General features: G+C 36.3%; 5 protein-coding genes and 1 long non-coding RNA gene across 12 annotated transcripts; 3 read left to right on the top strand and 3 right to left on the bottom strand.

Moving 5' to 3' along the window:
* The first annotated feature begins 11,963 nt into the window (after nucleotides 1-11,963).
* On the top strand, nucleotides 11,964-13,412 carry LOC132293503 (histone H2A-like). The gene is made up of 2 exons (XM_059791019.1): nucleotides 11,964-12,308; nucleotides 12,976-13,412. Exons 1-2 carry the CDS (start codon nucleotides 12,099-12,101, stop codon nucleotides 13,216-13,218), a joined length of 453 nt encoding a protein of 150 aa, XP_059647002.1. The 5' UTR covers nucleotides 11,964-12,098; the 3' UTR covers nucleotides 13,219-13,412.
* A 1,533-nt stretch (nucleotides 13,413-14,945) lies between these two features.
* Nucleotides 14,946-32,679, top strand: LOC132293500 (serine/threonine-protein kinase rio2). The gene is made up of 15 exons (XM_059791016.1): nucleotides 14,946-15,218; nucleotides 17,126-17,196; nucleotides 17,698-17,806; nucleotides 18,056-18,102; nucleotides 18,209-18,279; nucleotides 18,359-18,472; nucleotides 18,592-18,767; nucleotides 18,863-18,951; nucleotides 22,057-22,174; nucleotides 22,386-22,459; nucleotides 22,635-22,682; nucleotides 26,245-26,398; nucleotides 27,283-27,411; nucleotides 30,839-30,946; nucleotides 32,134-32,679. Exons 3-15 carry the CDS (start codon nucleotides 17,723-17,725, stop codon nucleotides 32,320-32,322), a joined length of 1,401 nt encoding a protein of 466 aa, XP_059646999.1. The 5' UTR covers nucleotides 14,946-15,218; nucleotides 17,126-17,196; nucleotides 17,698-17,722; the 3' UTR covers nucleotides 32,323-32,679.
* Nucleotides 32,680-33,177: 498 nt separating this feature from the next.
* LOC132293501 (soluble inorganic pyrophosphatase 4-like) lies at nucleotides 33,178-37,710 on the bottom strand. 2 transcript variants are annotated; one of them, XM_059791017.1, is made up of 9 exons: nucleotides 37,522-37,710; nucleotides 36,073-36,217; nucleotides 35,848-35,876; nucleotides 35,205-35,270; nucleotides 35,021-35,128; nucleotides 34,217-34,282; nucleotides 34,024-34,144; nucleotides 33,825-33,906; nucleotides 33,178-33,485 (listed from the first exon to the last, which is right to left on the bottom strand). In XM_059791017.1, exons 2-9 carry the CDS (start codon nucleotides 36,206-36,208, stop codon nucleotides 33,431-33,433), a joined length of 663 nt encoding a protein of 220 aa, XP_059647000.1. In that variant the 5' UTR covers nucleotides 36,209-36,217; nucleotides 37,522-37,710; the 3' UTR covers nucleotides 33,178-33,430. The 2 variants fall into 2 exon arrangements, with proteins under 2 accessions (XP_059647000.1, XP_059647001.1); XM_059791018.1 differs by having other exon boundaries at nucleotides 33,178-33,499; nucleotides 37,522-37,708.
* Nucleotides 37,711-43,055: 5,345 nt separating this feature from the next.
* LOC132293499 (uncharacterized) lies at nucleotides 43,056-60,773 on the bottom strand. Of its 5 annotated transcripts, none has more exons than XR_009477851.1 (6): nucleotides 60,327-60,773; nucleotides 56,009-59,883; nucleotides 55,725-55,923; nucleotides 55,515-55,607; nucleotides 45,571-45,712; nucleotides 43,056-43,198 (listed from the first exon to the last, which is right to left on the bottom strand). It is a non-coding gene; the product is annotated as an uncharacterized LOC132293499 (long non-coding RNA). The 5 variants fall into 5 exon arrangements; XR_009477850.1 differs by having other exon boundaries at nucleotides 55,725-57,528; nucleotides 57,601-59,883; nucleotides 60,327-60,772; XR_009477848.1 differs by having other exon boundaries at nucleotides 55,725-57,528; nucleotides 59,671-59,883; nucleotides 60,327-60,764.
* Nucleotides 43,594-46,143, top strand: LOC132293498 (WAT1-related protein At2g37460-like). The gene is made up of 7 exons (XM_059791015.1): nucleotides 43,594-43,888; nucleotides 44,005-44,067; nucleotides 44,163-44,279; nucleotides 44,459-44,699; nucleotides 44,780-44,941; nucleotides 45,304-45,455; nucleotides 45,534-46,143. Exons 1-7 carry the CDS (start codon nucleotides 43,677-43,679, stop codon nucleotides 45,754-45,756), a joined length of 1,170 nt encoding a protein of 389 aa, XP_059646998.1. The 5' UTR covers nucleotides 43,594-43,676; the 3' UTR covers nucleotides 45,757-46,143.
* A 1,479-nt stretch (nucleotides 60,774-62,252) lies between the features above and the next one.
* Nucleotides 62,253-69,460, bottom strand: LOC132293497 (type I inositol polyphosphate 5-phosphatase 8-like). 2 transcript variants are annotated; one of them, XM_059791013.1, is made up of 11 exons: nucleotides 69,151-69,460; nucleotides 68,168-68,239; nucleotides 67,963-68,047; nucleotides 67,772-67,855; nucleotides 67,356-67,443; nucleotides 66,619-66,723; nucleotides 65,474-65,954; nucleotides 65,165-65,361; nucleotides 64,774-64,888; nucleotides 64,454-64,602; nucleotides 62,253-63,245 (listed from the first exon to the last, which is right to left on the bottom strand). In XM_059791013.1, the coding sequence occupies exons 2-11, from the start codon at nucleotides 68,195-68,197 to the stop codon at nucleotides 62,900-62,902; spliced, it is 1,680 nt and encodes a 559-aa protein (XP_059646996.1). In that variant the 5' UTR covers nucleotides 68,198-68,239; nucleotides 69,151-69,460; the 3' UTR covers nucleotides 62,253-62,899. The 2 variants fall into 2 exon arrangements, with proteins under 2 accessions (XP_059646996.1, XP_059646997.1); XM_059791014.1 differs by having other exon boundaries at nucleotides 68,168-68,199.
* Between the last annotated feature and the right edge of the window lie 1,195 nt (nucleotides 69,461-70,655).

Genomic DNA, 70,655 nt, shown 5'->3' with positions numbered 1-70,655 from the left:
TTATGAGTCTAGTTTTCAAAGTATTTTCATTTGCCCCATTTTGAACTAAAATGATTTTTCTACTAATTTTTAATTAATTATTGCGCATATTTTGTTTTGAGGTTGTTTATGACATGTTTTAAATTAATCACGAAGAAAATTCGATTGAGGTTATTTGTATTGAATTTGGTGATTTTCTAGTGATATTCAAATAATGAGTTTTGTCATTGCCTATGGTTTCGGGTTGTTATATATAGTTATTGTCCAAATAGTGCGTAAATTGTAGATGGTTATCTTTAACCCAAACCTGGGGATGTGAGTGCAATTTGCCCAAACATGTGAATAAAATTTAAGAAATGTTGTTTGAACTTTTAATAGATATCTTTCATAGAAAATTTTATTACTATTTTTATAATGGTAATTTCCACTAACACGCTTTAGTCTGGGTTAAAGACATGTAGATATAACTTACGACAAATGTGGTTTAATTGCTTTATGTTTGATAAATTGAACAAAGACACCCTAATATGATAAAAGTAAGTAATTGCCATTTGAATTCTGAATTAACACATTATATTAACTTTAAAAGTCTTTTTAATTGACTAAAATGACCATTAGAAATGAAAAAACAAATAAAAGCCATAACTACCACTGTTACCATTTCACAACCCTATCTTCACGACCCACCAGAGCCACTCCACAACCCCCACCATCATCATTTCACAGCCCACCACTACCACTTCAGTACATAATTTTCCATAAATTTCACTACCTAAAAATCACCCTCCAATTTTTCAATCCTCAATCTATTCTAAAGTCTATCTAATCCAAGTATTTAAACTAGCCTAATTTGATATTCTTATATATATATATTTGTCTCACTGTTACAAACCCTCACCAAAGAGAGTAAGGAAGAAGACATCGGCAACGAGCAAAGATGAAGCAAGGCTAGTGGGAAGTGGCAAGCTCAGGTGATGGCAATGGCGATGCAATTGCGCGGTGAGGATGAATCGAACAAAAGGATATGTTAATTAACAGCTAACAAAGATTGAACTTACCGAGGCCGGTGTCCAGCGATGTGCTCGGCGATGAGGATGAAGTGAACTTACCAGCGAGCAATGAGGACAACCGTGAAGGACAATTGCTATATAGATTTTGACGCTGACGATGCACTTACCTGCGAGCATAAAGATTTTTCGGCTAACTGATTCTTTGACCCTATAATTTTTTGCTTGATCATTTTAGGCCCTCCATCGGCAGCAACCACAGAGCCACCACTACGCTGGGGCTTGCCTTGGGTTCATGGTTAGTGATAGAGGCTGAAAATTACTCTTGTTTGCTTCACCTAAAGGCTTGTTCTCATAAAATGGTGTTTGGTTCAACCATGACTTGAACCTATAAACTGAAGATCCTGAAGCAAGAAGTGATTCGCCAACGACTAGCAACAATGATGGCACGGTGGTGATGCAATTCAGGCGAAGTAATGTGGGGATAGCATTGGAAAATAAACGGATGTGTGCAGGGACAGACCAAAAATTTGTGTAAAGGGGCAACAATGTGATTTTTTATTTTTTATATTTTAGAGGGGGTAATATGAAATTTTTATAAGTATATAGCTCAAAAAGGAAAAATCAGTGGTATTAATGCTATTTTTTTTTTAATGGGGGCAATTGTCCCCCTGGATGTATGCTAGATCCGTCCCTGGATGTGTGTGTGTGGATATATATGTATGTGTTTGTATATATGCACATGCGCGTGTGTGTGGAAATGAGAATAAATTGAAAGAGAAATATGTGGTGACAGTGGTGGTCAAAAGGTAATGGCAATGGTATACTGGTAGGTGGGTGAAGGGAGAGGAATGGGAAAGGTGAAGAGAAATTGGTGGCAAAATTTTGTCATTTCATATGTTTAAAAAGGTAAAAATGGTAATTTCATAATTTAAATTAGTCAATTCACAAGTTAAAGGGCAAAAATATCAATTTACATGAGTTTGGGGTGTCTTTGTTAACTTTACCGAAACTTGGGGATGTCATTGTTCAAATGGTGTTGAATTTGTAACTATGTGTCTTTAACCCAAATCTGGGGGGTGTGAGTGCAAATTACCTTTTATAACTATCTCACGTAATTATGAAGAAAAATAAATAAAATGATAGTATTCTTGCTTGGAAAAGATAGATGGGAGGAGAAAGAAATAATAACAATTAAATTATTATTGTAGCCTTTTATAAGATGGAATCTTCAGTGTCATAATACATTACATTTTCTAATTGTTAAGGGTAATTTCTTCTTCTTTTTATTATTATTTTTTTATTTTTTTCATAGTTGGTACTCACACACACATGCCTCCTCTACTGAGGCTTGAACCCTTGACCTCCCTTTGAGAAGTAAGGGTCTGATACCATTAGGCCTTGGTATTGTTAAGGGTAATTTCAAGATTATGAAAGTATTACTTAACCAACATCTTTTAATTTTTTCCTTTTAAGACAACCCAACACATTTCACACTATCTTTTATTTTATTTTCTTTCTTATTTTTTCAAATCCCTCCAAATCATTCGATCTAAATGGAGCCTAAAGCTTGCGCTTTTGTAATAAGTTGAGTCCATATTATTCATAAAAATTTAGGTTTGCATCTTAAAGTGTTTGACTTTAACTCATTTTAATTTCGTACATAATTTGAAAACTTCTAAAGAAACGTGTCAATTGATTGGATTTTGATTCTAATTCAATTTAATCCCAAAACTTGTTGGCGACCCGAATCCAATATTTCGTTAACTAAAAAATCGAATATGAATTATAGTTGATTAGATATGCTAAGAATCTTATTCAATATAATATATAATACTTACACTTTATCGAAATACTTTTTTGCATTATTTCTTCTTATTCTCTCTCTATTTATTTTTATTTACTAAAAAAGTCAAATACCTAATTTTTTTACTATCTTTTTACAACTATTGTTTATTAATCTCATTTGGCATTAATTTTTTAACAAAAATTTTAACGGATTGCAATATCAAATTTGATATTTCATCCTCTATTCCTTTCTTTATCTTCTAATTTTGCCAATTCAAATGCAATATAAGTTTTCTGAACTGACATACAATTTTGGATAAACTATTAGATGGCCCCAGAGTATTGACATTTGGTTGTCCAATCAATTAAGGCTTTTCGATTGAGAAAATGATCTCACAAGATCGTATTAATATATTATATAAAAAAAAAAATTCAATAACGATTTGAATTGAATTGGTTCACCACGTGTCAAATGATCTAGAATTTTGACGTTCCGAAATTTTCACAAACCCGGATAGTCAATGTAACCCGAAAGTTGACCCGATATCGGATCCGAAATGCGGAAGTGGAAAACAAAAAAAAAAAAAAAAACAAAATCTATAGGCATAGTCAATATCCTTAAGAAGTCATAGTGACTTTCCATGAAGTCACGAAATCAAAAGAAAACAAATGCGAAAGCGAAAAAGTAAAAATAGACTAAGTATGCCCTCAAAGGCAAAATGGTCTTTTCACACGGAAACAAGGTTTCAGGAGATGTACGTAGGGCTACAAATGAGCCAAGCCGAGGCGAGCTTTAGGCTGTTCGGGCTCGGCTCGTTTGTTTATGGGATCAGCTCGGGCTCGGGCTCGGGCTTGGCTCATGGCGAGCTCAAAAGTTTGAGCTCGGGCTCGGGCTCGTCTTGATTTTAAAAGCTCGAGCTCAGCTCGTTTAACCAAAAAAAATAAAAATAAAATTCAAAATTAATTACTATTCTACAGACCACAATACCTTTTTCCATTGCTTTATCAATTATCACATAAGCAAAAATAAAAAGGGCAAAAAAAAAAAAGGTGCAGTAGTGTAAGCTTTTATGTTTCAAGAACAAATTAAGAGTTAATTTCGAAAAAAGAAAAAAGGACAAAATTGAGCATGAGTGCATTATGCATTTTCTATGAAAATACAACACATCAAAAAGTTATAAATTCCCATGATAATAATATCTATAGAACCACTGAAACATTGTATATATTAAGTAGAAAAAGAAATCACAGAGGAAAATAAGTTGGAGATAAATTAATTTAGCTACCTGTGGCCATTGAGCATTAGTCTCCATAAATTTAGAAGAAGCAGAAGAAAATGCTAAACAAAATTGTCTGCAACTGCCTAAAGAATGTTTTGAGGTTGTCCAGATCCATGGAATTAAAGTGAAAATAAAGTTTTGCCAAAAAATTAACTAATGCAGTACTTAATTGATGGCGAGGACAGAGGATGGCCAACGATGATGACGAGGATGGAGGGACAGCGACATTGACGACGGCGGGAAACGGATGACGTCCATGGCGAAGATAGAGGACCGCGGCCGACGATGACGATGACAGACGATGCGTTCAGATCTGAGAGAGAGTTATGGCGATTGAGTTGATTAGAGAGAGACAGAGAGGTAGTTGTGTAGATGGAAGGGTTGTCGTCACTGGTGGAGTTGATTCGTAACTCGTGAGTGAGTGATAGAGAGAGAGAGACTGACGATGTTGTGGAGAAGAGGCAGATCTGAATGGCGGGGTGTAGTTTTAGGGTTTTTTGATATCTTACAAAATCAATGGATGAGATATGTTCTAATTTAATGGGTGAGACAAAATCTTATTTGCCCTATGGATCTCTGGTGGATTTTCTTTGGGCTAGTGAGTTATAATGCTTGTGCCATATTAATGAAAAATATGAGCTGGGCCAAACTTAAAAATAATATCGACTAAACATTTTAAATGTATAATAAAAACAAATGGGCCCGATATATATAGAATGGGCCTGATATATATAACGAGCCTGATACGAGCTTTGTTCACGAGCCTTAACGAGCCCATGTTCACGAGTCTATGTGAGCCGAGCCCAACGTTGCTCAGGCTCGGCTTGTTTAGTAAACGAGCTTAGAAATTGGGCTCAAGCTCGGCTCGTTTACTTAATGAACGAGCCCGAGCTGAGTCCTTAACAAGCCGAGCCCGAGCTGTTCATGAATAGCTCGGTTCATTTGCAGCCCTAGATGTACGTCATCTCTAAGACACAAACGTGACTCCCCATGAAGTCACGGGACTCAAAGAGACAAAGCGTGAAAGCGACATTTTAAAAACGGATAAGTTTAGCCATAGGGGCAAAATGATAATTTTTAAAAAAATTTGAGTGCTACTGAGCACACTATTGGATAGACAACGAAAAATTAATAAAGTTAGACTCAAAAATCACTTGATTCGGAGTTCGAATGGAAGAAAAAAGTCGAAACAAAGTTTTGACGTCGTCGCGACCGTGAACAGTGTTTGACAACAGTGAACAGTGTTTTGACAGAAGTGAACAGTGCTGTGCAGAATAAATGCTGAAATAGTATACCATTTTGAGGCACTAAACGACTTTTTTTGGAAAAACACGAAGAAGAAACCCCCCTTAAAATAATTTTTCCAAGCTGACTATGTCAAAAGAAAATTTTATTTTTGACGTGAAAACCCCAAAATGCCCTCGAGATCAATTTTGACAAAAAAAATTCCAAAACGCAAGTTTGCTTCAAGTGTTCAAATGACCAAAAATGAAGTTATGTGCCAAAACGATTGTGCATGCAAGCGTAATAAGTGTTTTCAAGTATGCGGGAATGGTTCGTGACCCCCTAATATGTCCAATGTAAAATCTGACACATTAAACCTAAAAAATGCATGAAAATAAGTTTAAAAAGGAAAACTTGAAGCTAATAGCATACATATCATGCAAATGCGATATCTTGTGCAAATTGATCATTCCCAAAAGTGTAATATACATAATAAAATGTGTTACAATGGTTTACGACCTCAAAATACTTCCAAAGCAAAATATGACATGTCAAAACCCTTAAAACATGAAAAATGAGGTTTAATGGGTCAAATTTTGCATCGGGCATATTTGGGAGCCACGAACCATTCCGCATACTTGAAAACACTTATTATGCTTGCGTGCATAATCGTTTTGGCACACAACTTCATTTTTGGTCATTTGAACACTTGAAGCAAATTTGCGTTTTGGATTTTTTTGTTAAAACTGATCTGAAGGGCATTTTGGGGTTTTCATGTCTAAAATAAAATTTTCTTTTGATATGGTCAGCTTGGAAAAATTATTTTAAGGGGGGTTTCTTATTCGTGTTTTTCCAAAAAACGCAGTTTAGTGCCTCAAAACGATACACTGTTTCAGCAAATTTTCTGCCTAGCACTATTCATTGCTGTCAAAACACTGTTCATTACTGTCAAAACATTGTTCACGGCCGTGACGACGTCAAAACTTTATTTCAACTTTTCTCTTCTATTTGGACTCTGAATCAAGTGATTTTTGAGTCAACTTTATTAATTTTTCATTGTCTATCTAATGGTGTACTCGACAACATTCAAAATTTTTTAAAAATTACAATTTTGCCCTCAGGGCTAAACTTATCCATTTTTAAAATGTCGCTTCCGCGCTTTGTCTCTTTGAGTCCCGTGACTTCATAGGGAGTTTAGTTTATGTCTTAGGGATAACGTACATCTCCCGAGACCTTGTTTCCGCATGAAAAAACCATTTTGCCCTTGGGGGCATACTCAGTCTATTTTCACTTTTTGACTTCCGCATTTGTTTTCTTTTGATTTCGTGACTTCATGGAAAGTCACCATGGTGTTTTACGGATATTGAATAACCCTATAGACTTTGTTTTTTTGTTTTTTTTTTCGTTTCCATATTTCGAATCCGATATCGTGTCACATTGACTATCCGGGTTTGTGAAAATTTCGGAATGTCACAGGTAGTATTAGAGCATCTCATGTTTGAATCGTCACAAGTGGTATCAGAGCGTCCGGGTTCGAAAACTTTGGACTGCGTGTTTTGGGTGCCTATCATGATTTTATTGACTTGCTTTGATATGTTTACTTACTTCTTAATAACATACTTATGTGCTTGTATGACGATCTATTTAAAAGTTTTACTTTAACTGTTTTAGCTTGACGTATATGTCTAATTGCTTTAACGCGTTGTGTATGCTTGTCTGCCTTAGCACATTATATATATGTTGTATGTCTTAGCATATTTACGTGTTTATGTGGCAATTCGTTTAGAAAATTTTGTTAACCGCCTTAGCATGTTGCATATGCTTAGTTATCTTAGCATCATGTATATGCTTATTTGCCTTGACATGATTGTATGTAACATGTCTATATGCCTTATGTTTTCTTTCGCATATGTTGACATACTATGTGTTTATGTGCTTCTTGATAACATGTTTGATGTCATGACATGTTTACGTGCTTAGGTAACTATATGTTTAGAAGCATTCGTTAATCATTATAGTACGACTTATATGTTTACACATGATAGTATGCTGTACGTTTATTTAGCACTTGTATGCTTACCTGCTCACTTGCTTAAGTATTTTGAAAATATTTTGTTCAAACATACATGCTTGTATGCTTATATGCCTAGGTGTTTAATGTTCCGTTGTATGACTTAACATGATTTAGGTGTCTATATGCTTATGTGCTTAAAATGATTTAGGATTCTTTAATTGCCTTACCATGTTGTTATATTATGCGTGCTATGTTTGTATGCTATTTGTCTAGTATGATTTAAATTTTACGGTACTGAGCATGACATATGAAGTATGCTATATTAGACCTTTATACATTAGTCACCACATGCACTATTTGCCTTGATTTTTGTCTACTTGTTTTATGACAGAACATGTTATGTGAACTATTTAATACTTGTATAAGTATGTTATTTTGTTGTCACGTTGTATGCTATGTGTTTAGTATAAGTATGCACAATTTGATTTAGTACCTTTTGATATAATACTTAGGACCTTAAATTGATATTTGCACAAGCATGTTAATTGATGGTTTTATGCCATTACATGTTATTTGCGTTAAATTTATGACTATGATAAGTGTTGAATATGATTAAGTGTTAAATATTCATGTTAACTTGTGATGGGTTGTGAGCATACTGGTACTACTTGTGTTGTTTATTTTGACTACAAGCCAATTACGATGTGATGGAGCATATTAGTTGTTATGTTTACGCTATGCTATATGATAAGCGTGAATATGTTCAATATGGTGATATTTCCTTTTGATAAAGCACTTAGGATATTAAGAAGCTATTTATATGAGTATCTATTTGTTAGCCTTAACGACCGCATGTTACATGTTTCACGCCTTTTGATGTATGCTAACCGAGCAGTATGATTAAATATTAATGCGTATGTTGACTTGGTGTTAGGTTATGAACATACCAGTTCTTGCTTACCTTAATTATTTTGACTTTTATCTACATGCTATATGAAAGAGCATTGTTATATACCGTCATTCTTACATGTTTATATGCCTTCATTTTGAGCATGCCTTAGAAACATGTTTAGGATATGCGACTATATAACATCTTTCACAATCCCTGGAGAGATGGTTCACTATTGGTTTATGTGATGATAGAAATAATGCATTTTTCACAGGTGGTATCAGAGTATCTCCTGTGCGAATCGTCACAAGAATCATTTAATATTTTTTTCCGACTTTGAAATAATTATTTTACTTTAGAAGGAAAAATAAATTAACGAAGTTGGTTAAAATTTTGGCAGGCTGATTTTTATCCTCTTTTCTCTCCAACCCATACATATGCTCTAGTGAATATACATCCAAATGAGGTTAACCTTAATCATTATTATAACCACGTGGAAAAGAAATGCATTTTATAAGATGTTAGACAGCTAGATCATGCATACATTTACATTAATCATTGATAAATAAACTTGGAAACAAAGTATTAATTTAAGAAAACATAACTTTTATATTAAGTTAAAATATGTAAAAACTCAATAAATCAAGGGCTAATTCCATAAAACTCCTACTACTTTCAAATTTTATTCATAAACCTCCAATTTATTTCAAAAAACCCCTTACATTTTTAAAAGTGATCACATTTCTCCAATATTCGTATCTAACCTGTTAACGGGCTTATGAAATGACAAATTTAACCTTACTATTTAATATTAAATTTAAAACTTAAAATTATTTTTTTAAAATTACAAAAATACCCTTTGGGGTTGTCTTCTTTATCACCCTCTCTGTCTCTCTAAAATTCTCACCTCACACTCTTTCTAAAATAGAGGAAACCTTTTCAAATACACAAGACCATATTGAGCACTATTAATTTGTGAGTTGATGATTGATCTAACCAATGGGTGAGCTTGATGATGATGGAGGGAAGTTGAAGAAATCGGAGAGAACAGTAAGACCCAATCTGAGGCACGCCATTGAAGACCCACACAAAAGCTTCATCACTGTGTTGGTCTTGTATTTGATCCCTTGATATCAAATACACATATATGAGCACTATAGATTTGTGAGTTGATGATTGATCAAACCAATGGGTGAGCTTGATGATGATGGAGAGAAGTTGAAGAAATTAGTGAGAACAAGAAGACCCAATCCGAGGCACGCCATTGAAGACCCACACAAAAGCTTTATCATTGTGTTGGTCTTGTATTTGATCCCATGACATCAAATACACATTTACGAGCACTACTGATTTGTGAGTTGATGATTGATCAAACCAATGGGTGAGCTTGATGATAATGGGGAGAAGTTGAAGAAATCGACGATAACAATAAGACCCAATTTGAGGCATCATCGGTGAAGGAAGAAACCGGGTTGTCGTTGGCGACCTGGTGGTCGGAGTATAACAACGACAATTTCGATCACTGCAGGTTGTATCGGAAAAAAGCCTGGGTCGCATAAAGTTATCCAAGGGCTTGAGAGAGGATGTCGACATTTGGGTCAATGTCGTCTATGGATTCCAGGAAAGGCAGCGCTGCCAGTGTTCTTGTAACCAAACGGGTTGATGCAACATGTTCATCAATCGGCAAATTAATTTGGTCATAAATCAGTCAATAAGCAATACAATTGCACTCTTGTGGATTCGTCGGCTCGATTCCATTGCAGACGAGGATGACGGACTTAATTGGGCTTTACATAACTTGGTTTGTTCTAGCTTGGAGCTCCGTCGGAAATGGTGCGCTGCTCAACGAAAAGCTTATGTTATGAGCTTGTCGGTGCCGAAGTTGCAAGCAACATGAGCTTGATGTTACTTGAGAGCTCGCCGTTGCCGGAGTTGCAAGCAACATGAGCTTGCTGTTACTTGAGAGCTCGCCATTGCCGGAGTTGCAAGCGACATGAGCTTGCTGTTACTTGAGAGCTCGCCATTGCCGGAGTTGCTAGCAACGTGAGCTTGCTATATGGTCACCAAAGTGGGTTCGCCGTCACCCAAGTTTCAAACCGATTACGAGCTTGAAGCTTGTTGGTTTCACGAAGAAGGACTTCACCAGACTGGTTTGTTTCTGCCTGAAGCTTCGCTGGTTTGTTTTTGGTCTTCTGGAACTTTAGAGAAGAAGTGGAGAAGGCCAGTTTTTGCTTTATTGAAGAAGTGGAGGGTAAGCTTGAGTTTTTTGATGGGTCTATTTTAGAGGGAGAGAAGTGAGAGTATTAGAGAGAGAGATGGCGTGAAGAAGAAAACCCTAAAGGGTATATTTGTAATTTTAAAAAATAAATTTAAGTTTTAAATTTCACATTAAATAATAAGGTCAAATTTGTCATTTCACAGTCCGACTAAGTCAAATATGAATACTGAGATAATGTAATTAGTTTTTAAAATGTAAAGAATTTTTTGAAACAAGTTGAAAATTTATGATCAAAATTTAAAAGTACGGGTGTTTTATAAAATTAGCCTATAAATCAATCCAAAGTTGAAAAATAAAAAACAAACACCAGCTAATGTAGCATAGCCGCATGAAAAAATAAAATAAAACTTTACCACTAATATTGATATCACCGCATAGAGGTGTTATGTAAAATAATGGACTAAGGGAAAAGAATACAAGAAAATTAACTTAGAGAGCACTTATTTCACGAAAAATTAAATTTATTGTGTTTTATATAAGAAAATAGATCGATATCACCTTCTTTAAAATAAGTAATAACACAAATCATAAATTATTTTTTTTTGTTATTCATATTTCTATATATTTTTTAGTATTTATAATTTTATGTTTGACCAAGTGAAGTCTTAAAACAACCCGAAAGGAATGACAAGTACTACACTATAAATTAAAAAAAAAAACTACCATTTTTCCCCAATAAAATAAAATAAAAATTACTTTCAAATGGCACAAAATCATCTAACTTATAAAGAGCAAATTGGTAATAACCCAACAGGGCTCATTAGATCCAAATGGAACCCCAACGAGTCTTATTCAATTCAATTTTGTGTTCTAATTAATTTACTTTGAATATTCTTATTACTAGAGAAATATATAATTCTAATTCTAAGTGTTTATAACATCACTTCGAAGCTGTTAGAGCATTTCCAATACAAAATGCTATATTTTTATGCCAAATTTATTTTTTGAGATGAGATACAGTGTCAAAATGTTATATTTTTGCAATTCTGCTCAAATGGTGTATTTCATGTAAAATGCTATTTTTTTGATACAACAACCATTTCATGTTTTGAGAGCCCATTAGAGTGCCTTATTTTCAATTTAGCAATTTTTGATAATCTCAAAATATGAGAGATCTTTCGAGAGAGTATTGAAATGCCTATTTTCATCCACTTGCTGTCTTTTGAGTTTGAAAGGCCATTTGAGAGCTGCTATATGTGATAATACATTTGAGAATCTTAAAATATGAAAAATCTTTTGAGAGACCATTGAAATGCCTTAGTTTTATCCGTCTGCTATATTTTGAGTTTGAGAGGCCAAAGGCGAAACTCTTAAAAAGTATACTGTAGTTGGTTTTTTTTGTTAACACACTTTATTTTCCACATCCTCCTCATGTCATTGGTTGATTACAGCGCACACGGATTGCACAATTATTCATCCACAGCCGTCGATTAGATATCAATCCAACGATCACGAAACATCACTCCCCGTCAAATACCCACACCAAGGTGCCTTCACCAGCGCGTATATAATCGACACCCCATGCTCCTGATCTCTACACTGCTCGGAGAAAAACGTCTTGCTCTTCCCCTAATTTTAGCCGTTTGTTTCTCGAGAATTTCGTTTCTCTTCCTTTTTCCTCTTCTTCTGTGTTTGAGAAATGGAGACCGGTGGAAAGGCCAAGAAGGGTGCCGGAGGGAGGAAAGGAGGCGGCCCCAAGAAGAAGCCTGTGTCACGCTCCGTTAAAGCCGGCCTGCAGTTTCCGGTGGGAAGGATCGGCCGCTACTTGAAGAAGGGCCGATATTCTCAGCGCGTCGGAACCGGCGCTCCGGTATACCTCGCCGCCGTACTTGAATACCTCGCTGCTGAGGTAATATTAGTTTCTCCTCTCTCTCTCTCTCTCTCTCCATATATATATATATATATGTATGCACACACACACACAAGTATGTGTGTTTAGATACTTATGCCTATGTATATGTATTGTCATTTGTTGAGCTGGTTTTGTTGAAACTCTGTTATTCTAGGGTTTTATGTAGCATTTGATGTTGCTTGTATGTATATTTGGACTGAATCTGGCGTTTTGGCGAGACTCATTATTTAGTTTTGATCTTTCTGAGAGTGTGATTTTCAATCCGTTCATTTGTTGGATCTCCTGTTTTCCAATTCGATTCAAACTGTTGAAGCCCTAACGGGCGTACTTACAACAAGGGAAATAAGTGGGTTATATTTATTTATTTTTCCTTGAACATCATGGACTGTGCTAAGCAATGGGAAACATTTATATACTGGATTTGGTTGCTACCTTGGAATTTTTATTTCATTTATTCTTTTTGTCGACCACATTGAGAATGTTGGATTTAGAGATTTACTAAAAGATTGGATTAGATTTAAAAAAATGTCTCAAATCAATAGTTAATAAAGAGAGTTCACAGCTCATGAGAGCCTCATAGAGCTTAATATTAGACTAAAGTTTTTGAATTGTGAGATTTTGTGTTGATTAATTTAGTGGGTTTTGAACTTTGAAATGTGCTTAGGTTCTGGAATTGGCTGGAAATGCTGCAAGAGACAACAAGAAGAATAGGATAATACCAAGGCATTTGCTGTTAGCTGTAAGGAATGATGAAGAGCTGGGAAAGCTTCTTGCTGGAGTGACAATTGCTCATGGAGGTGTCCTTCCAAACATCAACCCAGTTCTTCTTCCAAAGAAGACTGACAAGGCAGGAAAGGAACCCAAGTCTCCCGCCAAGGCCACCAAGTCCCCGAGGAAGGCTGCTTAGTGTTGAAGAAAATTTTAAGAGCTTATTTTAGTTTGATCTGTATGTAATTTCACTCTCTGTTGTTACTATGCAGAATAGTTTGAAGTTTGTAGTTTGTAGGATGAATGACTGTGATTTGTGTATTATGTCTCTCTGTTGGAACAAATCTCTTGTTTCGGCTATTGAATGGCACAAAATGAACTTCGTTAGTTTTACATCTCATTTGTCAATATTTTTTTTTGGATGTGTAGTGTGTGTTTCTTTTTCTTGCTTGATGGATTGTTTGTTTGTTTAAAAGCACAGTACATTAGAGTTCAAATTCAAAAGCATTGGGCTTATTATGGTTGATTGATTTGAAATTCAATTGGATGGCTCTAGTTCCCTCATGAATGGATTGAGCCAAGTAAGATCTAAAATGGGATGTCTTGAGGTTGGCTTATTATGTATGTACTTCTAAGAGATTATTATCACTTAGAATATAAAGTATAAACATGCTTACCTTTGATGCATGTAGGAAAATTGTGGGAAATGATTACTTGAAAAGTATGTCATTAGGATGTGAAAAATTGCTATGTGAAACACCAAAATATTGCTTTATCGTATATTGTTTCAAAATCTTACAATTTTTTGTGCCATTTTTCTCTTTTGGTATTCACTTGCTTCCGGTCCGAAAGGCAAGGCTTAAACATCAATAGCTCGCATGGCTTAAACATCAATAGCTCGCATGTCCTTGCGTTGTCATTCGTGTTCTTTTTTCTTTTTTTTTTTTCAAAAAAAAATTATTTGTAACAGTTCAAATTTCGAGTCTTCCCACTCAAATTCATCGATCATGTAGTTGGATTGATCAAAATTTGAAACTGTCTCCTCCATTGGAGCCAACTTCTTTACTCCTATTTTTGAAGGGAATTCTACTTAATAGGGATTTTAAATTTGCATCAAATTTGTTTGATGCAAAAAATGCTATACAAAAGTAAAAAAAGGTGTTACTTACACGTGTGAGAGTTAGGATTGGTTGATGTGATACACAACATCATCGCAGAGGATTCGGGTCTAATGCTGCAATGAAAAGCCTACCACCGTGAACAAGAACTCTCTCTTATACCAAAATTTAGGACAACTTTCAATAAATATAGGATTTTTAGTTTTAGAAGAAAAGCATTGCAGTGAACCTTGATGAATTGCTTCTCAATGCTGTAAATGATTACTTGTTATAATTAATGTAAATGGGTATAACTTGAAAATAATTTTCTGAAACTTGTCATAACGGCTTCACTTGTTTGGAAATTACACTATTTTTTAAACTTGTCAAGCACATGATGATGCAGTAACTTTAAAAATTTAAATTATACTTCCAACAAACTCCTCTTGCACTCCAATTAATTTTTAGACACATTTTGAGTTCGGCTAGCACAGATATAAGATTTACCCTGTAATCTCGTGTCACGGGTTTAAAAGGACTCTTCTTAAAAAATAATACGCAGGTAAAAATATAAACATATAATTAGATACACAATGTTAGATATATAAACTTAGATTAATTTTACTTCACTCAAAATTGGATGGAGGGGAATGCACAGGGAAGACTTTGCTTGTGAGCGGTTTTTAGTAAAATTATTGATTTTTTAAAATTTTTTAATTAAAGAACGAAATAATATCGAAATTGAGATACTGAAAAAAAAAAAAAAATTAGGGTTAGATATGTGATTATCTTATAAAAGGGGTATTATATGCAACTTAAAAAATACCAAGGCATGAAAGAGGAAGACAGGGCTTTAAACCCTGAATTGGGCTCCTCTACATTACTACGGTGAATTCGCTGATCTCCACCGCTCCATTTAAGCGACGGAGCCACCTCAACAATTGAGTAGAGGAGTTGAAACTTTACCGTTTGACGTTGTGCCCCCTTTCAGTTCAGATCCTTAAACCCATCGCGACGCTGCACATACGTCGTCCAGAGAGGAGAGGAGAGGAGAGGAGAAGAGAAGAGAAGAGAAGAGAAGAGGAAAAGCGTGGCGGTCTAGGTATTTTTCATCTTTTTAGGGTTAGGGTTTTTCTTACTCTGCTTGTTCTTCTCTCTTCCGTACTCTTTATTTTTCCACTTTATTATTTTGATTGTTGGATCAATCTTGGTTGTGGATTTGCATGTTATATATATATATATGAGTTGTATACATATATTACGCCCGCAAACTTAAGTTTTTGTTTTTTCCTTTCTATTGTTTTTGAAATGTTTGTGTGAAAATAATTCAGAGTGTTTGATGTGACAGTGATTTTACATTAAAAAATGTTTCATAATTCTGTTATTTTCCACTTACTATGATAAGGATCACACGGAGAGATTTTTTGCTCTTAATTTTCTTCCACTCTGCAGTCTTTTCATCTCTTTGTAGCTTCTAGTACAATTGTAATTACAGGTATAAACCATAAAAAAAGAAGAAGATATATCTCCAAGTATGATGATAATTATCAACAAGATTGTACTCAATAGAGTAGGATTTCTGTATAATTCTCTGTTGTCCTCTGTTTTTCTGTTGTAACAATGCATGGTTGCGAGGATAAAATGGCTTTTCCTCTGAGTAATTTCACTGTTGCCACTAGATCAGACTCTGTAGTTGCCTTTTTCATTGCAGAGAAATTAACAAAAAAATAATACGTTTCTATGTAATAATATAATATATAATGATTTTATTACTGTATCCTTGCCATGTCAGGATCTTTCAATTTTTTTGTTTTAAGATTTGCTGTATGGTACTATCCGTATTGTGACTTACACGTGTCTCTGTATTTAATACTTATCCATTCTTATTTGCTAATGCTCTCTCAATAAATGGATGCTTGACCATTGAGTATTTATGAAGTCATTAAGACACTAGGTAGCTCCGTATATTCAACTTTTAGTTGATTACAAGGCCATGAATTCCAGATGTCCAAACAGCATTATGAAATAATTGAAGTCATTGATGTCAGATAACTGAAGCCATGACCAACAGAAAGCGATTGCAGAAATTGTCATAACTAACTTCAACTTAATAACTGAAACGGCATCAAACCCTTATGGAATAATGAATAGTAGTATACACCTACGCCATCAATTGCAAAGAGAAGATCATAAATTTCTTTCACTGTGATACTTTAGCAAACTTTTACTTCATCTGATCTTAATTTTGACGAATAATAAATTAATTTACTTGAATGCCATCTAAAGCTCAATTCACATTGAAGAAACTTCTTAAGACCAACATGACTATCTAATGGATGTGTACCCCAAACCATGCTTGCTCTAAGTCAGGCATGGCTTGCTGACCTTTTATTCTTTTGGGGAATCAAGGGAGATATAATTCATTGATGCTGTTACAGTACTTTGTGGAATTTTCCCAAAAAATAAAATAAAAATTCACGCATTTGAGAGTGAATATGATTGCTTTCTTCCCCCCACCCTACAAAAAAAGAAAGAGGTTACTTAGTCGGAGATCTCAATACAATGTTGTTCCATCTGTCATCAATATTAGGATGATTTTCTGTCATCGAATAGGTTATAATGGTGGTAATCCTTGAATTGGATTACTTATGATTCTCAAGTATAAAAATATTTTGTTTCATGTGACCGAATAGAACAAGTAGGTGATAATAATGACCATGTTTGAGTTGTGGAAGATACTGCCCATGTGTATATCTTTTATTTTTGTTAAAAAGCTCAGCTGATGGTTCAGGTAGTCTTGTCTAGCTTCACAGGATGTTAGTGCATCACTGTAGTTGTTGTTGTTAGGCAACCCTGGATTGTGGTTTCTTCTTAATATAATTTGTGCCACCATAGATTTTACAGTATACATTCATAGAGAAACAATTCTTCTTTTAGCTTATTATCAATATAAATATTTAAATCATAAGAGTTTCTTATAATTATACAAAAATCTGCCTGTTATTGCAGTTGAGTCAGCCACTTCCAAAGAAGCAGCTTCTTGTATTGGCCGTTGCAGGAGTCAATTAAAAGATCCACAGGTTTGTTGCAAAGCTCAATTGCTTCTTGATGCGGTTCCTGTAACTGATACTTACTAAATATACTTCTACTACAATACTGAATAGACATACTCATATAATACAGTTGGCACAATATCGGAGGCTGCTTGTAGCTATACAAGCTATACCATCACATTCACCTCCAAGATTGTGTAAATTTAAGAAATGCTGTCAAGGAATACAATAAATTATCAATCTGGGAATTGAACAGACTGAACCCTAAGTTTATTTGGGTCAGCTAATTTTGTATATGGATGTGTTTTCTTTCACAAAAGATTTTCTAGCTATAGATTAGGGCTAATTTGAACAAATTGCGAACCAATTATCTAGCACAACCATTTCCACCACCATAGCTCCTACAAACCCACACTCCTGCAATCCATCGTTAATAACTTTAAGTTCGAAATCCTATCTTTGTATTCGTTATGTTTTGTCTTCATTTTAATACTGATACGTATATAATCAATTGCCGTGTATTTACAGTATCACTCAGCAGCAAAAGGCAGCCATGAAGTTGACTGTGGATGTTTTGAGGGACCTCTCCAAAGATGATTTCAGGGTTCTCACTGCTGTTGAAATGGGAATGCGCAATGTCTGTAACTCTCTCTCTCTCTCTCTCTCTCTCTCTATATATATATATATATATATATATATATATATCTATATCGTAGTTAGTTGTTTTTGACTTCAATCTATATAATTCTCATGCATATTTTATTCCTTAAATTTCTGAATGTTCTCTCTTTTCTATCCCTCTCTTATATACTAATTCAAAATGACTTGTGACAAATGACCATGATGATGATGAAGATTGGCTAATTCTCCTCCATTGTTTTTTCAGCATGAAATTGTGCCTTCGGCACTCATCGACCGCATTGCTGCCCTCAAGTATGGGGATCATACCTTTTTATTATGTTTGATTTACTTCTCATTAAATGTTTCCTAGATAATAAAAGTTTATTTCTTCATATGAACATCTCTGTGTATTGTACAGGCATGGAGGCACTTACAAGGTGTTGAAGAATTTGCTCAAACACAAACTGTTGCACCATGATTCTTCAAAATGTGAGTGACAGTTATTGGACAGCTAATAATGATGGAGCTTCCATACCCACCTGATTCTGTTTTACCCTTTATTATCTAGATGACGGTTTTCGGCTCACCTACCTTGGTTATGATTTTCTTGCAATTAAAACGTTGGTTAACCGTGGAGTTTTTACGTCCGTTGGTCGTCAAATTGGTGTTGGAAAAGAGTCTGGTAACATAAAAGTTCCCTTTTGTTTTTTTACTTTTTTGGTTTGTTCTACAATTTGTAGTTTCTAGGTTTTTATATGTTATTGATATTGCTTAGGAATTGTAATATTTTTTTTGTTCAAGATATCTTTGAAGTTGGCACGGAGGATGGTACAATTCTTGCTATGAAGCTGCACAGGTTGGGTAGGACTTCTTTCAGGGCTGTCAAATCAAAGCGTGATTACTTGAAGCATCGCAGTAGTTTTAATTGGCTCTACTTGTCACGGCTTGCTGCTCTCAAAGAATTTGCATTTATGAAGGTTAACTACTATCTTTTGCATTTTTGGGTTGCTTTGTATTTAGTTATTATTTTCTTAGTCAGTTTTGGCTTGACATGTGTGCTCTACACGAGCAGGCGTTAGGTGAGCATGGTTTCCCTGTTCCAAATGCCGTGGACTGCAATCGACATTGTGTGATTATGTCCCTTGTCCAAGGTTATTCACTGTAAGAGTTCAGTCACAATTGCTTTTGCAGCATGTACATCTGTGTTGGATTTAAAATTCATCTCATCCGTCATGCTTCTCTAAAGTTTTGTATATAGTAGTCAAAATTTACGTCAGATCACATATTCCCATATGTGGGGGTTTGATGCAAATACACTTCCTTAATACTGTATGTTTGTGGTTATGCTATTTTTAGAACATGAAAAAAACTGCAAAATTATTGGATCAACTATTGGTTATTGTTGAAAATTGGGAGGGAGCCATTAAAATTCTTATCCTTGTTCCTTGGATAATAGTCAAGTATACTCTATCTATGGTTACTCTTTCGATATCTTAATAGGGTGCTTTCACAAGGCTTATATTTCAGCAGCCACCTTTGAATCTGAGAGTTACTAATTAATGCAGTGTTTGAGATTTACACACACTAGCGATTCGAGGTTTTTTATTCTTATTTAGGATAAACTGAGTTTCTTGCCCTTAGTTTTAGCAGGATCATTTGAAAATTTGGAAATGCCTTTGCATATTATCAATCCTCTTAAAAAAAATGAATGTTTTTAGAGCAGTGATTCATGTCATGAAAAAATTTGTGATATGTATCACAAAATCAGCAAACGTTGCCGTTTTTAACGACTCTTCTAATACCCCATTTCAACTTGCTCCATCTGCTACTCTTCTAATATCCCAATTTGTTTGTTCCTTGCTTCATCTCCCACCTTCTTCCGGCAGTCTCTTTGCCCTCCACATCTCATGCTCTATTTACCAACAAGCATAGTTGTTAAAGGCGCCGGAGGCGCGCACCTGAGGCGCAAGGCGCCTCCAGGCGCCACCATGTCGCCTCCAATGGCTTAAGGCGCTGGGGTTGAATAGGGCGGCCGCCTTTGTATAACAGGCGCAAGGCCACAGGCGCACAGAAGGCGCGCCTCTTGAAAAAGGGAACTTTTTTATAGTTGTTTTGTTATTTTTTCAGTTTTGTATTCTTTATTATTTGTTTATTAATTGTTTATTATAACTTTTTATTTGTTTATTACACAACTTACGAGTTACAAAACGAAAAAATAAAAAGAAAACCAAAAGCAAAAGTGGAAAGAGACAGATCTGCCGGCAGTGAAGGCGATATCTGCGAAGCTCTCGGATCTGCCGGCTCTCTCAGTCTCGGCCCTCTCGGATCTGCCGGTCAGTTCTCCTTCTCTCTCTCCTTCTTTCCTCCTCTCCTCCTTCTCTCTCTTCTTCTTCTCTGTTCTCACCGAATCTCTGTCAGATTTTTTTTTTTTTTCTCTCTTCTTTTCTTCTTCTTCTTCTTTTCTTCTTCTCTCTTCTTCTCCTCCTTCTCTCTCTTCTTCTTCTCTCTTCTCTTCTGTCGTCAGAATGTAAGATTTTTTTTTTTACTCTCTTAGTCTTTTCTTCTTCTTCTTCTTCTTCTTCTCCTTCTTCTCTTCTTCTCCTCCTTCTCTCTCTTCTTCTTCTCTCTTCTCTTCTCTCGTCAGAATGTCAGAATTTTCTTCTTCTTCTTCTTCTTCTTCTTCTTCTTCTTCTTCTTCTTCTTCTTCTTCTCCTCTCGGCTCTCTCTTCTTTCAGTTCTTTGAGTTTCCTTTTGCTTTTGGCAGATTTTATTTATTTATTTTTATGCGTGTCTAGAATCTGGATGATGTTGGTCCTCTGTTTTTTTGAGGGTTTTTGCGTAGTTGTTGTTTCTGTAGATTAGTGCCTTGCTGCCTTGCATGTGTTTGGTGATGCGCCTGATTGATTTTGTTTACTCCTTATTAAAACAGATAATAGAGATATACCTAATCAATCAATCATGGTGCTTATAGAAAATTAGATTGATTTGATTTGAGAATATAGCACATCCTTGATCCTTGTGGTTTTTGCAAGATAAATTCATAATTTCTATTTAATGCATCCAAACATGGTGCTTGCAACTTGCAAAAACGTTTTATTCGTGCTTAATGAAAATTAGATTTGATTTGACTTAAAAGTAGTAATAGCACATCCATGTGATTTTTGCAAGATGAACTCAAATTTTCTAGCATCCAAACATTATTGCAATCTTTATATATACTATTGCATCTTTAATACTTTATTGGGTGGGTTTTGTTTTGTTTTTTTTCAACGTGCGCCTTACTTCAGTCGGGCGCGCGCCTCGCCTTGCGCCTTGCGCCTCAGGCTCCAGGAGGCATTTGCGCTTTTGTGCGCCTTGAGCCAACTATGCCAACAAGCGTTAATAGACTCCACAAAACATTAACATCAAGACTAGTATGAGGTTGAGGATTGCTTGGAATGTTTCTCAACGATTTTTGATTTTACGAGTGACTCCAAACCAAAAATTGGACCCATAAAGATTTAAAAAATTTGTTCTGATCTTTATTTTTTTCCAATTAATAATGTCAGAAACTCATAGATGGTGATTACAATTATTTTGGAGATCAAAATCCATCCATTTAGAGAGTAGCTTTTTATTTATCAGGATTCAGTTGCTTCCAATTGATATGGCTGGTAAAAGCTCTCCGCATAATTCGTTTATTAGTGAACATGGGCATCAGGCTTTACCTAATATGCTCATGCTAGTCCACAAAATCTCTTTTAACATGTTTGTCCCCCTCTAGCATATACAAGTGTGCAGTAGACACTTACAAAAAGATGGAATTTGATCTAAAATAGACCTTTAGTTTATATCTTTTGGGTTACAAGAGGAAAGGTAAAATGTTGATATAAATCTATGAAGGTGGCATTACCTCCTGTCACTAGACCAACCTGCCCTGTGCAATGCGCAGATGTTTTACAAAGCAACAGTTGAAAAATATTCTTGTATAGTTGTGGGGTAATTAGGAACATTAATTTAAAGCTGTAGATTGACGGGTTTTCAATTATAAAAAATCTTCAAACAACCCCCCCCCCCCCCCCCCCCAAACAAAAGCGAGTTATAAAATCCAATGGCATTGTCCCTTAAGTTTATTTTTATATTTATTTAAAAAATTTTGTGGGTGCTATTTCTTTCTCCCCTTTTCTTGCTCTCTCCTTTTTTGTGAGAAAGCCCCCTTAAATAGTGATGGTGTTGCTTTGATGAGTAACAGACTGAATATTATTTATCAAATTATTTCCAATGTAGTGTGCAGGTGAAGGAATTGCAAAATCCGGACGTAGTTTATGAAACGATTATGGGTCTTGTTGTTCGTCTGGCAGAGCATGGGCTTATTCATTGCGACTTCAACGAATTCAACGTTATGGTATGCTATATCATATTTTGCTAATGTAAGGCCTTGGTTTCATTATCTTATATAACAAATGTTTGGATTGACAAGCGTGACTCATGGTTTAAATCTTTTGGTGGCCGCTTAGAATTTTCTGTGCACATTCATATGGTGGATGAGACTGTCTCGCAACATATATTACTTAATTGAACTTCTAAATTATATTTGCATTTTCTTTGCAATGTAGATCGACGATGATGAGAAAGTCACCATGATAGATTTCCCACAAATGGTATCAGTATCTCATCGAAATGCACAAATGTATGAAGCACTTCTTGCACTTCCCATCTGATGTTCTTTCAAATTTCCATCTTATGCATCAATTTTCTGATCATTGATTTTTATCTTGATGTAATCTGCTATTATTAACCTATTTTTCTTCTTTGTTTCAGATATTATCTTAAAAAATTAGTTCTTATTAAGTTCCATTTTTCAGGTACTTTGATCGTGATGTCGAATGCATCTTCAAGTTTTTCAGCAGGAGGTCAGTGTTTTATTATTTAAGGGCCCTGAAGGATTGATGCCTTTCAATGTCTTCAAAAATTGATTCACGATTCAGCCAAGATTGAGCTTATGGCCTTCTGGGTGGTGATAATGATATCTGAAACAATGCAACTATTAACAGCATGCTCATTATAGCTGCTCCTTTTATTGTTATTTTAAAATAACCTTTGCGAATTAACTATGGTGCTCCTGTCATTGTATATCATAAATAGACCTTTGAAGAAGTCCAATCGGTAATTACAAAGTTCAAGTCTCACAACACAGTTACTTAATTCCTCGTAAGTTAATTTGTAATTGTTGGGTCTAGATTGATGTTGCCTTGGATTTTTCATTTATCCAGCACAAAATTACAACTTAAATGACATATAGATTTGGAAGAATATTGTAAAATCTTATCACCGGTAATTTTGTTGAGTCCTGATATTAGTAAAAAATGATTCAAGTGTCTTTTGCAATATCTACTTAGACAAGTATTGCAATAATGTCAGCTGCTGTTAATTTTTTTTGTTTTTTTGATAAGTAAAATTTATTGAAAACGCTCAAAAAAAGGGGAGCGGAACCCATGATAACAAAAAGGCCACAAAGCGCCTTAAATCTTCAACGAGGCCAAAAATACAATAATTTCCTCAATGGATTTATAATCTCTCCCTGACACCCAACAAAAAAGAGTGGAAATAATAGAGAACTTAAGCGTAGAAATAGATTTCTTCTTTCCATCAAAATATCTCCTATTTCGCTCGAGCCAAATGCACCACCAAATACAAAGAGGCGTAGCCCTCCAAGCCTCCTGAATACTTATTACTTCTTGCCTTCTTTAATTTATTGGTTAGATAAAGTGTCGAGGGAGAAATCCCTTGGTGCCTGTCTCTTGTTCGTCTTAAATGCTCTTAGTTGGGTGATAGAGAGCCAAAAATGGTGTTGCAGTTGAAGAGTATTTAGTGCAATAATGGTCTGCAAGAAAGTCTTGACGAAGCAAGTATTTTTCTGGTCACATTCAATCATTGCTATTAGATAGGACTGTAAATGAGTCAAACTGTTCACGAACAGTTTGGGCTCGACTCGATAAGAGCTCGGCTCGTGATCGTTTACTAAGTAAACTGACCGAGCTGAGACAGTTTTTTCAAGCTTGTTTTATAACTGAACCAATCTCAAAACAATTGTGACATCACCTCATTTGTAGGACTCGATTATATATATATATATATATCATATGTATAATGTAGGGTAAAGTGCAAAAAAATACCGTACAGAATGTGCAAAAAACATGTTCACATAAATCCTTAGCATTTGAAAATATGTGCAAATTGCCCCTTGACCGTCAATTTTGACCAATTTTTTATTAAAAACCCAAAATACCCTTAATAATCTGTGTTTTATGAAATCAATGTTTTTATTTTTATTTTGTCTTAACGGCATTTTAGGTATTTCAGTTTTCCAAATTGAGCACATTCTGTATATAGCAGATTATTTTTTTTTTAGCACTTCACCCTATGATATATAATGTATATTATATACTAGTAGAAAGAGTTAAAGATTCAAAATATCCAAGCAATTATTAAAATTATTTGGTGGTGGCTTCCCATTTATGCGTCACGCACCTCCAGACTAGCCTTCAACATCTGAGGTCTAGAGTCTTCTCATTGTACTATTCTATGTTGCCCTCTTAAACACTCCTCTCAACTCACGCTTGTTATCTCTAAAATTCAAATGATGCAAACGACGCCAACCACTGTAGAATCTACAGGTGAGTTTCTCCCTCCTTTTTCTCTCAAAATCTCTCACTCTCTCAAAGTTTTCTCTTCTATTCTAGGGTTTTAATTTCCTCCTACAAGTTTTACTCAAATAACTGAATGGTGTTCTGTTTTGAACTTCACGAGTTCCAAGTTTCAAATCAGTACCATTCTGGCCCTGATTCTCTGGTGACCCTCACCGACAACCAGTTGTAGTCTATCTTTCTAATTTTCTAACTTCTCCTCTCTCTCTCTCTCTCTCTCAATTGTCTGTAAATCATGGTTTTTTACTCACTAATTTATCTAATTCATTTCTCTGTGTTGAATGGTTGGTTGTGTTGGATGATCGATGGGTAATGTTGCAACAGATTTTTTTTTTTTTGGTTGCATTCATAAGTCAAGCTTGATAATCAGCTTGAGCTCCGCTTGTTAAATTAAACGAGCTAAGCGAGCCGAGCTCTAGTTTGCATAGTTATATCTACACCGAGCTCGAACAGCCTACTACTTGGCTCGGCTCGGCTCATTTACAGCCCTACTATTAGGACTAACAGTGTTAGCATTTATTCCACGAACAAAACCTCCAAACTATATATATATATATATATTCTATATATAATGTAATGTTTAATCTATATATAATATTGTTTTAAGTGTTTACATTTGTTTTGGTAGTTCTAAATCGAATTGGATTAGGAAAACTCATAAATCTTCAATTTCCAGGCAAGTGGGATTAAACCTGACACGTCTGGATTAATCTCTCTGCACTGTTTTCTAGGAATCAATCCCTTAAGCCACAGGGATTGATCCTGACATGCTCCAGTCGGGCATTTTAAACGTTTTAACACATTTTAAGCTCCAAAATATATAACTTGTTATTTTAAGTCCAATTCACCACCAAATATAACCTAGGTTCTGGTAGTCCAACTATCTAAATGATTTAACCAACCTAGACCCTGAGTAAGGTTTTTTACCTTTTCAGGACATGCGATTGAAATCTGAGGAAACAAGCAGGTTCATAAAAAAACCAAACCCTTCTGTCTTCCAATCTTCTCTTGTTCGTTGTGTCTACTTGATGAGCAAACTCTCTCAAGACTCACCATGCCATTTGTTCAATACTGGAGCCTATTCTGTTATGGAATTTGCAACATATTGACACAAATCCTAACACAACATTTTTATTTGACCTCTTCCTCTGCATTTTTGTAACATTTCTTAGGGGTCAAATATACAAAATTACAAAATTTATGACTATATTAATATATGCAGAACATCTATAGAGTTTAGGCGTGATCAGATGAACTTACTGGTGTGTGGCTCTGCTGCTACTATAATTGGAGTAGACCAGCTGGTTTGTTTCATGTGTTGGACTGGATAAGACTTGGCTAATATGCAGTCACCTTTGAAAACAATACAAAAATGCGAGAAAAGAGTTCAAGCTATGGATGTCAATTTGGCAACCTAAATTAAAACTTATGGTACTTAAATCTCTTCAATACAGCTAAATCCTCGCCATCACATGATATTTTTATGCTTGCAGTTGAGCAAACAATATTAAAAGGATATAATAAATTTGTATGGAAAATGTTTATGCAGATGCATGAACCATACTGTCTTGGTTTTTTTTTTATTCAGATTTCTTTTAGTATTGTTAATGCACATATATCTTCAACACATTCTTCCATGGTTTGTATCTATTGTTTCCTCGTGGCTGTGCCTTCTATCATTACCAGTGAATAAATCTTTTCTATATATGTTCCTTCTTTCAATTTTTTTTTATGTTTATTTATTTTTCATTTATTCTGTTTCCTTCAGGTTTGGCCTATCTTTTGAAGAAGACGATTCAGAGGTGGATTCAGATGAAAATAGCAGGCCTCAGTTTTCTTCAATAACAAAAGTTGATGGTGTCCTAGACAAGGAACTTGCTGCCAGTGGGTTTACTAGAAAGGATCAGGTTGACATTGAAAAGGTATGAAATTATGGTTCTTATTCTATGTGGCAGTGGGAAATGTCTGACGTGTTAAATGAATAATGCATGGTTAGCCTTGGAATGGTCTTATATTTCCCTATGATTCCCAGGGCATGGTTAATAACATGGTAATTGCCCCTGCGGCTCAGGACATGAAAACTTGTGTTGATTGTTAAGAAGGATTTTTATGAGGTGGATGCCGAATCGTTGGTAGTCTTATTCTCTGGACGATGCCTAGTCGTGTGAGCTGTGTCATCTTCAGCATCCCATTTCAAATGATTTAAGCAAGATAATGAAAAGAAGTCAAACGTGTGTCCACTTGTCCATATATATTCTTGTTTTTGCCAGTAGTTCTATAATTTTTTTCCCTTCTTCTGAGTCCTGCTTATTTTCAAACCTCCTTAACTTCAGAGCATGCCTTTGTAGTTTTAGGTCAGCTTGTATTGGTAGTCGGGTATCAGCGGATGTCATGTTTGTAAATGAACAATTGAACATTATGCACCATTTGCCTCTCCTATAATGATATTTCGCACCATTTGCCTCTGGTATAATAATATTTCGTTCTTGACCTGCTTTCAAAGAAAGGGGCATTCCAGTTCCTCCTTGTTACCGCTGTACTGTCACTTTCAAAATGTCTATTGGTATCTGGAATTTTCTCTCTTAATTTTGAGGGTACAGTTGATTTGCATGTCGTGGGTATATCCACACTTTTGCTTTGCTGCAGTTCAGACTCCTATTGGTAGACTAGCTATCATTCCCAAGAATTATATTCTGTTTGAATCAATTATTGCTCAATTGTCTTTTTCTTTGTAAATATAATTGTGACATAAGGTCTCTCATTATCTTTTCAGTATTAAATATCTATTGTTTTTTTCCTTGCGCAGTTCACTGAAGGAGATCTTGAGAAGGATCCAGGTTCTGATGATGAACAAACTACAGACGAAGGACACACCTCGGACACAATAAATCAAGCAAACATCGAGGACATTGGTTCATTGTGCCTACTGGAGCAGGTAGGTCCTTGAAAAGTTTTTGCCAACATGATTCTAGTGCAATTTCATGATTTTTTTTTTTTTTTTTTTTTGTAAATAACTTAGAGTACAATTAAGATCTGGTGCATGATTCCAGTCCTTTTTGGACTGAATTAAGCACAATGATCTCTGGAATTAAGCACAATGATCTCTGGAATTGGGCAGCAGAAATTTGTATTTTAGACTCTCACAATTATTCAAGCTTAACGAGATATTGAGATACATTACCAGTCTCTCTCTCTCGAATTGACACCGACCAAGGAATGAACTTTGGTAGGTCCAGACTAAAACGTCAGTTATTGTAAACTCAATCCCGAGTCAGCGAGTCATGCCATTTGTTTGGACGGGTGCTGAATTGGTGTTCAGATTGTGAATGTGTGAGCTGAGTGGATTTGCCACCGATCCTCCCATTGCATTATTTAGATTCATCCATTTTTTTTTTGGGAAAATCTCTACTTAGTCCTACTTTCTAGCTCTAAAGACAAATAAGTCCTATGAAATCTTCACAAAGACAAAGACGTCCTACTTTTGAAAAGCATTTCCAAGTAAGTTCAGATTCTGTGAAAAATGAACATTTTTCCAGTATTGCCCTTTATGCTAAGTTACCATTACTGTTTTTTTTAGGAAAAATTTAAAATACGACAACTTAACTTGGATACGTTACAAATACGACCAAGTCCAAAAAGAATGGATGAAAAGTAACATTTTTAGAAAAAGTATTACAAATATGACAACTTTAGGATAGTAATTTCGTATTTTACAAGTATGAATACAATTGGGTCCAAATTACCCCTCATCAATATTTTTAATTCCCTCTATATCACAACCATCTTCGTCTCTATATCACCACCATCTGAACAAAATCCAACCATCATCAACCTCGCGTCATTCCCCACTTTCCGTATCTATTCATCTTCTCTCTCTCTCTATATCACCACCACCCACCACCATCACCATCACTGCCACCAATACACACGGGAACACCACCAAACTTTGAAAGTTGAAAGTCTTTGCTGATGAGTCTAATCTGAGTATGAACTAAGAAATCTAATGTACTGAGATGAAAATTAGACCAAAGGCTTTCAATTTTAGAATCTCATCAATTGAGACAAAATCTAAAATTGAAAGCCTTTGGACTAAATTAAAGCCTGTGTTTGAATATCATCTTCATTTCCTGTCTAGACAAAATGAAAATTAGTCTGAAGGGAAAATTCAAACTGCTGTGAAAAGCTATGATTGTGATTTATATTGTATTATGTGATGCCAATCCCGAATTGAGGGGAAAATGAAGAAAGGTTGATAGCCCCAAATAATTTGGTCATTTCCATGAATTATTTTTGGCTTGGTGGTGGTGAGAGAGGGTCGCAGGAGACGATGGGTTTACTGGGATACAAAGAGAGGCTTGGTGGTGGTGGGTGGTATTGGTGGCAGTGGCAGTGATGGTGATGGTGGTGGGTGTCTTTCTGGCGAACATTCTGCGACCACCGGTGATCCCATCTTCTCCGGCAAAACCATCGTTATCCCTCCAGTACACTTTCTCATAGATCTGCTCAGAATCAAGCCCTGCGCTGGTGTTCTAGACGTCGGCTGCGGTGCCCGCGGCCCTATGCACGCCATCGCCACACACACCGGCAATTGCAGCAGTTGTGATTACTGTAGCTGAGAGTTGTGATTGGTTCGATTGCAGTCAAAAGTAGGGTTTGATCTTGCAATTTTGGATTGGGATTTTGGGTTTGATATTGCAATTTTGGGTTGTGATTTTAGGTTTAATAATGGCCGCCAGAAAGGGATGCTTCAAGAAGCTTAGGAGATTTGTACAGACGGTGTATTTCATGGTGGCGCCGTTTCTGATCCTCTCGGCTTCTGTATTGGTAGAGATAGTTGATATATTGGTGCAGAGAGAAATTGCGTGTGGTCAACGGTGGTGGTGGACGGTGGGGATGGAGGTGAAGTTGGGGTTGGGTGGTTGGTGGTGGTGGCGGTGATGGTGGTAGTGGTGGGTATTGGTGGCGGTGATGGTGGTAGTGGTGGGTATTGGTAATGGTGATGGGGTTGGTGGTGGTGATGGTGGTCGCCTGATAGGTGGTGGTAGAGAGAGAGAGTAGAGAGAGAAAGGAGGTGGATGGAAAATTAAAAAGTGGTGAGGGTAATTTGGACCAAAAGAGTATAATTCCTTGTTTGGTAATTATTTTAGTTTAGTAGTTCTTTCACCCGCATACTATTTGGATACGGTCATATTGGTAAGACTACACAAATAACTTGTCATTTATTAAATTTTCCCCATTTTTTATTTTTATTTTTTTTATATACTAAAATACAAATTCTCCTACTTTCAATATTTTGTAATTAATTACTTCATAAAAAAAAAATTATTTGTTACCAAAATAAACAATCCTAAAAAATTTAATAAAGTATTTCAAATACACTTTTCTTAAATATTCACATGTTAAAATACAATGAAAAACTTTTCATTAAATACATCTCTGAATAACAAATGAATTATTTCCTTTCTTTTTGAATTTTCTATTTCATATTTTAACATGTGAATATTTACAAAAAATGTATTTGAAATACTTTATTATTTTTTTTTTTGATTATTTATTTTGGTAACAAATATTTTATTATAAAAAAAAAAAAAAAAGTAATGGTAACTTAGCAATAAAGGGCAATACTTGAAAAATGTTATTATTCATAGAACCTGAACTCTTTTGGAAATATTTTTCAAAAGTAGGACTCTTTTGTCTTTGTGAAGATTTCATAGGACTTACTTGTTCTTTAGAGCTAAAAAGTAGGACTAATCAGGAATTTTCCTCTTTTTTTTTTCTTTTTTTTTTTTTTCCCTGAAGGAGTCTTGAGGTGGATCTTTGTAAAATGAAAAAAAATACATATATGCTCTTATGCAATTTTGCATGTGTTTGTGTGGCTTGCATATGCATGCCAGTGCCTCCATGCTTTCTTTGGAGATGCTTGTGCTCTGAAGAAATTTTAGAGTGATGTAGCCCTAGTATTTTTGTGCCTACTCCCGCTATCCACTTTGTAACTAGATGAATTGTACTTGTTAGGTTGGGCCATACTTGATACTTATCAAAAAAAAAAAAAAAAGGTTGCCATACTTGACAGTTAACATGACTATTGGCATGATAGTCATTTAGTTCGTTGTCACTTAAGTATATAAGCTTGTGGCTCAAGTTGGATTGTTTTCCGGGTTTGATGTTCCGTACTCCACTAGCATCAGATCTTACCTGAATTGGGTTGCACCCCAAAAATATATGGGTTTTTTTTTAAATTTTTTTTATTTAATTTGAACTTCATTCTTACATAACCTGAATATTTTATTTGCAATAATGTATCTGCTTTACTTTTATTGTACTGAACATGATAACATCTTGTGTTTGTTAATATAAATCAGCATGAGCAAATTGTGAATTGTGGCGAGAAAGGTGAAACTGGGGGGAATCAACAGTTTGCTGAAGCAGGACAGAGCAATGCATCTGAGACTCAGAATGCAAGTGACACGGTATATTTTGAGAATTATTCTTTCCTAGATGTACCGTGATTTCCATGTTGAGATTTAAACCATATGTAATATGCTCTTATCTAGACCTTGCTCTTAGGTGTATTAATATTGAGCTTGTGATTAGGCTTTTAATCAACCATATGTTTTTTTTTTTTTTTGGTCATATAGTTTCTTCTCCAGTTTTAGAGTGGAAGGACTGTCCTGGTAGTCGGATTCTTCCACTTTTATTTGGTTCATGATGGAGAGACATTCCTGTGAGATAATTCTTCGTTCTTTTCTCTTTGATTGGAGCCATAACTTAGAAATTAGTTATCAGAATATTAGCTCCTGATCCTGACTGACCAAAAAAATTAAATAAAAAAAAACGGAAGAAATAGGAGTTTGATGCAGGACTTCAAGAGAAGCCTCAAATGGCTGAAATTTAAAGAATTCACTGAATAAAATTTGAGACAATACAGGCTTAAGGTTGGATGGTGGGAATATAGATTTAAATAAGAGAAAGGATATGAAATAAGAGGAACCTATTGAGTTATCAGAAAATTCTAAAAAAGTTAATTGCTCATTAAATTTCCATTAGCAGTCATGACTCTTAGACGTACAACCATAAGACTCGACTTTTAACAATGACTTGAGTTATAACATAAATAAAAGTACATATAGACTTTAGGTTGATTGCTTTAAATGCCTAAAGAATTCATAAAGGAGGATGCAACTTGACCAAAATGCCAATATGCAAGGCTCTAAGTGAGCCCCTCATCAACCAAGATATGCCAAATAATGGTTTGGGTATTAGATACTTCCTTCCACGCCTTCTATACACCAAAGTTTGCTGCCACTGATCTAACATCAGTTTGTGTGTTGAAAAATAGTGGAATAAAGCGGTAAGCACTGAGTCATGGTAGAAGGACATGAGTCTTAGGCTTTATGGGTAAGGGGAGGGTTCCACTTTTGGTGTGTAGTAGTTTTACTCTCACTTTCTGAATTTTATATCAAGATTTGTATTGGTACTTGTATCTCGCCTTGCAGTTTAGAGGAGTTTAAATATCAAACCTCTTCCTTTGTTATTCCAATGTCGAACAATTAATATGGCTGATTCTTAATTTGTCTGAAGCCCTCAATGTTGAACAATTTATAAAGCTGATTTTTATTTTGTCTTAAGCCCTCATAATCTAATTTGTTTCATCCAGGAGGAAAATGAACAAATAGTTGATGAAGATGACGTTGAACTGCCGAAGCGTTTGAACAAGCAGAGACGGCGGGCCATAGCAGTGGCCCATAGGGGAGGGAAGACTTTTTCCTCTAGAAATTCTTACAAAGACAAGGGTGGCAGGTCCTCTCAAAATTCTAAGATCCAGAAACAATTGGGCAGTTGGTGAAGTTTGTTAAGTATCATGAACAAATTCATATCAAAAGCCGTCAAGTCAAAATATTTATAGGAGAGGTCTATGATATATATATATATAAAAGATAGTTTCTTGTACCATATTTGTAACGAATGTCGGAGGCAAAGCTCCCTCATACCTGAAGGAAACAGGACAAAGTTGGAAAAGGGCAGGTTTTTGTAGTTATTGAATGGATTTCATGTTGTTGAGACATAAAGAAGCTTGGGATTCGGGAGAAATGGATGTTTATTAAATCTACTTCTGTCTTCCGAATTTTGAAACCTATATATTTATGTTAACTATTCTTGGGGATTCAGATTGTATGAATATTTACCTTTTGTTTGTCCCTAACATGTCCCATTGCATTGATTTTTAGTGGCTGTGCTGCATCTAATTTCTTGTTATCATCTGATGGCCCATCCAATATTTACCCTTTTTTTTTTTTGTGCTTCACGTTCTCTCAAAATGCTAACTTAAATTTTTGCAGTTGGGACCCTTTTTCTTGGTTTTTTGTTGATTCTGTGAAATATTTTTTCTATCTTACATGGCACTAGAAGCATATCCACACTCTTCCTTGGTGGTATGCAGAAGCCATTAATGTCAAAATCAGACATCAACGCAACAGCATTTATCAGCTGTATGATCAATCAGTGAGCACTAGCTTCAATTAAGTCATGTTTGGCAGCATGGAATTGGATGAATATTATTTAACTTCTTTTTGTTCAATTCCAAAGTGCCAATTCCACGCTCCCAAGCACTACGTTACTCTAATTTTGTAAGGTCTCCAAAAATGAGCTACTAGAAATCAGTAAGTAGCTAGGCAAGGGAGAAAACTATATAAGAAGCTAGTAACCAGAAAATGTAATACTCTATAAAGCATTGACTTTTGTATAACCTTTGTTCAGTACTGTAAAAGAATGTAGTACTTTTCGCCACCATCAAATACTATATAAGAAATGATTCATAAGAAAATGTGATATAAGCACACATTTGTCAAACCAGTGCGTGCATGCAGCCGAATGTGAAGTGTAGTGAAAATGAACAAAAGAGAGATCCCTTCAGTCGAATGTCAGCATCTTTTCTATGTGATATGATCCACAGTTCACCATCTTGTGAATGAAGGACAAGCTAACGCCTCAGGGTCTCCTTTATGCCGTCTGCATAGAGATCCCTTAAGAATAGAGGTAAAAATTACACAATAAGATTATCGCCATAATTCAAGCAAGTATTGTTGCTACTAAACAAATTCACGAGTTCAAGAAATTCAATCAAGTGAAACAGAAACACCGAGGATGGTTGACAACGGTGCATATTACCAGAATGACTTTTGTTTGACTTGGTCAGTATGTAGTACTTTTTCTTTTTTTTTTCTTTTTTTTTTTTTTCTAGTCGGTACTCAACACACACTTGTTTCTTCTGAGACTTGAACCTCTAGGCCACTAGCCCATTGGTCAGTATGTTCAATATAGGAGGGACATGCATTTGATTTTGCTTACATTGAATGCTGAATTGCTTCATAGGCTTTTGAGGCTGGCAGAAAATCCTCTACTGCAACTTCCTTCTTCTCATTTTTCTTGTCTGGTTATTTGTTAAGAGGAAACAAATTTATAAAAAATGAAGCATGCACAATGAGATATGACTATAGACATCATGCAGAGTCATGCTCAATAGGAATAAAGAACTTCTAGAGGATACAGTCTTCAAAGAACTGGCGGATCTCGGCCAAACGATGTGGAGGAAGCTCCTTGATATCAGTGTAGTGTCGATACTCAGGATCATCAGCACATACTGCAATGATTTTGTCATCTTTTTCTCCCTGTAGTCTTATGGACGTTACAACTAGTTCAAGGGTAGAAAGAAAATCATATTTTTGTCATGGCATATATACCTGATCAATCATCGGCATTAGGCCTATTGCTTTAGCCCTAAGAAAGCATCCTGGAAGAACTGGTTCCTGTACACATTTATAAGGTCTTAGAAGTAGCAGCAGCAGAAATTCCCTTAACAACTAGCATTATGTTACAAAAAAATAGATTCTGGGATGTGTGGATCATCTAAAAGATGGCCAGATCACTATAATCTCAATAATTCATAATGCTCAGTTGTTGGATCACAAACTACACAATACATACGGTGTTTATCCGGTGAAATCCTAAAGAAACTTAAGAGTGCAACCTTTTTTTACTCAAAACTCTACACTTGAAAACCCAATCTGATTAGAACCCATTACAAGGTAAAATGGTGTGTTATTTTCTCAGGGGAGTTTCCACTTTTCTTTTGCTACTTTATCTTTACATTCCAAGTTTCAGTAATTTTATTAGTATATCTCGAGTTTTTTCATGCTCATTGCTAAATTAGATGGGTTGAGGCCTTTGGGTTCATCCATTAGCCAAAGAAGTAGAATAAACATAACATGAAATTGACACGAAGTCCACTACCTCTCTCTTAAGTCCATGATTCTCAAGTGAACAGTAAATATGGTCAGACAATACATACATATATATCCCCAAAGGTTAAAACCATGTATTGTAATAGTTGCAGATTTCAAGCTATATGTGAGGCAATCCCTGCCAGATTTAGGTTGTAGTGATTTTCAAAATAATTCAGTGCCCCCCTTACAATAAGCATTACAGGTAGGGGTGAATAAGCTAGAACATGCAAATATCTAAGAAAAGAAAATCAAATAGCATACCTGCATGATAACCAAGACATCCATGGGGTCACTGTCTTCACATAGAGTACGGGGAATAAAGCCATAGTTGTGAGGGTACACAACAGATGAGTAAAGCACACGGTCAACCTGCATTTGTGAATAGATTTTAGCAAATGAATCAACATAGACGACAAAGAAAAGAGCGATTGGTATGCTTGATTACCATGATCAGTCCAGTCTCTTTGTCAAGTTCATACTTCACCTTACTCCCCTTACTGATTTCAATCACCTGTAGAATTAATGGCTTTTATACTAAGGCATTGGTCAAGTGAGAAAGCTAGATGCTTGATGGTTTTATTCATGAACATTTTGTATATACCAACATTCTCCTGCGAAAATAAAACTCAACAAGAACAACTCTAATGCTGGAACAGTTTTATTTGTGCGAAACAGGACCCCAATGAAACTTGTTAAGAAAGAGTTTATCAATGAATTAAATTCATATTCATGGTATATAAATTTGATTTAAAGACAATACATCAAACTCTGCTTCTAGAAAACAAAATTAGAGAATTTTTTTTGCCTAGTATGATCAAATATGTCACGTCAGTTTGTGCATTGTTGGTATCAGAGAATAAAAAATATTATAGTCCCTGCATACCAATTAATATAGAAGGACCAGAAAATTTTATTACCATCTACACATACTAGGGGCAGTGTGATAGCAATTATCCATTACCAGTTGCATCAAATTTCTATAGTCACTAAAGCCCATCAACAGTAAAAATTCCTTTTGTCTACACAATATATATTCATGCAAACTAAAATCAACTATCAACATCCTGTATGAAGTTCAGGATCCTTACACAGTTGAAAACCGTTGGAGCATCCGGCCCTGCAATGAATTAATTCAGTTACAAACCAGAAGGATATTATATCAATCAATAGGAAGGCAGATGCCAGAAATTTCATTTTTTTTTTTTTTTTTTTTTTTTTTTTTTTTTTTTCTGGCAAATGATGAACCCACCCATTTTGCCCCTATGATACACTCTAGAATTAACTACTAAAGCATTACAACTAAATCTGAGTACCTATCTGAAGATCATGCCAAGGATGCGCAGCAACTGATCTCCTGGACAAGGATGAAAGTGTCCTTTCATTAAGAGGTAGATGTGAAGGTTGACGAGAGATGGGAGCTTTAATTAGAGTCTCAGTAAGTGGAGGCATAGTTGCAAGCTGCAAGTGCAATAAATAGTAAGTTAAAAACAAGCCCCTTTACTAGATTAGAACCAGTGATGGATTATCTGGTAATTATTGAGAAAGATTATCAAATGAAGTGCAACAACAACATCCAAGTACCAGGGATGAATTATCTGGAAATAATTGAGAAAGATTATCAAATAAAGTGCTACAACAACAATTATTGAGAAAGATTAGCAAAGCATATGGTTCATATACAATAGAAATTCAAAACAGAGACTGTGAAAACACAAAATGTCAGATCAAATCTTTCAACAACACAAATAAATTTCTGGCTTTCAAGCCATGTAAATCACCTAAATAACATTCACCACTTCACATGTCCCATTCAACGTCATGCCGCTCTAGCACAAATTTCTCTCACGCATCACACATTAGAACATTTAACATACAAGTACAATGCTAAATCGTGCATTTGAAAAATGCAAGAGAAAATTTGCATTTCACTTTTTAAAGATTACAACTGTAAGAATCTGAAATATCTCTTCCAAAACACAGAAGGCACACACACTCAGAAATTAACATTGACACATACAAACATATCAGTTGGGATGAGAGGGCACATTGAATTAGGTATAGGATAAAGGCTGGCCAAAATCCTTTAGGATATGTTTGAATAAAAGATGCATCATTTGAAATCTTTGTTCTTATCAACCAATACGAATGTGCGTAATTAAAACCTTTTCTCTTCAATAAGTATGCAATAATTTCTAAAGGATGGCCAATTGGAGCACACTGAGAATTTGTAATGTTTTCAACTACTTAATCAACACTTTTAAAGCATCCATACAGCGAAGCCAACTGAAAAACGTTCCAATAAGTTCTGAACATGAAAACAAACAATGAGGCTTCAATCACATTAACACATTTTTTCCGCTTCAATTTCATTCTTTTGTAGAAACCAAATCGTGTGTGATTAAAACAAATACAGATCGTTCAATAAAAAATGAACAGAATCAAGTTGCGAATCTAATAAAATCACCAGAAAACAGATGATCTATGAACACTTGCATAATTGCAGTTGTAATTTCCACAAAAATAACCATTGATTCAACTGATCATCGAGTTGAACATGAAAATATGAAACTCACCACAACATATATAAACTTATATATGCATATAAATTCAAATGTATATGCGTGTGGGTATGTGTTCGTACACACACATATAGTAAATGTATTATGAAATAAAAACGTCAAAACGGAGAAGAGGAACTTCAAATAAACACCCTAATAAAGAAAAATAACGATCTAACAAACAAAAACGTATTTGAAATGTACCTGAAATGATAAAAATTCTAACAAAGTCGAACGAAGGCTCTTCCTCAAAACGAAGATTCAAAAGGAAATTTCAGATCTCGAGAAGAGGGAGAGAGAGAGAGTAACAACGAAGGCAATGATGGAAGCTTAATTAGCTGTACCGACTTCCCGCTCTTTTTCCACTTTCCACTTTGCCATTTAAAAGTGAAAAAGGAAAGTTCTTACGTTTCTCTCTCTCTATCTGCAAAGAAGTGTGTGGAAGACTCGAAGCAAGTATGACGTGGATACAGCTGTTCAACTAAGTGAAACGTGCTGAAAATTGATTGGTTTTCCGGACAGTGATTGGAGAACTACAATGTTAATACTTGTATCCAATTTTGACGACGGCGACAGAATAACAACAGCTATTCAATTTTCAGTCATGATTTGTTAGGGTGGTCGTGGTTGTAATTTTGAAAATAATTCTTTTATAATTAAAAAATTAAAAATTATTTTTATTAAATTATAAAAGTTAGTTATCTGAAAATAAGTATTTTTTTATAACTAAATTGAACAAAGCAAAATTTTTGTACATTTTTTTAATTCTTAATTATCTGAAAACAAAAAATTATTTTCTAAATGACCAACTAAATAGACAAACTCTAATGTTTTCGGAAAGTTGAATCAAGACATCATGATTACCATAAATGTGTGATTGCACACACTTGTATATGCAGTGAATATTATAATATTGTTGTTGTATCACACTGAATCTCAACACCTATCGCAGCACGCAGTTGGTGTCATATTGAGATTATCTTAAGATAGAATTAGGGGAAAATAAATGCAATTATGCCATATGATTATGTATTTCTGTGTTAAAATGGTTAACTGAGATGCATTGTGTTGAGAGCACACATTGTAAGAATTGCTATTTAAGTTTGACAATTTGGTTTTTATGCGATCTTTTATTGAATGATAAAATGCATGTCTCAATTATTTATATGAGATTAAAATTAAAATAAAGAATTGTGTTCTCTTTTGTACGTGATGGGTTAACGATCAATCATTCCTCACTATAGAATTATATATGGTGGCACTTTTGGTGCCTTAAATTGGGGTTGATGGCCTTTCAATTATGATAAAAATAATGGGCCTCTTTTCTTAAGCCCATGATTAATTTATGATGATCGCACGTATCACCCAACGTGGGTTTCTATATAGGAAAGAGAATATGACCTAACGCACAAATTGTAATCAACTTGTATAAACGCGCATGGAAACACTAAAAATTGTAGCTAGTAAGTAGACATGGATACCCCTCTTGCGTGGGGATCCGGTTGGTGTCGTTGGAGTGAACTAGTGTAAAGTCTATTGTGCCCAACACGAGGCCCGCGTTAGGCTCTGCAACTTACCCGAAGAACACCAAAACAATGTCGGTTGGTGCACCGGATGCACCACGTATCTCCTCGAACATGAGGGGATCTTCTTCCAATAATAATAAAAAATTCACTCAAGCCACTTTGATGATATGGTACTTATATATTTTTTTTCTTTCTCTATTCCTTAGAACTTATTTTTACTCATTTTTCAATATTTAATTTAATTATGTTAATAAGAAGGTAATGGACTCGAGTCACTTGATTAATACAGCAAGGCTGTCCAGATCTTTTAAATGACATTGTTTTCAAACCGTATGATAAATTAATGTTGTTGCTAACACCTCATATAATCAAAGACATATATAAAAACGAATAATGTTGGTGGCATGAAGTCCCCCAATCGATCCCTTCTAGGATCACCTATCAGATCTCAACAAACTATTTATCAATCAAAATTGTACTAAAAAAAAAAAAAAAAATCAAAATTGCACCCACGAAATCGACAATTAAAAACAATACTAGTGTCCCGGTCATTTAAGGTGAGAAAAAAATATAATAAAGAAGTGCATTAATCAAAGAGGGAGGATGAACCGTCACCAATTTTGAGGGTTTGGGGAGGTATGTGTTATTTGTCAAGAAAAAAGAAAATAATTTGATATTTATATATAGGCAAAAGAGTTCAACTGCTTCCAGATTTTTTTCTCAATTCGAGTTAGCCATATAGCTAGACATGGCAATGAGGTCGCTAATGCAGTTGCAAAATTATCATTTCCATGTGGATATTCTCTTTCTAGCGGAGCGCGACATGGATAGTTGTAGGAGTTTATCCTCTCTTTAATGTTGTGTTTTTTTTTTCAGTTGTTTGTTTGCCAGGGAAAAAAAAAAAAGAAAAAAAACCCTAAATTATACCATTATTGCATAATGCCCCCTAAACTATTTTTTGGAACAACTCAGCCCTTTAAATGTAGTAATGTTGCATATTGCCCCTTGACAACAATTTTCAGCCACAAGAGACTAATTTCAGACCAACAGACATATACAATTACTAATTTACTGCTTATTAATTTATTATAAAAGATATAAAGTATCATGATGTAAAATTCCAATAATGCCCTCAGATTTTTTATATTTTTCTTCCTTGCCCCCACTACTTCAACTTGTTGAGGAGCCGCTTGTTCTGATTCTGATTCTATATTAAATCAACTATGGACTAAGAATCACTCTAGCTTCTAAAGTCAAATAAAGTTCACAATATAATCACACTAATTAAGTGTAAATTAAACAAATAAAAAATGATAATGACTGATTGAAACCGTTCCTTATTTATTACACTACTATAGTAGATGTAAAAGTATGATTTCCTATTGATTCTATTTTGACAAATTATACTTCTAATTGGCATATGCAAATTTGCTTGAACACTTGTAGTAAATTATCTAACCGAATAATTTTTAATTGACTATTTATATCAAATACAACTAAGTAGAAAACTTCACTTCCTTATTTGTTGAATAATTGACCAGAGTAGGTCTAACAATTCATAATAATTATATTTCTCCAACTGTTTTGACGGATTCTCATTCTCACATCCTTTGGTAAGTAAATTGAGTAGCCAATTTAAAGTTTTGGTTTCCTTAAAGAGGAGGTGGATGAAAATCCATAATCCATTAAGAGAAAATGGGCCGGTAGAGAAAGAGAGGAGAGATAATCCATTTGGCCGAAATTGATGAAGCTTTCGGGTAGCAAATGAATTCTTTTTAGGGAGGGAGTATAACAGTCATAATGAAGGGCATTTTCGCCATTAATTGAAAAACCAAAGGCACCTGACCTCTGATTGCCATAAAGTGTTTTCCAAGGGGCGATATGCAACATTTATATAGTTGAAGGGCTGAATTGCACCAAAAAAATAGTTTAGGGGGACATTATGCAACAATGGTATAATTTAGGAGATTTTTTTTTGCTCTTTTGCCTTTGTTCTAAAAAATCGTCTTGTTTGTGAAAGCACATAATCTTCTTACATAAGCAAATTTGAATTACAAAAGATCATATTTTAATTTACACTTTCTTTCACTTTAATTTCACCCTTGAACTAAAATTTAATAAAAACTTTTACGTAGTAAAAAGGTAAAATACTAGGGCTGCAACTCGGACTGGCCAGCCCGAATTTACCCGAGCCCAGCCAAAAATTTTCAGGGCTTGGGCAATGTTTTTTTGTTCTAGGTCTGGGCTAGATATTATGAGCCCGAAGTAAATTCAGGCTGGGCTTGAATTGATATTTTATAAAGCCTGAAGCATAGCCCGAGCCTGAAAAGGGTATATTTATTTTAAAACTATGTTATTTCACAAGTGTGAAAGTGTAAAATAGCTTAGTTGGTAGTTTGCTTGAATTTTTTTTTGGAGGAATGCTGGTCGAGTCTTCGTAATTGCACAAATTTCTTATTTTTTACATTCTGAATACAGAAGCATGGGCTCATGGGCGGGCTTGGGCAGGAGAAGTTAATTATGGGCTGGGCTTGGGTGGCTGGTATTGGGCTCTAGGTGGGCTTGGGCAAAAGATTTTGTACATGGACTGAGCCCGAATTAAGTCTCTAACCCGCCCGAGTTGCAGCCCTATAAAATACTACTACCTTGTAATATTTGAATCAACAAAAGAGACCTATCTAATCATGCTAAAAGAAAGAAATTATTTGGCATTAGAAATTCCTTAAACAGCCCTTCCTTATCGTGGTATGACATCACCTATTCTTTTCAGATTCTGTTAATGATAGCAGACACAGAGGTTCTCATACCATGGTGATATTCCTATGTGGTACACAAATGTTCTAAATTATTAGATAAATCCACTAAACATAATGCATTTCTGTTGGGATTCTTGTAAAGTGGTGACTCATACGCGCAATTGGTATTGGAGAGAAAATAGATTGTGTTGGATTTTGACATGCGTTGTTCACTGCACATTCACATTCACATAGTCCCTTTAGGAAAAATCATACTATGTGAACTAATGTCTATTGGTCTCTTAAGTTTCAACTTACTACAAATAATAGTCTTACCGCCACAGGATAACCAGCTGGTGTACATAATCCAAGAGAGAGAAACGGAATTCCATTTTAATGTCCTTGCGTGCAGTGATGTAGTAATTTGCATTATAACATTCTATCCAGAAAAGAGGATGTGTTTCATCAAAGTTACATTAAGATTGAATTTCAAAAGCATCATTTAATCTCTCAACTTTATGGAGAACAAGCGAAAGTTCCAAGAGAATCAAATATAGCATAAGAGTGATTTAACAAAAACCAAAGAACCCAAGCCTATTCACAGTTGTGTAAAATGAGAAAAGAATTAAAAACTTACCTTTTTTCTTTTTCATCATGGGCTTTCTTTTTTAAAGGTAGATCTCATAGGATGACTTACATTCTCCAAATGCCACTCATGCATACTGACTGCCCTGTATGAATATTAACCCTGCTATGCCCTAGCTAATTTAAGGTATATCCCAGAGGCTCACTAGCATGCTACAACCATTACTCGTACTACTGCCCTATATAAATCCTATGTAAAACATCTGTGAAAGCAACAACACCACATTGAAAACATGCACCACATAAATAGAAAAACTCCTACATCTTTATCCAACCAAAAAGGAGATTGGCAGCCAAAGATTGAATATACATTTTGTTGGTCCAACCATTACACCTTCCTAAATAAATTAATCCATCATAAATGGGAGGAATCTATGAGTTTAAACACGTGTTGTGCCACGCTCTCACACAACTAGACAAGCTTAACTCCATTTGTTTACAGAATTGCAATCAAGTCCATATCAAATTTCTATAGAAACACTTCCATGCACGACAAGTTATTCCACTAGCACTACTACAATGGTCACTCAGGTTACGTATATAAGCAAGGAGACAGCAGCACAACAATTTTAAAGGTGCTAAGTGGATTTCCAAATTGAAGGTGGGGTGACTAGACCCTAGTGCCAAAGCATAAAGCGCAAGAGAACAAACACTGTATAAAATGACTTAGTGGGATTTGGGTGCCTAGTGCTTTTGACCATTGTCTTGGAATCAAGTAATAATACACAAAGGGATCCTTGTTCATCAAATATCATGTCACCCTCAATGATGGCATTAATGAAAACATGATACAAAAACTCTTGCTACAGTCTTTTTACAACCATTTGTTAGCAAAAAAAAAAATTACGAAGTTATTTTGTGTCAACAAAGCTTACCGAGGACCTGGGCTCGGATGCAACTCTATTTTAGCTCAAGACCACAAGTCTAGCAGCTGAATATGCAAAGGCTAAAATGATTTGCCACAGTAATCCAAACCTGCATATGCATTAAATATGTTAAAAGGAATCTCTATATGGTCTTCAATAATTTCAATCTACATAAATATAAAAGGGCTTCCTAAAAGAACTTTTTGAGATAACAAAAAGCAACTCCATCAGGCAGTATTCATCAGTTGAACAAATGTAGCAAATAAAGCAAAAAGGTGGTAATATTTAGCAAATAAAAGCTTTCTTAAGGTGGAGCACTCAACAGGTTCAACTGATCAAATACATCTAGTCTTGTGTTAGGTAACAAGGCCTTTTAAGTACCAAGGGCTCTTAAGTAATATTTAGTTTTAATGCGCAGGTGGGATCCCCAGTTTTGAAAGTGTGTTGAAGAGGACTTGACATAATAACAATTTTTTATAAACAAGGACATAGCTACCATTATAAATTCTTGCGAGTCTCATTCATGAATATATTTCCCTTCTATCATTGAAGTCGTCCAGAAAGCAAGTAGTGAGTGGCAGTGAGAGATGAGAGACCAAGTATTAAGTCAGGATACAGGTAAACTGTTGAATAGGGCGAAGCCTTTCCTTGCTGTCGTTTTCTTGCAATTTGGTCTTGCAGGGATGGACATCCTTTCTAAGGTTGCTCTGAATGAGGGGATGAGCAATTATGTATTCGTTGTCTACCGCCATGCAATTGCCACCATTGTCATGGCCCCTTTTGCAATCATTCTGGACAAGTCTCTCTCTCACTGTGTGTGTGTGTGTGTGTTTGTGTGTTTGTTTGTTTGTTCTCATTTTCTTCTTTAATAATTCTGGTAGAAGTGCTAACAACTGCTGAATGAATTCTCAACAGGAAAATAAGACCAAGGATGACTTTCTCAATCTTAGCCAAAGTAATGCTGCTCGGCTTACTGGAGTAATTATCTAAAACACGAAACACATTTTTCCTTGTAATCTCTCATGAAAGCATGCAACAACATCTAACCAGCTTCTATATCTCTCACCTGGCAGACCAGTAATTGACCAGAACCTGTACTTCATGGGGATGAAATACACCACAGCAACATTTGCAGCTGCCATGTGCAACATTCTTCCGGCCATAACCTTTCTGATGGCTTGCATCTTTAGGTGATCAATATGCACATCACCTTATCAACACTCTAGCATAATAGCTTCTCTAAGGGTGGAAGTGAAAAGTCAAACACATTCAACACAGCCGCACAAACACACAACCAAGTACTGGTTTTCCTGAAACATGTCTGATATGTTATTTTTTGTCTGGAAAATTGTCAATTTGTTTGTCTTAGGCTTGAGAAGGTAAAATTCAACAGCATCCGCAGCCAAGCTAAGATAGTCGGAACTGTAGCCACAGTTGCAGGAGCAATGATCATGACGCTAGTAAAAGGCCCACTTCTAGAGCTGTTTTGGACGCGCGAAAGAAGCAATCATGAACTCAGAAATGGTGGTATAAATCTTCAACATTCAATTAAGGGTTCCCTCATGATCACAGTCGGATGCTTCAGCTGGGCTTTCTTCATGGTTCTGCAAGTAAATAACTGAATAGACTCCTAATCATGGAAAATTAATTACTCTCCTAGATCATAATAACCTTTGTTCTGTTTCTGTAGGCAATCACGCTAAAGACATATCCCGCTGAGCTTTCACTCACTGCATGGATATGCTTTTTTGGAACAGCTGAGGGAGCCATAGTGGCACTAGTAATGGAGCGGGGAAAATCCAACATTTGGTCTATAAACTGGGATACTAAATTACTGGCAGCTCTCTACAGTGTAAGAACAAATTGATTGAATACTTGTTCAAACCATTTCGGCTAAAATATCACAATCCAATTTTGAGATGTTTTCCTAAGCCCCACCCCGTCATATTTCTCTGAATCAACACATCTCCATTCTAAAGACTGCAAATCATAGTGATCCCTTTAAGGCATCCGTTCACTGAGTGACAATTGATATTTCTCAACTAAACCAGGGCATGGAAATCTTCTCTTCCTAAATTAAAATGCTAAAATTAGTATAGACAAGAATGTTTCTCCACAAACAAGGGACAGATTTCAATTCTTAACATGGAAAACCAGATCTTTCACCATATATAGTATATGAACAGCTCTTTGCTTTGAAATGTATATATGCAGGGAATAGTTTGTTCAGGCCTTGCTTATTACATTCAAGGAGTAATAATGAAAGACAGGGGCCCTGTTTTTGTTACTGCTTTCAATCCGTTAAGCATGATCATCGTAGCTGTCTTGAGCTCCTTTATTTTGGCTGAGCAACTGTACATGGGAAGGTAACTCTAAAAGCTCTCTCCTGAACCACAAACATACACCTAAAAGAAAATAAACTAGCTAACACAGTATTATTACAGAGTAATTGGCGCCATTGTCATAGTAGCAGGACTATACCTTGTTGTCTGGGGAAAAAGCAAGGATTACAAGTCCTCATCCCCATCAATTGATGAGCAAGCAACACAAGATAAGCAAACGATGGATGCAGGCACCAATGGAGAGAAAGATTCTTATCATGAGATCATCACCGTCAACCCATCTAGCAAAGGAATTGCAAACAGAGATGAAACAAATTTATGCTAAAATGAATCACATGACAGGGTAGCTTTCAAGTTCTAATGAGGGATCAACTTCCCTGCACTTCCATAACTTAAAAGAAACAAAAGCAGTAATGGACCTCACATTACTGTGGCATCCTTCTTTCAAAACGTGATGTTTATTGCTGGTAGTTTTTAAATACAGGGCGTTAATTCGGATAGGATGCAAGAAAATGATTATGTCATGGTGCAAAATCCAATGAGTTGTTAATTTGAAGTCCACCTTATGATCAAATTGATTATGATATAAGCTAAATTTGTTTTGATCTTAGAAATGACAGACATTTTGTCAACCAAATATTGACTAAAAATTTGCAAGTTCTCAATCAGATTCTCTGACATAGGCATCCAACTTATTACAGTTCGGTAACGCTTGTTTTATTTGCTAATTTAAACAAAAGAATAATTGATGCAGGACCAGTATAAGGACCACTCTCTCACTAGCAATGTTACAACAAGTTAATGTAGGGCCAGTGATAAAGAGGGGGGCTGATTATAATTGATTATCTGTGGCTAAAGGCTAGTGGATTTATGGGTATTCTATGGCTTAAACTACTGGAGACTTATTTTTTTTATTTTGTAAGTTACTGGAGGCTTAAATTAGGCAATGAAGAAAAAAAAAACTTTGGGGACTGTTTTGGGTGGTCAACAGTAACCATAACAAACCAAGGTATACTCTTGAAAGAGCTGAGCTTGAATAATTGAAGATGGAAAGGTTGGGGGCTCGTTCAGTTCGATCTTTACAGGTCAAAAAAGGGGTAGGACCATAGGACAGATCTGGTTATGCCTTTTAAAAGTTTTAAAAAGCATAGAAATTGATGAAGAAACTGTTACTTTTAGCCATTACACCTAGTCCTGTAAAATTCCACTAAAACTTGTTTTCAATAGCATGGAAGCATCACATAACTACATATAGACTTTACATATAACTTGCAGCTGAAGGTAATCACAACTCTAACATAACTTCATATTGATATTTTGACTGCTAGAACTTATATAAATCTACCAAAAAAACAAATAACTTGCAGCTGCAGGTAATCCCAACTCTAACATAACTTCATATTGATATTTTGACTGGTAAAACTTATATAAATCTACCAAAAAAGACCATACAAAGAATTAGGGACAAAAAAAAAAAAAAAACAATACAAAGAGGCTCAATACCATAACTTGAACGGAGTATGACCCGCGGACCACTAGTATATCCTATTTCCAGCAAAACTTAAAATTACCAAAATATCCTTTACACCTAAAAGAGAGCCATTGCCTGATTGAGTGGTTTAATGCTTGAACACTAGTGCCATTAGTGTGAGTTCGAGCCTCAGAGCAGCATCTTATAACAGCCCTGACATGGGAATTCCTGAAATTTTCCAATTCAGCACTAGCAAAAAAAATTTACAAACCCATACTTATCAACACCTCATAACAGGGACAGGTACAAGAGTTAGCAGTTCAAGTATCCAAGTTATTAGGTTTTGATGTAGCATCATATGGCTTCATATAAAAATTAGCTAACAAATTCGGCTTGAAACATCACCCCAACTGCTTAGCAGCCTTTCAATGGTGTTTTCAAAGGGATTCAACATTCAAGAACCTTATTGCCTGTAGATTCAATTGGCTAAAGCTTTTGGTAGTAGAGATGCGGCCAGAGTCCACTACTCCGATCAGTCACCGGAGTCATAAACTCCGGTGAAATCCTCTGTTATTTTCCTTGACGTTTCTCTTTTTCCGTTGGTTTCGGTGTTTGCAGTGATTCGGGGTTGTTTTTGTTGCTTTCATGAGAGCTCTCGATGGTCAGAGGCCGTCTTTTCTGGAGGTCGCTAGTATTCCTTGTCTGGATTTGAAAGGCGAAGTAGAGTGCTTCTCTTCTTCCGGTGATTTTGTTTTTTCGATGGACAATCACAACACGTCTTCTCGCGAGCGTACGCTTAGGGCATGTCTTGTTAGGAGATTTGATAGGGAGGTGGGGTTTCTCGAAAACATTAAAGATTGGGCTACGAGGGTTTGGTCGATTTCGGCTGGCGTAGGGTTTCTTTTTTGCCCGATGGGCTTTTGCTGTTTTGCTTCCCGTCGGTCATGGAGGCTGTGAAGGTTCTCGACTACGGAAAGAAAACATGGGGAGATGCACAGTTGTTCATTGACTACTGGTACTTCAGGGTTGGGTGCTCTGGGTTGAAAAAGAAGTTTAAATGCCGGAGAATCATTGTTTATGGCCTTCCTCTCCACCTTGGTGCCAGAAACTCTTCGTTGCTGTTGGGGATCTTTGTGGTGGATTCCGGGACGTCGAGGCGTTTGAGATAAGCGATACGGAGAGGATCGTCATCACTGTGAATTAAGGTGGTGTGATCCCGGAGTCCATTATCGTGGAGGGCAGTCAGCGAGCCTTTCGCATCTCTCTCACAAAGGAAATCGCCCTTTCTCTTGAGCCGATTTCCAAGTTTCGTGCCGGATCTAATGTTCTCAATCCTTTGGAGGTGACGGATAGGGGGGCTCGTTCGTCTCACAGATCAGATATCAGAGGTGGGCGTGAACCGGAGATTTACAGTAAGGTTATGCAAAGTCACCGGAAGAAAGGTCAAGGACGAGTGCAGTTCCACGCGCCGGAGGCGAGTGGGAAGGAGCGCCTGGTCAGAGGGACACGTGGTTGGAGAACGGTTCCCCCCCGTTGTGGGTGGAAGCCAGCTAAGGGCACACATGACTTGGCACGTGAGGCGGTTGGGATTTTGAATACCTCTTCTGATGGGCTAGATACGAAAGGGCATACCCAACATAGGCCTGCGCAGGTTGCTTTGAGGACTGGTGGCAAGGTTAGGCATTTTACGCCCAATTTGGCTGGGTTTCAACTTCTTCTGGATCTGGACTTGAAGGTTCGCGGGCATGAACAGGGCTGGACAGGTTAAGCCCATCTTTAAGCCCTTATTTCTTCTCGGTCTTCTCTTACCAAGCCCACTCACTTCATTTCTAGAGACGTTTTCTGGGGCCAAATAGAAGCCTTTCTATTTCTATTAATGGGTTGCAGCCCAGCCCAGCCCACCTTCTGGAATGGCTTTTAGAGGCGATTCTCACAAACAACCAAAGGATGATGCGAGACACTGGTCTCAGGCAGAAAAGGAGAATTGGGTTACTGTGAGTTCGAACATGACGAAGGGTTTTGGACCGAGATCGAAGATGCTCAGGCATGGTGCGTGTTGTCAGAATCTGCTGTCTGGTAACAGGTTTGGGTTCCTCCAGTCGAGCTCTTTTTGTGAGGATGAGCCTCGTAGTTGTGACTCCATCAAGGATGATGTTTCGAGTTGGTCAAACAAGTCCGGGAGAAGATGGTCCAGAAAGGACAAACAAAAATAGGTCGCCCGTAACGTGCCTCCTGAACCGGGTAAGTTCCCTCCTCCTTGTTCTCGAAGGTCCATCTTTTCTCATTCTTCTCTCTCTTCTCCTTCTTGTGGGTTGAGGAGGAACGAGGTGGGGAATGATCTTGTTGGCAAGTCACGGATGCTCTCACCAGTGGTTGAGGTGGGTAATGAGACTGTGGACACGGATGATTTGGGGTGTGGGATTTTTAGACCGTTAGAAAGGGATGGAACGGTCGGTTTGTTTGTGGATGGTGGTTCGGATCGTGCCAGTGAAAGGCCGGAGGATTCTTGTTCGGATTTTTCCTCTTCTTCTCATCAGATGGTTACGTTTGGGTTTGAGGTGGGTGGGCTGGTCAAGCCTCAAATGGATTTGTGTCTTCCTAAGGGGGATGAACTAGCGCCATCTCAGAAAATTAGTGAGCCAGATTTGATGAATGTTTGAGTGGGAAAGGATATTCGTATCATTCTCAATAAGGAATTAGCCTCTTTGTTGGTGAAGGAACTACAGAAACATAGGCGCCTGACTGATGTGCCTTCGTGTGATTCAGCCCTTTTTTCTGAGGTTCATGACAGTGGGGTGGACAGTGTTGTTGACTGGGAGACCTGTGTGGATGTGGTTGAGGAGGGTGAGAGAGGGGAGGTTGATGGGAATCGGGAGGAACAGGAATGGTCCTTGGATATGATCCTGTGGGAGGAGGAGAGCTACTCAGATTTGGGGCTTGTTGACCCCTGGCAGTTGTTCATCCAGAGGGGATGGCCAGTGCCCTTGATCAGAAGGAGTGTGAAGACGTTGGCAAGGACTGGGTTTTGAATAACATCGAGGCCACAAGTGATTTGCTGGGTGTTTCTTGTAAAGGCAATCAAGAGCAGGCCTTAGCTATTCTTCAGGCTACGGTGGAGGGGAGAGAAGGGGAGATGATTTAGTTTTCTAGAAGGAGGATCAGTAGAAAGAAGATTCATCCCTCTTGGAGAGAGGAGAGGGAGGTGCGTAATCTCTATTGTGATGTGAAGTTTGAGGGGAATCTTGTGGGGGAGAAGGAGAAGGGAGTGATAAGGAGGGAGGGAAGGGTAGGGGGGAGAAGGGAGCTGTTGTTTTTCCATAAAACTACGACTTTTATCCTTTAATGTCTGTGGCCTCAATGACCCGAGCAAGAGAAAGGTGGTGAAGATGGCTGTGAGGAAATGGGTGTTTCATTTGGTGTGTCTCCAAGAAACGAAGATTAATTCTATAACTGATAGAGTTGTTAAGAGTCTTTGGGGTAGTAAGTTCGTTGAATGGGGACGCTGGATTCAGTGGGGGCTTCTGGAGGCATTCTTCTAATGTGGGATAGGAGATGGATGGATAAAGTAGATGTTTGTAGGGGGCTCTTCTCTTTGTCTTGTGCATTTGTGTTGGAAGAAGATGGCTTCCCTTGCGCTTTCTCTGGTGTCTATTGGCCTGTAGATGACTGTGAGAGACCTGTGTTATGGGAGGAGCTTTATGGGGTTCACGAGATGTGGTCTCTTCTATGGTGTGTGGCAGATGACTTTAATGTGATTAGATCCCCGTTGGAGAGGTCTACAGGTGGTTCATGGACTCCGGCTTTGAGGCTATTTTCGGAGTTTATCGATGATCATCAGCTTATTGATCTCCCTTTGGAGGGAGCTGCTTTTACTTGGTCTAGTGGTAGGGAGATGCCTACTTTTTCACGCCTGGATAGATTTGATTTCCGGAGAGCAGTTTCTGGATGCAATTCAGGTTGTGTTGGCTAGGGTGATATCAGATCACATTCCTCTGGTTTGGATTATGGAGGTTTGAGTCCTCGTCGCACTTTGTTCAGATTTGAAAACATGTGGCTTAGAGCGGCGGATTTTCAGGGTTTAGTGCGGACTTAGTAGGAGGAGGACATGGTGGTGGGAACTTCGAGTTTTATTCTTGCAAGGAAGCTTCGTATTCTGAAGGATAAACTTAAAAAATGGAATAAGGAGGTGTTCGGTAATCTGGAGTGGAAGAAAAATAGGACTATCGCTGATATTGCAGAGTTTGATAGATTGGATGCGGCGGGAGGTCTTGAGGAGCCTCAACGTATTAGGAGAGCAGCTTGTAAGGCTGAATGTGCTGAGATTGCGTTGATGGAGGAGATCTCGTGGCGGCAGAAATCTCGGGCTTTGTGGCTAAAAGAAGGAGACCATAAGTTTTTTCACTGAACGACTAATGCCCATAGGAAGGGCAATCATATTGGTCAGATCCGAGTGGATGGATCACTGTTGGCTTCTGATGAGGAAGTGCGAACGGGGATTGTTTCTTTTTACCAGAGGTTGTATACTGAGCCTTTTCGCTGGAGGCCAAGAGTTGATGGTCTTCATTTCGATTCTATTTCAATGGAGGATAGGGATGGGTTGGAGAGATCATTTACGGAGGAGGAGGTCCTGGAGGCCTTAAAGAGTTGTAATGGTGATAAAGCTCCAGGTCCGGATGGTTTCACTATGAGTTTCCTCCTGGAAAGCTGGGAGGTGGTCAGACAGGAGATTATGGGCACTTTTCATGAGTTTCATTCCACTGGAAAGTTCGAAAAATCGTTGAATGCTTCTTTTATTGCTTTGATTCCTAAGAAGGGGGGAGCTTCTGACATTAAGGACTTTAGACCTATCAGTTTGATTGGGTGTTTGTATAAGCTCATCGCCAAAGTCATGGCCTCAAGATTGAGTGGGGTTTTAGACGAAGTCATTTCAGAGTCTCAGAATGCATTTATCGGGGGCAGACAGATTCTGGATTCCGCTCTTATTGCCAGTGAATGTGTGGATTTTAGGCTTCGTAGCGGGGCTCCCGGAGTTCTGTGTAAGCTAGACATCGAGAAAGCCTATGATCGTGTTTGCCGGAACTTCTTGTTCTATTTGCTTGAGAGGATGGGCTTCAGAGAGAGATGGAGGGGGTCAGATTTTTGGTGCTGGTTAATGGATCTCCTTCTGGGTTTTTTTGGCAGTTCTCGTGGTTTGAAGCAAGGGGACCCCCTCTCCCCTTTCTTGTTCATTATTGTTATGGAGGCTCTTAGCAGGCTGATGAGGAGGGTTGTGACCTTAGGGCTTATTCGGGGCTTCAAGATTGGTCTTGAGGCAGTCCATCAATTGGAGATTTCTCACTTACTGTTCGCGGATGACACTTTGGTTTTTTATGAGGCCGAGGTGTCCCAATTGAGATACCTAAGATGTGTTCTGGTTTGCTTTCAGGCTGTTTCTGGGTTGAGAATTAACGTGGGCAAGAGTGTGCTTATCCCTATGGGAGAGGTTCAGGAGGTGGCTTCTCTTGCAGCTGTTCTTAGATGTAGGACGAGTTCCTTCCCTATTTCTTATTTGGGTTTGCCCTTGGGCGTCTCCTCAAGAAGGGTGGGAAGCTGGGACCCGATTATTAAGCGCTTCGAGAGAAGGTTGGCTGGGTGGAAAAAACAATATCTTTCGAAGGGAGGAAAAGTTACGCTGGTGAAGAGTGTTTTGTCCAGCCTCCCAACTTATTTACTTTCTCTATTCCAGATTCCCCCTTCTGTTGTCAAGAGACTTGAGATGATTCAACGTAACTTCCTTTGGGGCGGTAGGGGGGGAGGAGTTTAAGTATCATCTTGTTCGGTGGAAGCAGGTTTGCAAGCCTCTTAAGTCAGGAGGCCTTGGGATTCGGAGATTGGCCCCTTTCAGCAGGGCCCTTCTTGGCAAGTGGCTTTGGAGGCTTGGGAATGAAAGACATAACTTTGGAGCAAGATCGTTGCTTGTCGGTTTGGGGAGGAGAGAGGGGGTTGGTTTGCTAGATCGGCTAGATCTACTTTCGGCGTGGGTGTGTGGCATTCCATTGGGAAGGGATGGGATGAGTTTTCTAAGCATATTAGATTCAGAGTTCAGGAAGGTCGGAATGCCCGATTTTGGAAGGATCCTTGGTGCGAGGAACGTCCATTGTGTCGACGATTTCCAAGATTGTTCAGGATTGCTGTGGATTGCCATGCTTTGGTTGCCGACTGCTATTGCCATAATAGCGGTAGGTTATCTTGGGATGTTCGGTTCTGGCGAGCCTTTCAGGATTGGGAGCTAGATGATGTCACTGGCTTATTGGACCTTCTGTATCGACAGGAGGTGGATGGCACTGGGGCGGACCTCTTGACTTGGGTGCCTTCTTCACAGGGGACTTTTCAAGTCCGGTCTTTCTTCTTTAGCCTTTCCGGTTTTCAGGCCTCCTCTTATCCATGGAAAACGGTTTGGCATTCGAAGGCTCCTCTTAGGGTGGCTTTTTTTGCTTGGACTACTGTTTGGGGTAAGATCCTGACTGTGGACAACTTGAGGAAGTGAAGACATGTCATTGTTAATCCGTGTTGTTTGTGTATGACCGATGGAGAGTCTATGGACCACCTTCTCTTGCATTGTCAGTGGCTCATGATTGTTGGAGCCTTATGTTGAGTCTTTTTGGCATTCAGTGGGTTATGCCTCGGACCTCACGGGGTCTTATTGATGTTTGGAGGGAGCAAAGGGTGGGGACTTGTGTTCGCGACTTTTGGAGGGCGACTCCCCTTTGCATTTGGTGGTGCCTCGAACGCAATAGAAGATCCTTTGTTAGGGAGGAGTTACCCATTGGGGCTCTTAAGTATTCTATTATTTGTTCTCTCTTCAGTTGGGGTATGGGGAGAGATTGTTCTTCTGTAAAGGAGTTTTTGGCGTCTTTGGATCCTTAGGTTTTCTATTTTCTTTTTGTTCTTGGTTCTTGTACAGCTCTTGGGACACGTTCTCCTCTTGAACGCTTTCTTATACAATTTTACTTATCAAAAAAAAAGAATTGGTGTTTTTAAAGGCAAAAATGTGAGGGGAGGATTTTTTCCCCAAGGCAGGAGTAAGCCTTTCAGTTTCTTGTTCTGGTACTGATACAGTGATATGTCAAAATAATTACACAAGTATCCTACTATTTGAGGTCCTAACAGTTCATTGGTTTAGGAGTCACGTGATCTCAAATTGTCCAAACTAAACTGAATTTAACTAAACCAAGCCACTGTGCAAAAATTGGGCATTAAACAACCCAATGTTCCAACTTAACCAGTGAAACGTTAGCTGAGTATGGGGTTTAACAAAACGAAATCAAGAAAACGCCACACAAAATCCAAATCCAACCAATTGCTACCCCTCAACGCACAAAGCACTGAATGATCGACCCCATAACATAATCATTCTCTAGTTTCGTACTGAATTTCCCACAACTTGAAAATCTTAATTCAATAAAAATTTAGACAACTGAAGAACAAAGCAAATTTTAGAAAGAAAATAAAAAATAATTCAAATTTTCTCAATCATCCAGGTGTTTCAGTCAACTATAAATGCATAAATTCTTTTGAATAATCAGAATACAGTCAACAACTAATAAATATGGTCACGCATTCTTAATAGGTCCTACCAACTGTGTGAGTACCTATTGAGACTTTACACTTAAAAATAATGGTACACTGATTTATTAAGCATGGGCAACACGAACTGGAAAAGAAATAGTCCACAGCAGACCATTACCCGTATTTTGTTTCTATTTTTTCCTTGGATAAAATCAACAGCAGATCATTACTTTCATACCAAAAAAGAACAACTTACCACAATAAGAAGTACACAGATTGAAATAAAGAAAAATGCAACGTTCTTCAGAGAGAAAACATAAATAAATTTATCAAAAAAAAAAAGAGAAAAAAGAAGATAAATACAAAGAAAAGAAGGTAAACCTTATTTTCATTTCATATGTCTTTTCTATAATTAATATTAATTTAATACTTCCTCTGGAACAATAAATACGTCCTTTTAACAACACAATTCTTTGAAGGGTTTCTTTTGGAATATAAAAATATGATATGCATTAAATGTATGTCCCTTAAGAGTTGCAACAACCCTCAAAAGGAACATTTGTTTTGGGGACGAAGGAGTATGTGATTTGGTTTACATTGGGGAATCATGATCCTAATAAATTAACAAAGATTGCATTCAACCAGTTCAGAACAAAATTCAGGGTTTAAATCAAATAAAATAAAATTATAGACACCAAATGGCATCCATCCAGTTATACACAGTTCAGGTTTTATAAGCTGTATGCAAAAGTGAATATAATTTGAAGAGAGATCAAAGATTAATCAGAAGAACCAGAAAGTGTGATTATCAGCATTTTTCATTTAATAAATGAAAAATGTCTTATTTTTCATTTTTGAGGAGTTAACAAAATATGAACGTACACAGATGACTAGCTTCTAATGTTCTTTCCTGGGTGGTGTAAAGTTGATTTCCTAGTTCCACCACAATCCCTTGCCTTAATAGTTGCCCAGCCTCTTAAACAGTTGCGCAAATACCATTAATAAGTAACAAGATATTGCCAAACTGATGTGTACTTGTGTGCACAAAACAAAAATTAGCCTACCTTAGAATTTGAACCAGCAGCTTTATGACAATTGTTTTCCTTCATCTTTTCCGTATATACGCTGAAGTTCATGAGTAGCGGCTAGGAATGATTCTGAAAAGTTACGTGTAAAAAGAACAAATTCATTACAATTTTGAGAAAACAAAAGATGTAGGACTACCAAAACACATTGGGCTTTCAATTTTAATTAAACCAAATATTTTGGATTACCTTTCCAAAGACGGAAAGCTTTTTGGTTAATGGGAGATCCAGTTATGGTCTGGATAACCTCAAATAACAAATTCTGAGGGGTGTTCCTGAGCTCCTGAACAATCCCATAAATAGTCTTCCCATTCTCAAATTATATATGATTATTTGGGTGTTTTGTTTTGCAACCAGCATGATGCTCAAACTCATAAGCATTGATTGCCTATAACACCAATAATTGGTCTTCATGTCAGCAGAATAGGCTCAAAATTCCCTTCATATAACCAAGAATTTAATACCAAACTGACCTTAGAAAATTTACATGATTGACAGCCCCACAGATAACTAGAACCTTTTGTGACTTCTACCAAAAATAGGAACAACCACAGGTGTCACCAAATGATAAGGGGATTGCAAGAGGAATGCGTGAAAGTAAGATTTACCTCCTGTGACCAGGCAATATGCTTCACAGGAACACCATCTAGCATACCAGTTGACAGCAAACATCTGACATTTTAAGGGAAATTGTTTGGAGGAACCTTCTTGGCCCCCTTTTTGCTCATCCTCATTAGAAACAGGTTCAGCTCCAGAGGCTGTCATCTGGGCAGCACTTAAATGTGCATAGTTGTTTGATTTAATCAATCCTTCTTTAGTTAATGCTTCTGATTTTGAGCTGAAGCCTGACCCATCAACATATCGTAACTGCATATGAGCCGTCCCAAAGAATTTATATCACCATCATCATGAAAGCCACCAAAGGATATGATATTAGTCTCTCCCTAGCTGAAAGAATGGCTCATTGATAAATTACTGTTCTCAATTTTGCTTAAGGTGTGGCCCACTGTTATGGTAGTATTATCCACTTTGTTGTAGGGGTGACCCATCAATATGGTATTGTCAACCAATTGATGTGATCAAGTTATTACCCTTGCTGAAAGATTGACCCATTGATACAGTATTATTGTTCTCCCTAAAGGTAGGAGCCATCAATATTCTTATTGAAGGTTTGATCCATTGTTGTGATACTGCTGTCATATTTGCAGAAAGTTTGACCCAATGTTGTGATATTGTCATCACCCTTGCTGAAAGACAGACCCATTGATAAGTCATTTTCTTTCTCATTGAATGTATGGCCCATCAATATGGTGTTGTCATCATATGAAATTATTATCACCCGTGTTGTACGTGCCATCCATTGATAGGACATTGTCATCCCCCCTGTTAAAAGAAAGACTTGCTATCATATTGTCAGCAGCCTTGGTATAAGCTTGAGGAATTGACATAGTATTGTTATCCCTTCCACTAAAGGCATTCCCCATTGACATAGACATGAAATTCTCAGTGTCCTAGACTTGGCTGACTTTAACTTTTCCAATCCCACCATAATTAATACCTCCTGATCTAGAATCTTCCAGAGTATCAGATATAGATAAACCAAATGAAGAATCACTCCCAAATGAATCCTTTATTCCCTTTTTTCCATATTGATATTGCTTGTGCCAACTGATGGAATGTTTATGTCATCAAAGTTGATGGTCCTTGCAGTTTCAGGGTCAAATAACCGTTCACCATGTTGACCAACAACTGAATGAAAACCAGAAGCATTTCCCCAAGGACAGGCATTTAAATTTAGAAGTCCAGAGAATGAATTGTGGCTTGAAACTTCAACTGCTTCCTTCTTCTTGGGAAATAGCTCTACTTCAGTACCATCCATGAACCACTGATGAGGGTGCTTTGGCTCAATTCTGGAGGAATTTTCGTAGGATATCTTGCCATCAGTTAAACATCCGGGATCCTTTGACATCCAAAAACCTTTGTTCTGAAATGACTATCATAAATAATAACTATTAACATTAGAATAACTATGAAAACTCAGTACCTATAAAAATAATGTACTTACAAGCATGCCATCAAGATTACATAGAACTTTCTCTTTTGTTCCCAATCCCTTCAACTGTTTTGAATCTTAAAATTTAAAGATGAATGTCAAAGCAACTTTAATATAGGTAAATGCAGAATCATATTTTGAGGACCAAAAGATTGTGGAAGGAAATGGAAAGTAGAGAGAGAATGAGAAGGAAAAAGCAATTCAATAAATAAAAGAGATGATGGTGTGCTGGTGTTGATTTTATGTGAAGTAAGATGTGTGTGCATTTGATGGGTTCACATTTGAGTCATCCCTTCATATATTCTTCTCCATTTGACCCAATCTCCAATGTTCACTTAATTAGCCTAAGTAACCTTATTAGACTAGCATCCTTGCAATAATATCCTAAATAAACATTCTGGCCAATATTCATAAGCATATATGAGCAAAGCTAGGTGTTGCTCATGCTCGGCTCGTTTCCTCTACGACCCTGAAAACAAAGGTTGAGTTGAGCTTGTTTATTAATTTTGAAACTTGCAGCTAAACCAAGCCCACACTATTCATCAAGAGTTCCATTAATTGGCAATTCTAAAAACCAATTTTGTGCCACTTGATTAGCTCACATTGCGCGTCTAAAAGTAAAAGTTAAGTAGGTAGAATAATTTAACTATGCATTCACATAAATAAAGACTATTTAGATATGTAACTCTAGCAATATAATATAAATGTATATATCACAAATGCTAAAACTAATATTATAGTTGTACATATCAAAACGCTTACCAAGAAGAAATATGTGGAAATTGGGCATTTCATAATTGTGTTATGGTCTAAGATCAAGCTCTTCTTCTCGCTTATTTTTAGCCAATTATAAGAATTGAACTCCTATCCCATTGTTCTCTTTACTGCTTGTTCGGTACTGATAGAAAATTGGATGGGAGAAGTGTAGGAAGAACGGATAACACATTCCTAGGGAAGGAAATGTTGTTTGGTTGAGTGGAAAAGAATAGAATGATGTGATAGTAAGAGGGTAGGGAACGATAAGTTTTATAATTATTTATCACAATGCCCTCATTATATAATTTGACAAAAATAGATAAAGAGTAAAAAGGACACTTCAATTTATATCCAATAGTTATCCATCTCTTCTCTCCTCTCTTCGATCCAATTATGGAGGGATGAGAATAGTGCGAAGAGGAATGTCTCATCTGTCCATCCTTACCCTCCCTCCAATTTTCTTTTGTACCAAAAAATGGAGACTCGCTCCATCAATCCTTCCCTCCTTCCTTCCCTCCTACCAAATGTAATGTAAATGAAATGTCAGTGCGTGCTACTATGGCTTTGACAAGTCAACCGTGGTCAATAATCAGCATAAAGAAAGTGAGGATCAATCGAATGAAAAAGAAAAACAAAGTTGAGTACAAGGGCAATCTTGCGTTTCCAATTAACAGCTAACTAGGGCAACTCAGTTTTCTTGCAAGAAGCAGAGGTGTGGCCCCAACTTAAGGAAATAAGACGAAGCCACGGAAGAAAGCACACATACTCCCCGCCAATATGACATAGCAAGTAGCATCCAAGTCTTGGCTGCAATGGTGTCACACCAATAATCTAAGGTTTTTCTGACAGTACACGCATAGATACTTTCATATGATTCAGAGCCTTTATTAGCACCGTAATATGTATTAGCAATGAGTCATATCCCATAGGTCTTAGGGAAAAAAATATTCCATAGGTCTGGTCAAGTGACAATAGAAAGGAGGAAAAATATATATACAAAAGAACATACTAATAAGATGACAAATATAAAAATCCACATCAGTCTGTTTCATAAATTTTGTTCCAATAAAGGAGTTGGCAACCCAAAAAAAAAAGGTTCCAACGTCACACTTTGTTAATTGGGCTATGCACCCCATGCCCACAGGTGATTCGAAATTCAGCAGTACTATAGAATCTTCACGTGCAAAATTTATGACAAGAAACACCAACATGAAGAATATAAATAATGTATGATACATTATACTTAAAATACATGCAGTTACTTAAAAAACAAATTCTCATCTTATATGCAAAACTAAATTTTCAACGAAGGGGTTCGAAACGTACCATGTCTCTGGTTCTATTTATTTACTCAGCAATCTGATTCCTTCCACTTCCGTCCCCATAAAAGTATAAATAATGGAATTCACTCGGACCCTCAAAATGGATTTGTGGACATCAAGAATGCACTATGATAGTTTAGTAAAAATTTTATAACAATTTAGTTAAACAGTCCGTCATAGTAAGCCAAACATGCGGAGCTTCTTTTTTTCACAAAATCTGTAAGGCAGGAGAAGGGGCAAAAAAATAAAAATAAAAATAATAAATAAATAAAAACCCTAGGGAACAAATATGTAATTCTTATTCTTTATTTGAATTAGTAAAGATTTTGACTATCCAAATATCTCATTTCTGCAATATTTATTTGGTTGCTGGCAAGCATGTAGAAAGCAAAATAAGTCGCAGTTTAAAATTTTACTAGACACAACCAATTCAACTCCAAGAAGCTTAGTTGAAACTAAGTGTTTCATTATTTAAAGACTAAATTTTCCCAGTAACCAAACGGAATCTTAAAACACAAATTAGTTCGATAAACACTAAGAATTAGTGAGAGTTAATAATAATGGTCTTAAAAATAATAATGGTGATCAAATCCTAACCGTGACGAAACGAATAAATATCTTCATGACATGTATATATAGAATCCTGAGAAGCAGACTTACACTTCAACGACCGTTCGATGTTCGATTGGATGGATATATGTCAACTTTCCGGCGAGAATGTACGGCCATTGTGATGACTGATGAGGACAACGGCGAGATCTGACGGACGGTTCTCATAAGATGGTGCCATCAGTTAGCGAAGCATAATCTTTACCGTGCACGTTGTCTGTTTATTTCTAAAACATAGTTAAACATCATCCATATGAGTGAAAACATTTAAAAATAGATGGGTAGATATTATTATTGAGCTCTCCCATTGTTTGGCGAATTTACATAAATATCTCCTTATATTTAAAAAGAAACCCTCCCATGCAGTGCTGCAGAATGAACGAGTTGTTTAGCTCAATCAAAAGTTCAATTTGAGTTTGTTCATATTTTTTTGTTTTTTTTTTTTTAAAATATAGAAAGTTGAGGGTTCAAATATTCGGTAGATAAAAGTAGGTATGTGCTATTTATTGTCAATGAAAAAAAACACACAGTTTCGGTTTATTCATATTAAATTTATTTAATGAGCCAAGTTTGAAATAGATTGGTTAAAATTTTTGAACTTACCTCACTTACTAGGGATTCTTTGATTTAGAATCAATTATTGCTTTTCTTTATCAATCTTAATTTTCGGGCTTGTGTTAGAGAATGAGTTTGTAAACTTAACTTAAAATTTGTTTATTGAGCTTAACTCGGCTCAACTAAGTAATATTCGAGCCGAACTCAAACAATAATGTTTGAGCTTAAAGATGTCAAAAGTTGGTTCACCTTGACTCGGTTTGATTTGAAGTGCGATAATTGTTTATATTTGTCTAATATTACTAATTTTTTTAATATTCCGTTTGGTAAGAAGGAATAAAATTGCATGAAAGTAGAGAATAAGAGAATAAAATTGCATGGTAGAAATAGTGTCGTTCTATCTTTTTGTTTGGTTGGATGGAAGAGAAGATAATGAGATAATACATTATTTTGTTTGTTAAGAGAAAAGATTATAGAAAGGAATAGAGAGTATTAATTATAAGGAAAGTTTTGTTAAAAAATCTTTGCTTTTTTCCTCTGGATAAAAACTTGTGAAGGAATAATTATGACTCTTTTCTCCTTACCTCTTCTCCGCCAAACGAAAACAAATTATTTATTCCTTCCTATGTTCCCTTCCCTTCCCTTCTTTCCTTTCAACCAAATAAAACATTAGATAATACAATATCTATTTTAAAAATATGTCTTGTATAATAAGGAAATATTGAATCTGAACATGTTATCGAATGACATGATCATCATTTTTTTCATCTTTACTAATGCTGAAGTGCATTCTTACTAAATTTCCTCTTTTTTTATTTAATTATTTATTTATTTTTAATAGAAGTTCAGTCATATTGGAAGATATCAAGCTTGCTCCTCAAGCCCATTCTTATTTCAGAGTGATTCGGAGCTGTCCCTCAACAGGCCAGCCCATCTCCTAAGCAAATTGGCCCAATCCACTTCTACCTCAGACCATGAATGGAATGTGTGGCCCTCTTGGCTTCTTAAAGCTGTCAAAGCACCTCTTCACCTCTTCAATTATTTATTTTTTTTGTCAATTTTTGTTTTTTTTTTTTTTCCTTTTTTTTGCCTACACGATGATGGAATTAATATAAATCATACATCCGACTAAAAAAAAAAAGCAAAAATGCCTTCATCAACTTTTTATCTTGCTCAGCATTAATTTTTTTTAAATGCATTATAATTGAATTATTGGAATGAGAAGCACCGGGCAAAATTAGTAGTGATGTGCTATTTTTCGAGAATCAAAATCTCCTCCAAGGGCAGAAATCGCAGTTTCAATATTACTAATAAATGTGAAAAGTTATAAACTTCACCCACTAGACAAAACCGCAGATTAAATTTGGAAGCTAACGTACCTTCAAGACCAACCCAAATAATTTGATTGAATTTGTAAACAAATTCAGTGCAAAAAATTCCCATTTAAGAAAACAAATTGTATTAACAATTAACAAAATTGGCAAGAGGCTACAGTGGACATCAAACAAAAATGACCAATATCAACCTCCCAATAAACTACCTCCTATATATACCCCCAAAATCCTATAACAAAACTCTCTTTCTGTAAAGTCATTCACCTTTTGTTATACACTTTGCTTTTAATCTATCACATACCCAAGAAAATGTGAACACCCTCTTCTGCAAAAAGCTGTGAAGTTCATTCTTCACTCAAAAGTCAAAAGCTCAGACCCCAAAGTATAAACACGCATGACCCAAAAATCCCACATATCTGCAGCCACTTCTCTATATCCATCCTCATTCTCTCTATATGTATATATATATAATCACTATATATATCCCCAGCTTAACCACCACCCCATTCATCATAATCATCGAATTCAACTGTCACCTGATCAACCCACGTGTCATGCATCAAGCGTGCTGTTTGGGTGCACGCGCATGTGATGCCATTTCAGGTAAAACATTGAAAACTCATGGGTTGGGATGGGTTGGGTTGGGCCAATCATGAACATTACAGCCCACATTGCACTTGGGTGTCAGGGAGGATGCTTCTCGTTGCTCGTGTCCACTTGTCAGCCCATTATATGTCAGTATTTTACAGCTGCGATACTCCTATTGGTCAGTTGCTTTTGGGTTGTGACTGAGAACCTTGGTGTGCTTTCTATGCAGCTTTGTGCCCTAGTTAGGAACAAGAATTCTTCTGCTTCGACTTTGGCCACGCATGGAGATGAAAGTGGTGGTGGTGGTGCTCTGATTGTGGTTTGTTTAGCGGCGACAGAGCTAATGGGCATGGGCTTGGGCTTTTTGTTGCTGGCCACATTGACTTGGACTGAGAATAGTGAATAGACTGGTCTGTGGTCTGAGAATTTGGACTCCCCCCTCACATACCACATTTGCTTTAGTCCCTCACCTTTCCATAATATTCTGTCACACCTGTGTTTTTCCAAACAAACCATCAATACAATGCATTAGAAGAAACTGTAGTCCCTGAGAAGAAACAGATTAACAAACCAAAAATATAAGATTTGCTATTTTCTGAACAAACAATGTAGAGTTTGTTTTTTTATATGAAACCGAAGGCATTTTCAATGTAGAGCCCCAATCTTAGTGGCAGAAAGGTTACTCATTTTCTAGTACATTTGACCTATCAACATAAAGTTTTGCACAATTAGTTTCCTTATGAAAACTATAATGAGTAAGATTATAAATAAATAATAATAATCAAGTGATTGCAAGTTTTGTAATATTATATTAATTGCAGGGTCGGTTGTACCTTTTGTCCATGGTAGTTATTTTATACAAGGAATAATTCTATAACCCCACAAACCGGCTCTGTCATTTTATCAGTTTAAAATAGTCGTTTAAGAATACCGCAATCAATGGAAAACCAGGTGAGGAAGATGATTAAAAATACAAAAACCAGGTAAACTCTTTCTCCATCCCTCCTGCGCTGCTTTCGTTGAAATTTTTAAAGAAGTGGAACCTTTCAAAAGTTGATTAAAAAAAAAAAAAAAGCATACTAACATGTGACATTGGTCCATCTACCAATTATTTTGTCCTAGGAGTACATGGTCTGTGCCTTACAGTATTTAAAATTTTCCTACATTATTGTCTCCAATTACAGTTTTCAGGTTTCCCACCTGAATTTTTACATAATGGTAATAGTTTCAGTGGACCAATTTTGTCTCGGAAAATGTGAATTGAACATACTAAAAAATATTGGAAACCTCTTTCAACTATATTAGTCAAACTCATTATTCCAGGGTGAACTGTGAAGATCTCAATCTCTTAAATCGGTGCACATAGCGACTCTTGATTATGAGAATGGCGACTTGATTACTATATTTCTTAATTTTTTATTTTTGAAAAGAAGACAATGACTTTTTCAACCATAGGTTTCGCATTAGTTGGGGTATACCTATTTGGTGGTTGTGTGTGCGCGTATATAGGTTATTAGGTGCATGCATGAACAAATGGATATAAGAACCTGCAATAGAGCACATTACGACTTACGCAAGATTCGAACAATTTTTTTTATTACTAGGATATGATAGCATCCTATTCCTTTCTTGAACAAAGAAATTTCAATCAAAGAAGAAAACAAATATAAAAAATAAATAAAGAAAGAAATGGAATGTTACCAGGCAGGAGTTCGTCGCTTCTCTTTAGATGTGGAGGTTTGGGCAACATAATGGTCAGAATTGGCAAGGTATTTGTACGTTGGTGCAAAATATATTCTTCCTTCTTCCCACCCCGTGAATACGCGGCCAGCTCTTTGCTCTATCTTCAACTGCCAAATGCAATTTACATATACAAAGTTCACAATTTGAGTATGTTTTTACATGTTAAATGCCAAATGCAATGTGAATTGGTGATCGGAACATTAATCTGATAATTGTATGTGGAAGAGTAGCTTTTTTTCCTTCTAAAAGTGACTTAAACTAATTCACATTAGTCTCACCTGATCTTTCTCCAAAAGTGCTTGCCAATCGTTTTTCTTTAGTAGCTCATGTGTTCTATCCCCACAACCAGCAGATGCAAGTCGATAATTCAGATCTCCAAGCCATATAACCTTGCTATTTAAGATGAATAGTAAAAAGCACAAGACCAAGTTAGAATCGATGCGACCATAATAATGAATAGAGTAAATAATTATAAGGGCTCCTCGCAAGAACTTCAAGGTTGAACGTTCTCCGGTACCACATTTACATGTAAATTTTTTATGTTTGAAGAATGAACTTGCAAAATCAAGATAATTTTTTTTCTTTCACTTTTCCTTCTTTAAAAGTAGAAAAATAAATTAGGCTGGCGCAAATAATTTAATTATGCGCTTTACAAATTAAAGCACTCACTCGTGTTCCAAAATGTTATCAGGAGGAGCTGGTTGTCCCGGTACTCTACATGAATGAGAAAACCTAGTTTTCTTCAATATTTCCACGACATCCAAATTTCTTCTGACCTCATCACCTTCTTTCTCTCCAGAGGCTAAATGGGTACAAACGAAGCACATTGTTGTCTGGTGCAATGTCATGCTAATAGATATCGACCCCTAAAATTCCCAAAAAAAATTTAATTAATGACAATGATCAATTGGTCTCTTAAATTAAACTAAACAATTCAATTAAAACACATATTGTATATGTGTATATATGTTGCTATACCTTATTACCAAGATATCCCATAATGCCCCTTCCAACACATGAGACCTTCAAATTGCTAATGTGCCTATATAGATCAGTGCGTACCCACACGCATAAAAATAGTCCTACCATCTGCTTACTAGCTGCCATGCAGTACAATTGCTGCTGCATTGGACTAGCTCCATGGCTGACCGACGTTCGAGGAGGACTCGGTGAGCCTTCTTCACAAGGGTTCGAGTTCAAAGTCAAATATCTGTCAAAATCTTCTTTCTGGTTAAGATCATTTTCTAATGAGAGCAAATCAGAGAAGCTGACTCTGGGTTTTAGACTTGGTTGATGCTGATCACACTGGTCAGTGGCATTATTGTGGTAATCTGGAACACCTTGGTCATTTTGGTTGCTGTTCAAAGCTCGGCGAATGAGAGAGAGCCACTTGGCAGCTGGACCGTTGTCCTCAGCTCCTAGTACATTGCCTGCATTTAAGGGTACGATTTCCTGAAACCTGATTCACAGCAGAAGGTGAAAAGGGTAAGTTTCAAAAACTCAAATTACCCCTAACAGAGTCAAACATTTTAAATTTACCTAAATATCCCTACTTTTTGAAATCACAATAGTACCGACCTTCCATTTTTGAGTGGTTCAATATTACGTGCTAGAACTTGGGGCGTTCTTTTACCATTTCAGTTGGTTAAAAATTCAAAAGCGCACAGAAAGTTTGGGACTTTGGGGGCAAAAAAGTAAATTAAGAAGGGTGGGACTTAAATAGAGTTTTGAGTGCACGTTAGTGATGTGCTGGTGGGCATGTCAAGGTCTAGTCAACTAAGTTTTGCCCAGGACGCTACCATGCGCCAATTATGGTGGTGCGTGACACTAGCAATTTACTGTAATACTGGAATATATAAATATATATACACACAGTAAGAAACTGGACAGATACAACACAGAATTTATGAGAAGTCACAGAGGGTAGATTGTTTAAACTAGGAAAGATTAATTGTGTCCACCTTGCAGTTTTACACATTTAGCCCGCCTTAGAATACTAGAGATAGACAAGGCAAAAAGAACATGTATGTAAAAAAAAAAAAAAAAAAAGCACCTACACACACACACAAAACACACACACGTGTGTGTGTGTGTATACACAGACACAGAGAGAGATATCATACCCAAGAACATAGATGTCAGCTGGGGCAGGTGTCCTTAGCCAATCCCTCAAGTTCAATTCTTCATGGGGTGACTTCCCTCCCACATTCCATGTCCCCACGAACATCCTATAAAGTCCCCAATCATAACCAAACATTTACCATCATAACCAACCCCAAACATAACAAAACAAAAATTCACAATCATTGATGCCCAAAGCTTGCTTAAGATGGTTTATATTTCAATAATAAGACATAGTGAAGTTAGAGCAAGAATTAGTTGGAATATGACTTAAATCGGTAGTGGGATCCAACTTATTTTGAATTCATGTCAATAAAAAGTGATGAGAAGGGATTGCATTAACTAAAATTTTAAAATTAAGATATGTGAATGGTAACGTGGTCACACTCCAACACGTAGAGACCGGCGTAGCAGTGATCTTTATTTTTTTCATTGACAAAATAAATAAATAAGTGAAAAAATTATCCTTCCATCCAAACAACTTATTAATTTACTTGCCCCTAAAAAAAATTTAATTTATAGCTAATTTATCATGGATAACATTAGGAATTTTATTTTTTTAACAGGTCTATTAACGTGACTCTCAGTAGACCAATCAGTTGGAAGATGTTATATAAATAAATTAATAAATAAATAAAAATATAATCCTCCTATCCAAACAACTCATTAATTTTCTAGCCCCCAAAAAAATATATTTAATCTTAAAAAAAACTGTGGTGAGAAATTGCTCTTGCCTTACCTGAGGTTGAGTGTATCGGTGACAGCTGGCACATCCGCTTCGAATCTTGACCGTTCAATACCATCACTAGCTTGCATCAACCACCCTTCTGTTTGTTAGTTAGATCAAAACTCAGTTAAGAGACGAAGTCGATCCTGATAGTAATCACGAATAGGGGTAACTAGAGATGTTAAAGTACAGATTAGGACCACCGTACACGTGGAACACATGGTGGTCCTAATTGGAAACTAACTAGAGAGAGGGCCACCCCCTAAAGTAGCCTCCACTCACCAAGCTCATTCAATATGAGTCCTTAGACGTCCCATCACTAACCATCTAATCAAACCGTCAATCGACGGCTCAGTTGTACCAAGTGGACGGAAGAAATAGCTGAATGAGTACCAAACATGAAACTGTGCCGATCCACATAAACATACCCGAGAATTCCTCCTCCGGTACGACAACGTAGCGGTCCTCGTCCGAGCAACTCTTCCTTCTCTCACTTCTTCTATTCACTATAGCTTATACGCCCAAAAACAAAAACCAAAACAAAAACAAAATCTCAGAATCCGAAACAAAAAAACAAATGAAACAATTCGAAAAATTGAAAAGCTGAAACAAAACTTACCTCTCATCATGTAATCGGAATGAAATTCATCTGCACCGCTCTTTATATTTAACCATTTTCTCACAACCAATTTAGGCCACGAAGACTGTATCAAATGTTTCACTGTCATCTCTCTATAGTTTATAGCTATATATATATATATATATATATATATATATATATATATCTGAGTGTGTATGTACGTGCATATGAATTTGTAGCATACCTTGGAAATCTTCATGCGTTCTGTTCTCATTGCTGCAAACACCAATTAACAAATACCTCTGATTATTTGGAGCTGAAAGAGTGAACACGAATAAAATAAAAATTTTGAGTCTGAAAATAAAAATAAAAAAGGTGATAAATCAAATATATGTTGTCATGGTAATAAATTAGTATAAAATTGGGTGTACAAAAGGGAATTAAAAAGACCCAATTGCTGGAAAAATGGAGACAGCTTCTGAGGAAGGATAGTACACGGAAAGAAACATAATGCAAGAAAAGTAAATGTTGTTATAATATGTATATGTTCATGTCTATATTATATATATATATATATATAGAGATAGAGAGAGAGAGAGGAGAGGAGAGAGAAGACAGGTAGTTCCTTTTTCTTGAAGAATAGAGCTTTAGAAGAAAGTTTAGATTTGGGTCTTTACAGGGAGGAGGACAGAGTGTATGGATGAACAATTAAATGAAAAAGAATGTAACGATTTGGGCTTTTTAAGATCTTTAAGAGTTGGATCAAATCTCTATTAATTATGCCATTTGTAAAAAGTAACATTTCTGGGTTCATAAAAAGCTCAGAAACGTAAAAAAAAAAAACAAAAACAAAACGTATAATAATCAAGAGAGTACTTGCAGAAGATCTAGAACGGTTAAAATAAACAGAAAATGAGATCTTGAAGCTCAGTTTCAATCCAAAATAGAAAACCCAACAATGAAAGTGAAGATTGTGATATAAAATGACAAGATCTTGATGATTTCTTGTGACCCATCTCTGTATTCTGTACTGTGAATCAACAAATTCTAAGAAAACAGAGGAATATATACAGAAATAGAGGAGGCCAAACAAATGATGAATGAAACAGAAGATTTGAAACAGTGATGTGTATTTCTGGGAAGTGGTCAACGACATTGCTGATTTTAGATGAAATCGAGACACAGAAAAAACCAAAACAAGCTAAATTAACATGACTATACACTTACATGAGTCGAAAAAAGTTTTTGAGGTGTGAGGTATGAAAGACTGTTCTTGAGGATGAAAAGAGCTCCCTTTTATCGATCTTTCCTTTTCGATTCTGTTGTAGAGAGAGAAAGTGAGAGAGTCTTAGAGAGAGAAAGAGAGAACAGAGCCACTGTGATGTAAATTTGGCTTCTTGTGTTGGTTGGTGGTGAAGAGGAGGCAGAGGAAGTTTGGGGGCGTTCCTCGGAAAAGCAAAAAGGGTCAGCTTCGTCTCTATATATAACATTCATACTCAGAAAGAGAGAGAGAGGGGTAGATATAGAGAGAGAGAGAGAAGGGGTTAGATATAGAGAGAGAGAGAGAGAGAGAGAGAGAGAGAGTAAGGGCACGTTCAACTCGGAATACTAGCTTGTTTGGGGGTATTATGGTCATTTTGGCAACCGGAGAATACAGTCAAAATGTAACTGAAACACTTCTTTTTCGTACTTGTATCGACTTCATAGGTCCACCGTTTGCCACACTGCAATTGGGCATTGCAGAGAAATTTTCATTTCATTTAATTCGAGCTTTTATACTAACCAGCTTTGTTAAATGAGCTTGTACTTTGTAAATTCATTTCATTAAAATTTTCAGCAAAGGTATCAAACACTATTTGAATGGCCGCTATTTTTGTGCAAAATTTATTTTCATACCCTTTTGGCCAATTTTCATTTCTTTCTTTCTTTCTTTCTTTTTTAAACTTTGCTTTGTAATTATTTTTTTATATTATATGATTTGAACATTGAATTTGTATATTTCATAATTTTTTATTTATTTTTCTTAAATCTAAGTAATAGTTAGAGTGTTATGAATTATTGTGAATTAGAGGGAAGGGAATTCCAACTTATGATAACACTATCACACCTTTGTATATTTCATATTGACATTTAAAATTGTCAACAAATTAAATTATTAGTTTGTTTTATTGAATTTAAATTTAGCAGACTTTAACTTATTTAGAGGTGGCTATTTCTAAATCTTATTTTGGATTTTAATTAAAAGGCCTAGTTATCCATTATTGTGTTGAAAAGTTAAGCCTAGTAAAAGTATTGTCTTTGGATTGGAAGAGTGAAAATCAAAGGAAATAAAAGGAAAAAAAAAATAAGGAAGAGTTTCAGTTTATATATTTGGTTTAAAAATAAGAGGAAAAATAAAAAAGATTTGTTCAATTAGGTGCGTCTATCAACTAGACAATTGGGCAATGCCCCTACAAAAAAACTTAATTATTATTATGTTTTACTACTAATTTGTAATAATAATTTAAAAAAAAAATTAATAATAAATAAAATTTTGCATTATGCACTTTGCTCACTTAATAAAATGCTCATATCCTTCTTTACCAAATCCGATAATAGAGTTATCAATATCATTTTTTTTCTTCCTCATCCAAATCTTCTCATTTTCTTACTCAACCCATACTATTCTCTCTTTTATTTTTTTTTTCTCTTTTTTCTTTTTTTTTGGTTATCGTTCTGTATATCCAATGACA

The sequence above is a fragment of the Cornus florida genome, unplaced genomic scaffold, assembly GCF_030987335.1.
Source record: "Cornus florida cultivar Cherokee Brave unplaced genomic scaffold, ASM3098733v1 CherokeeBrave_3.0.0_Hap2_Chr02, whole genome shotgun sequence".
Taxonomy (NCBI): Eukaryota; Viridiplantae; Streptophyta; class Magnoliopsida; order Cornales; family Cornaceae; genus Cornus; species Cornus florida.
This window is presented reverse-complemented; position numbering and strand designations above follow the sequence as displayed.

Coding starts and splice junctions, on each gene's coding strand:
- LOC132293503 (XM_059791019.1), top strand. CDS start 12,099: ATGGAGACCGGTGGAAAGGCCAAGAAGGGTGCCGGAGGGAGGAAAGGA. Junction 12,309..12,975: donor TTGAATACCTCGCTGCTGAG/GTAATATTAGTT, acceptor AAATGTGCTTAG/GTTCTGGAATTGGCTGGAAA.
- LOC132293500 (XM_059791016.1), top strand. CDS start 17,723: ATGAAGTTGACTGTGGATGTTTTGAGGGACCTCTCCAAAGATGATTTC. Junction 18,952..22,056: donor CTTGTCCAAGGTTATTCACT/GTAAGAGTTCAG, acceptor TTTCCAATGTAG/TGTGCAGGTGAAGGAATTGC. Junction 27,412..30,838: donor CATTGTGCCTACTGGAGCAG/GTAGGTCCTTGA, acceptor AATATAAATCAG/CATGAGCAAATTGTGAATTG.
- LOC132293501 (XM_059791017.1), bottom strand. CDS start 36,208: ATGCCTCCACTTACTGAGACTCTAATTAAAGCTCCCATCTCTCGTCAA. Junction 35,129..35,204: donor AAGAGACTGGACTGATCATG/GTAATCAAGCAT, acceptor TCACAAATGCAG/GTTGACCGTGTGCTTTACTC. Junction 33,486..33,824: donor GAAGCAATTCAGCATTCAAT/GTAAGCAAAATC, acceptor ATCTCTATGCAG/ACGGCATAAAGGAGACCCTG.
- LOC132293498 (XM_059791015.1), top strand. CDS start 43,677: ATGAGAGACCAAGTATTAAGTCAGGATACAGGTAAACTGTTGAATAGG. Junction 44,068..44,162: donor ATGCTGCTCGGCTTACTGGA/GTAATTATCTAA, acceptor CTCACCTGGCAG/ACCAGTAATTGACCAGAACC. Junction 44,280..44,458: donor CTGATGGCTTGCATCTTTAG/GTGATCAATATG, acceptor TGTTTGTCTTAG/GCTTGAGAAGGTAAAATTCA.
- LOC132293497 (XM_059791013.1), bottom strand. CDS start 68,197: ATGAGAACAGAACGCATGAAGATTTCCAAG. Junction 67,444..67,771: donor ACCGGAGGAGGAATTCTCGG/GTATGTTTATGT, acceptor ACTAACAAACAG/AAGGGTGGTTGATGCAAGCT. Junction 64,889..65,164: donor GATAACATTTTGGAACACGA/GTGAGTGCTTTA, acceptor CATCTTAAATAG/CAAGGTTATATGGCTTGGAG.